Source organism: Ahaetulla prasina, chromosome 5 (genome assembly GCF_028640845.1).
Source record: "Ahaetulla prasina isolate Xishuangbanna chromosome 5, ASM2864084v1, whole genome shotgun sequence".
Classification (NCBI taxonomy): Eukaryota; Metazoa; Chordata; class Lepidosauria; order Squamata; family Colubridae; genus Ahaetulla; species Ahaetulla prasina.
The window spans coordinates 123,021,029-123,093,117 of NC_080543.1; the positions used below are offsets into that span (position 1 = coordinate 123,021,029).

General features: G+C 43.7%; 1 protein-coding gene across 1 annotated transcript; it reads right to left on the minus strand.

Moving 5' to 3' along the window:
• Nucleotides 1-7,191: 7,191 nt before the first annotated feature.
• KLF5 (KLF transcription factor 5) lies at nt 7,192-47,840 on the minus strand. The gene is made up of 4 exons (XM_058185502.1): nt 47,276-47,840; nt 43,143-44,004; nt 42,297-42,356; nt 7,192-8,665 (listed from the first exon to the last, which is right to left on the minus strand). Exons 1-4 carry the CDS (start codon nt 47,465-47,467, stop codon nt 8,487-8,489), a joined length of 1,293 nt encoding a protein of 430 aa, XP_058041485.1. The 5' UTR covers nt 47,468-47,840; the 3' UTR covers nt 7,192-8,486.
• Between the last annotated feature and the right edge of the window lie 24,249 nt (nt 47,841-72,089).

Genomic DNA, 72,089 nt, shown 5'->3' on the forward strand with positions numbered 1-72,089 from the left:
CTGCAGAAACCTCAGGGTTGTGCCCCTAAATTTGTCAGGAATCTGATTAAATTTGAAGAAGACTTGACTCTACTAAATCATGTGCCCATAAATCCAAAAATTACTGTTGTTTAAAGTCCAGTTAAATGTCTATGGAGATTCTCAATCATCCAGGTCATGATTGTCCCAAAGGTACTTTTCCAAAAGGCAACTGGTCTTTCTTGGTTTTTCTTTTTCTTTTTTTTTTGGGGGGGAGGGGGGAGTCTGTCATCTGTACCTCTGTAATTGTCTGATTTGGTTCTGCAACCCAACAAGACAGACACAGACTTCAGAGGATAATCAGAACGGCAGAAAAAACAATGGCTACAACCTGCCTTCCATTGAGGACCTGTATACTGCACGAGTCAAAAAGAGGGCTGTGAAAATATTTACAGACCTCTCACATCCTGGACATAAACTGTTTCAACTCCTACCCTCAAAACGACGCTATAGGGCACTGCACACCAGAACAACTAGTCACAAGAAGAGGTTTTTCCCAAACGCCATCACCCTGCTAAACAAATAATTCCCTCAACACTGTCAAACTATTCACTAAGTCTGAATTACTATTAATCTTCTCGTTGTTCCTATCACCAATCTCCTCCCACTTATGACTGTATGTCTGTAACTTTGTTACTTGTATCCTTACAATTTATATTGATTGTTTCCTAGTATGATTTGATTGCTTATTTGTACCCTATGACTCATAGGTACCTTATGATTCTTGACAAATGTATCTTTCCTTTTTATGTACACTGAGAGTGTATGCAAAGACAATTCCTTGTGTGTCTAATCACACTTGGCCAATAAAGAATTCTATTCTATTTTATTCTATTCTATTCTATTCTATTCTAATCTATTCTATTCTCTCATCCAAGAAGCTTCTGCCGTTCATTTCATTTCATTTCACTTCACTGAAAAAAGTTTCTTTGATGGAAAGCAAAAAAAAAAAAAAAAGAAAGAAAGAGAAAAACAAGAAAGTCCAATTGCTTTTTGGAAAAGCAGCTTTGGGATCAGAGGTTATGTTCTTTAGAAGAATCTCACCTGATGAACCAAGTTCTTTCAAAATCCTTAAACACAACATACATTCACACACATACACAGAGTAATCTTCTCACATTGGGTACAAAAAGCTCCACACCACAATTTTTTTAGGCACTTTTTATTGTCAAAAATTGTTTGTCTTTTTATATATAAACCATTTCAATATCTTTTCAACAATAATATCGCTTGTCTGCTCGATCATTTGCATAGGATATGTCACCATACCAAAAAAAAAAAAAAAAATTAGGAGAGGGAAGGAAAAAGAGGGGCCTGAAGGGAAGCAGCAAAAACAGCAACCAATATGCTCGAGTTTCCGCAGGTATTTTTTTTTCCAAGATTAAACATTTGAAGCCTTACAAAAAAAATATGTACATCATCTATTTACAGTTCAGAGGAACACTTTAAAAAAAAAACCTATAACAAACCTTTTTTTTTTTTAATTTATCAAGTCTATGGAAAATTGTTTCCTAAAAAATTTCTACCATGTACCACAAAAATAAATAAAAAGATGCAAACACTAGTTTGAACAAAGTTTTGCTGTGAGCTTTTTTTCCTTTTTTTTTTTTTTTTGGCATGTCAGTTACCCTTTGGTTGACAGCATGGTATTACAGTTTTAATAGCTGTAATCCAAAAAGTCCCATCTACACCCGTGTGATGACTTTGGAGAGGAGAGCTGTGCAAGTTACAACCTGCACTTGTCTTCACCCACTGCACCATAGCTATGCCTAAAATAAGGAATCCTATTCCTTAGACTGAACTTGGAGAAGAAGAGTGGATCAGCTCTCAAAATCTTTCAACGCTATGAGATTATAGCTGCAATTCTACATGACCCAAGTGAGAATGTCCAACCAAACTCAAGAAGACCTGAGTCAAGATAGACAAGATAAGCAATAGCACTTAAGACTTATATACCGCTTCACAGTGCTTTTACAGCCCTCTCTAAGCAGTTTACAGAGTCAGCATATTGCCCCCAACCAAGCTGGGTCCTCATTTTAGCAACCTCAGAAGGATGGAAGGCTGAGTCAACCATGAGCCGGTGAGAATCGAACTGCTGGCAGTTGGCAGAATTAGCCTGCAATGCTGAATTGTAATCACCTCCGACACCACGAATAGAAAAGATTGGGTTACACCAGAGTTAGCAAATTAGCAGCCTGAAGCCATGTTCATTACTGTTCTGCTCATAGCAGAGGCTAAGCCAGAACCAAAGAGCTACGTTCACACAACCCATGTAATCTATTTGGTTTTGGCTCAGCCATTGTTTTATAATATGGTTGGGAATATTCCACTAACACAGGCTGAGTGTTCTTCTGTTGTCTTCTGATCTGGAATAGCTTGTTGATCAAACATCAGGAAGGGGGAAATTACCGTATTTTTTGGAGTATAAGACGCACTGGAGTATAAGATACACCTTAGTTTTTGGGGAGGAAAATAAGAAAAAAGCTGACTGGCAGGTGGATTGGCCTCCCAGAATACTCCCAATCAGCTTGGTTGTGAGGTCTGTGCCTTGCTTTTTTTTCAGCCTCTAAAACCTGTTTCAGAGGCTTTTTTTTCTGCCTCTGAAACTTCTGAAACTCCATTTCAGAAAAAACTTTTTTCTGCTTCTAAAAGCCTCCAAAACAGAGCTTCAGAAAAAAAGCCTCTGAAGCTCTGTTTCGGAGGCTTTTTTTCTGAAGCTCTGTTTGGAGGCTTTTTTTCTGAAGCTTTTTTCAGAGGCGTTCTTTTTTCTGAAGCTCTGTTTGGAGGCTTTTTTTCTGAAACTCTGTTTGGAGGCTTTTTTTCTGAAACTTGGTTTCTGTGGATTTTTTTTTTTTCTGAAGCTTCTTTCAGAGGCTTTTTTCAGCCTCTGAAATCTCTGTGTGAGAGGCTGGGCAGGGCTAGATTTGGAGTATAAGAGACACCCAGATTTTCACCTTCTTTTTTTTCTTATACTCCGAAAAATACGGTAAGTTTATAAGCAGCCTTGATCCTAAGGCTCCTCTCATAGGATCCACTTGAATTGCTTATTTATGATCCAAATCCTTTAACTATATTATGCAGTCAGATCTTCTCCCTTTCCACTCTTCATCCTATACTAGGAACCAAACCAAACATTTGGGCCAACAAAGGGTAAAGCTTAAAATTTGAGGATTTCTCACTCTTTCTGAAGAAATTTGAACAAAATATCAAAGGGTTATCAAAACGATGCAAGAGTCATGCAGATTAGTGCTAACTTTTTCCTACGAAACATAGGATTTTTGGCTCTTCTTCAGGAAGGTTGCAGCAAAGTGACTCAACAGGGTTGGACGATACTCCGTGTCAAATAGCTTTTAACCTCAAAACATCTTTTAGAATGAAATTTGGGTGGGTTTTTTTGTTTTTTTTAAAAGGGAAGAGCAGGGGTTCCTCAACAGAAGCAGAAGGGGTGGGTGAAAAATGCAAAACATCCCACTCTGCCTTGTGGACTTTGTCCACAGAAAAGAACCCTAATTCTCCACTCAAAATGTTCAATGTTGCCAGAAGTGCAACTCAAAACTTAGAAAGCAGCCACTCGGATTGTCCTCTCTCAAAACTTGCCTGCTGGGCCTATCTGACTGGCAAACCTCAAAAGAGTTTATAGGACTGAACTAAGATTCCCCACATCTTTGGAGAGTGAGTCAAGACAAAGAATTTTGACACATTCTCCTGCTTTAAAAATATATATATATTTAGAGCCTTGCTCCTTTGAAGGCTACTCAGTGTCCACAGATAATACTCATTGGCCAAATAACTGACCCGAACTGAATGTTAAAAAGATAATTTTTAAAAGACAACAAAAAACAGCCATTGGGGGATTTGTTATCCTATCTACACACTTTACTCGGAGGGAAGGCTAATTAGCTCACAGCTCTAGATCATCATGTCAGTTGTTGTCGGCTTAATATAACAACAAAACCCAAAAACTAATTAAAGAAAATACTGCTTGCCATGGTTGGTGACTGGCTTACAAATCCTAGCTTGTTATGTCAGGATAGCTTATTCCTGGACTGTTTTAGTGTTTCACTCCTGAATGTTAACAAAGAAAAGAAACTAGGCAATGTCCCATTAAGTCAATGTTACTTTGCTGGACCACAGGATGGATCGAGGCTTGCTCCTAGCTTGGTCAACAAACCACAATTAGAACAAATCCTAAACCTTATGCAATAGATGAACATAGTAAATATAAGGAACCTAAATAAGAATCCATTCAAGTTTTGCTTTTGTAAATCCAGGCTACAGAATAATTCTGTTTGTTCTTATTGATTCAGATAATAGTAAATTTGGTGGGAAATAGGCCTGTGGAACTCCATGGGACTTGGGTTCTGAGTAATCACAGGAAGCACATATTGGATTCTGCCCATCTGAAGTCCAAAGGACCAGGAAGTGCTGGATGAGCCAAACCTGTTCACTCCTTGCTCCATGAAGAAATGAACAGATTTATTTCTCAATAAATACATTGATTGATTCTCTTACCTAATTGGTAACTTGCATCTTATGATCAAAGATTGAGATTAAATCTCAAAGAGTCAACTCTTTGCTGGCAGCTGTTTCCTTTTCTGCCTCTGAAAAAGTTAGCAATAGCCTGTGAATCTAATGCTGTATTTAAATTAGCATGAAATGTACCATTTCACTTATATTTTAAATCAACAGATTGTTTTGAAGCAAGAGAACAGGTAATTTCATTACCTTTGATGATAAATAGTCAAACTCTACAGGACTTCTATTCCATATGTTCCAATGCTGGCACCCTTTCGTACTAAATGTAGTTTGTCTCACCATCTTGGTGCCATTCCTGGACCACAGTTGGGTGTCCCTGCAGGCATTTACCCCAGCTTTCATAGGGTTTATGGAGACAGTAAGGGGGATATCTAGATAGGAGGATCTCCGCAGAATGTAAGATGCAAGCAAGAATAATGGCGGAGCTGTCCAGGGCTCCCAAGTATAACCTGAGCAAAGCTGGCAACCTCTACAGCAGGAGTGTCAAACTCAATTTCATTTTCATCAGGATTGTGTTTGACCTCGGGGGCTGGGGGGGCTGGCCAGAGTGGGGATCACGCATGTTGGGGGCACCTGTGGTGACCCAAGCTCTCTGCCAGTGAAAACGGAGATCAGGAGGGCCGCATGTGGCCCTTCCGAACTCTGTTTTCGCTGGCAGAGGCACCGTAGGCTGGTCCTTCGCTGTTTTCAGGGCAGCTCCACGGGCCAGATCTAAACACCCTGCAGGCCGGATCTGGACCCTGGGCCTTGAGTTTGACACCCCTGCTCTAAGAGGGCAACCAAGAGTCTAGGTTTTCCACCACTTCGTGGTCACCTGGATTTCTGCAGGCCAGATCTGGTCACCCTGGAATTGGATCCCTTGGCCCATCTTTAGCTAAAAGACGTTTCGCCACGTCAGGTTTTCCATTGGTGTTACAACACATTTGCACAGCAGTGATGTTTTCATTTTAATTACACCTTCTTCCTCTAAAAATTACAGTACTTTTTATCCTGTGAAAAGCTGAGTCTCCCAGATCCAGCTATGTACCTTATGGAGATGAATACCCAGACGAGATTTCAATATTTTGTCTGGACATTTGGGGGTACACTTCCTTTTGTTAACAAGACACAGCAAAGTCTTATGCCTATTAGCTGGCCCAGTTCAGGCTGGTTGGCTTTCTTTTCTATTTTTTCCGACCTCAGTGCAATCCAAATACTTTCAAAGGTCTCTGGCACAGAGTGAATCCGGGTGAGCAAAATTCACAAGGTATTACACTAGTGTTTCACCAGCTTAGCATTCTGATATTCTAAAATCATGTTCTAAATCCTTCTTTTTAAAGCAGGACTAAGTTTAGCTTATAGTAAAAGGTTTAACATTAGTCTTAGAGCCTCTTGTTATTTAAAGCTTCTGACAGTTGCTGAATAGCTCATGTTGTGGAAAATGGTTGTCCTTTTACACAACGGGGGGGAAATATGGGTTCTAAACTTTAAACACTCGGTGGATCAGATCTTTATGAATGCATACGGCTGAATATTAGACATGCCAGACTGAGCTGTCCCTAGTCCAGATGCTTGGCACTTATCCCAACCGAATTGTAGAAAATTCCTTTTGTGATAAAACATTAAGAGCTGATTTGCATATTTACAAAATCTTTGTCACGGTAGACATGCAACCTATGGAACATTTTGTTCTATGGCTATTTATGAATCTCATCTCTAAATATTTAATCTCCACAGAAAAAAAATATATAAAATATAACAAGTATTTAAAAAACATCCAGTACAGTTTTGACAGAAAATAAATTGCAGGTTGTTCTCTGGGATTCATTTGGCTGTCAGTTCATATTAAATTATTTTTTTAAAAAAACACACCAAAAAAACCACTGTCTGATTAAGAGTGTTTTGGTCAGGCTTCTAAAATCACAGATAACGCAGCTTTTCAAACATTAATACTTCAATTTAGGGACGGGCTTCTCATGTTGTATTTTGGAAACATGAGTGAAGCATATTTATGCAATATGTTTTTATCTGCCTTACATCAATTAATGCCAGATTATAATTACAATGTGTGCAAAACTAGTGCGCACAAAATTCACACGGAATCAGAATCTTTTCGTCCAAAGGGATGAATCTTCTGTTGTCTTTTGGAGGTTCATGGGCAAAAAGAGCCAATTGGTCAGATGGCCATACGCCCATGTCATCCATGGTTTCCAGGATCAGAAGGTGGAGACTCGGTGAGCCAGTGAGACCATCTCCTCTTCGTTCTCCCCTCCTTTTGTGCAGGTGAGCACAACAGCAGGAATGGAGAGTCCTGAACCAGAGTTTAGAGCAGGTCTCAACCTTGGCAACTTTAAGACTTGTGGATTGCAACTCCCAGAATTGCAACTCTGGGAGTTGAAGTCCACAAGTCTTAAAGTTGTCAAGGTTGAGACCCCTGATTTAAACTTCTTATGGCCAAGAAACCAGGATCTGAAATCTGACCACTGAAAAAGTGTTTTAAAGCTGGCTGACAATCCTGGTTTCTGCGGCCACACCAAAACACAGCTGCGGGGGTGTCAAATGGTCTTTCTTTCTCTTTCTTTCTACTCTCCCAGAGCAAGAGGGACAAGGAGAGAGAAAGAAGCAGTAAAGCGCTGCATCTTATTATTTTTAAAAACACACAAAAAAAACCACTGTCTGATTAAGAGTGTTTTGGTCAGGCTTCTAAAATCACAGATAACGCAGCTTTTCAAACATTAATACTTCAATTTAGGGATGGGCTTCTCATGTTGTATTTTGGAAACATGAGTGAAGCATATTTATGCAATATGTTTTTATCTGCCTTACATCAATTAATGCCAGATTATAATTACAATGTGTGCAAAACTAGTGCGCACAAAATTCACACGGAATCAGAATCTTTTCGTCCAAAGGGATGAATCTTCTGTTGTCTTTTGGAGGTTCATGGGCAAAAAGAGCCAGTTGGTCAGATGGCCATACGCCCATGTCATCCATGGTTTCCAGGATCAGAAGGTGGAGACTCGGTGAGCCAGTGAGACCATCTCCTCTTCGTTCTCCCCTCCTTTTGTGCAGGTGAGCACAACAGCAGGAATGGAGAGTCCTGAACCAGAGTTTAGAGCAGGGGTCTCCAACCTTGGCAACTTTAAGACTTGTGGATTGCAACTCCCAGAATTGCAACTCTGGGAGTTGAAGTCCACAAGTCTTAAAGTTGTCAAGGTTGGAGACCCCTGATTTAGAGCTTCTTATGGCCGAAGAAACCAGGATCTGAAATCTGACCACTGAAAAAAGTGTTTTAAAGCTGGCTGACAATCCTGGTTTCTGCGGCCACACCAAAACACAGCTGCGGGGGGGGGGGTGTCAAATGGTCTTTCTTTTCTCTTTCTTTCTACTCTCCCAGAGCAAGAGGGACAAGGAGAGAGAAAGAAGCAGTAAAGCGCTGCATCTTATTCTTTTTTTTATTCGATTTTATTCTGGCAACATTTATGATTGAAACTGATGTATGGACCTGCACGGCCGTTGGCTGAGAACTGTGACTTGCTTGGAGACCCGTGGCGCTGCTCCGCCACGGTCACATGATCAAATGGGAGAGCCCCTTTTTGCCTACCCAGAACCCCCCCAACCCACCCACCCCAACATCTGCAAAACGTCACGACAGGCAGCCCTGAGATGAAACCTGTAGGACTAAGTCCAAGATACAAAGAGTAAGTCACAGGGCATTAACGCAGTAAAACAATCCGTATCTCTCTGGATAGTGTCTTCCCTGTTTCCTCATAAATATACAAAATATACATTTCCAGTTTCTTCTAGCCTCATCATCATTATTATTATTTTTCTGCTTCTAAAATTAAGAGTTCGTACGCAGGCAAACCCTTAGCTATTTCTAATGGAAGGGGGGTGGGTACTTGGGTCGCCCGCAGGTTGCATAGGTGCCCACTGCCTCCTGAAGACGCAGCTCAGTTCTGGTGGCGCTTCATGTGCAGGGCCAGGTGATCGGAGCGAGAGAAGCTGCGGCTGCAGACGGCGCACTGGAAGGGCTTGGCGCCCGTGTGCTTCCGGTAGTGGCGGGTCAACTCGTCCGAGCGAGCAAATCTCCAGTCACATCCTTCCCAAGTGCATTTGTATGGCTTCTCTCCTGAAAACATCCAAAAGGCAGAAAAAGTCAGTCAATATTCCTTGGTTCAACAGGCAAAAAAATTCAAAACCAATTCACACTTTCATAGGAGAATTTCTTTGGGTTATAATCATTGCTTCCTAGGAGCACGGTGGCTCGCATAGTTAGGACTCTGGGTTGGAGGTTAGCAAGCCCGCGTTCGAGACCAGAGGTTGAGCTCCCTTCCTTTGCTCCAGCTTCTTGTGGGGACAAAAAAAGGAGCACCCAACTGAGCGTTCCCTGGGCAATGGGGATATCACTGGCTAATCTTTTCAACCTCGAAGCACCTTGGAGCTTCTGACACAAGTACTATTCCATTACTCCCTTATATCCTTTTCTTCTGGCTGCAAGAAAGATCTTGTATGGCGCAGCATTCAAAAATACAACACCCAACTGGGACTGTACAAACTCAGTTCCACTACTACGCTAAGCTACGGTTGGTGGACTAAGCCACAATTGATTAGGTTCACATAACACATGAAGCCAATAACCAAGATTTACAAATTTTGGAGCCATATTGTGTTAAGCCAAACGGCATTGTAGCTGAGCACATTCTGCACATCCGTCTCATTGTATGTATCACGTAGGGCTGCCCAAAAACCCTTTTGATGGTGTTTCCCCACAACAGGAGATATAGTAGCAGAGTTTCTATCTACATTGTTTAAGAAGGCACCAGCAACTTCCAGACCGCCATATTAATTGCAATGAGAGGCTACCCCACATGTTCTTCCTACGCAGCCTGAAATCTCTGACATTCAGTATGAGAAACCAGGATAAAGGAGACTTGGAGACCTGGACCATTTAAGGACCTTGAAGAACCTTCTTCAGCATTTCTGCTCACTTTCAGAGCTCCAGCTAATTGTGTGTATTATGGACACATTAGTTCAGGTAATTGATTCATGAGCAAATTCAGACACCAGCAAACGTCCTTTAGAAGGCCAGAAATACTGAGATGGATCCTCAGATTCTCCTCTTTACATACAACTTCTTATGTACAAGAAGTTGTTTGTACAACTTGCATGTACAACTGTTATACGTACAAGTGGCCATTTGGGTTACTGTTGGGGCATCAGTCTTTTATTTGGTAGCTTTTGGATTCTTCAACAAATCCTATAGAAATATGTCTCCAACCAATGGCCAAACACTGTGGGCCATTTATCATAAAAATCAACAAAACATGGGTTAATGGGCAAAGCAGAAAGAAATCACACTTATGGACTCAGCAGAAACTGAACTACATGTTCTCCCAGCAAATGCAGGCTCCTGCTTCCCTTTGGTACAACACATGCTGTAGCAGCCATTTTAGAAAATGCTTCAAAGTCTAACAAACCAAAGCTTTACTCTCCAAATCGAATGTTATATGGAGACACAAAGGATATTCTACCCTTTCCATCCCAGATTTTCTTCAATGCTACAAACATCAACCGAATGTGGAAAATTCAACTAAGATCGAAAGATCTCTAAGGAGGCAGGACTCAAAGGGTGAACAGACACAGAATCTTAAGTAATATTATCAAGAAAAGACATCCAGCAAAGGAGAGAATGTAAACAGAACAGGTCACAATCTCACTAAAACTGGTTGTAACTAAGTCCCCAAGTTAAAAAACAAGCTAAAACAGAGGAAACATCAAGTCCATACAAAGCAACAGGGCTTCAACCAGTTATAACGTCAGTTCATCTCATTGATTCTCGTGGGATTTCCCATAAACAGTGGGATCAGGGTGGGGGCTTCTGGGTCTGCCATCTTCTGTCAGCTGCACCCTTCTTTGCATCTGATCAAGGAAGCAAAGGAAACATGGGTGGAACAGGGGATCAGGAGTTACAGATCAAGGTCTATCTATCACATCACATCTTCAGGATCTTTGTGCAACCTCAACCTGTTCAATATCTGGAGGAAACCAGCATGGAACACTACCACGCCTCCTCAGAAGCCCAGGATAAAAGACAGGTCATTCTGCCATGATTGTCTAGGGCAGCGGTCACCAAATGGTGGTCCGTGGACACCGGAGGTCTGTGAGAAAATTTTGGTGGTCCACAAGAAAACGTTGGTGGTCCGCAGAAAAAATATTTGCATTTTTTTATATTGCACTAAATCAGGGGTCCTCAAACAATGGCCCCTGAGCCGGATACTTGCAATGAACATTTGTGTTGCTGCAGAGAGTCTCCCCCTTTGGTGTCTTTTTGTGTGGGTCGGAGGGGGGCAGAAATTCCGACAGGGTCTGCTTCAGTCTCCTGGTGTGGGGTTTTGGGCGAAGGCTGGAGGTAAGTGCTGGTGGTGGTGAAGAGCTGGAGGGCCTTGTTTCAGTGGGACTGCATCATGGCCTGGAACTGGCTGACCATCTCAGCCCGCTGAGCCTCCAGGTGCTGGTACCTGGCCTTACACTCCCGCAGGTCTTCCCTCTGCTTGGAAAGCCTGTGCTCGTAATCCTCAGTGAGGTGCTTCTGCTGAGCTTCCTTCTCGGTCAGAGCCAATTTGAACTGAGCCAGCTCCTTTTGCCAACTCTTTCTCATAGTGGCTGCTTAGCTCCAACAACTGTTAGGGTCTCAAGGAGCCTGGACAGGGAGGCGAGTAGAGGCTGGCGAGGTGCCCCTCAACGTGAGTGACATTGAGCTGGCCACGCCCACCCAGTCACATGACCACCTAGCCACGCCCACCCGGTCATTAGGCAGATCATATTAGTGGTCCACGGGATTTAAAATTATGAATTTAGTGGTCCCTCCGGTCCGAAAGGTTGGTGACCCCTGGTCTAGGGCAAGGGTGTCACACTCAATTTCATTGAGGGCCGCATCAGGGTTGTGCTTGATTTTGGGGGGCCAGGGTGGGCAGGGCCAGCTTGACGTCACCCGTGTCAAGGGTGCCTGTTGAGGGCCGAGTGCTCTGCCAGCGAAAACAGGCTCTGTTTTCAGCTGTGAGGGCCTCCTACGACCCTCTGCCAGCAAAAATGGAGCTCGGAAGAGCCGTATCTGCATGCAGCCCCCTGAGCGCCATTTTCACTGACAAAGTCACCATAGGCTAATCCTTCACGGTTTCCAGGGCGGCCCTGTGGGCCAGATCTAAACACCCTGCTGGCCAGATCTGGCCCACGGCAGGGGTGGGTTCTACTTACCTTTACTAGCAGTTCGCATCATGCCCGCGCATGCGCAGGTCACTTTTGTTGGCGTTCGAGTCAGTGGGCGGAGCCTCCCGCCAGTTTTACTACCGGTTCTATAGAACCGGTACGAACCGGGGGCAACCAACCACTGGCCCACAGGCCTTCCGTTTGACACCCCCGGTCTTGGGAGATTCTCAGTCATCCAGGGAATGGTTGTCTCAAAGGGACTTTTTCAAAAGGCAACTGGATTCATACAGTCATGCTACAATTCTGCCATGATTCATAGTCTTTTCCCATCGAACCAAGCCAGGCACACATTGCCATCTCAATCTCCACAGGAAAAAAAAAACCCACACAATTTCTTCTTATTCCTCAAAGATAGCAGAGAACAACTATGGCCCCTTTATTATTTTTTTTATTGAAAAAGTTTTAAAAAACAAAAACATTTTTCCCCCTTTTTCCCCCCTCCCTCCCAGAAAACCCCCTTCCCCCCTCCCTTCCCCCCCCCCCCGGCTTCCCGGGTCAATCACAAGGTATTGTTATACATAAACCAAACATAGAGTAAAATTTTCCCTTCTAATCCAAATAACCTCATCCAAATCTTTTCATCTCCCAACCCCCTCCCCATTACATAAAATAATACTTCCTAATTATTCAAAGGCAATCTGATATTTCTTAATCTGATATCTGTTTTGTAGATAATCAATCCATTTTTTCTATTCAATTAAATATATTTCCTGCATATTGTCTTTTAAAAAAGCTGAGATTTTAGCCATCTCAGCCAAATTAATGACTTTCAATATCCATTCTTCTATTGTAGGTACTACTATGGCCCCTTTATGACCCGTGGACTTCAACTCCCAGAGTTCTGGGAGTTGGGGGAGTCCACAAGTCGTAAAGGGGTCATAGTTGCTCCCCCCCCCCCAAATCTAAGGCTTAGACAAGCTTTTCAAATTATTATTCTTTTCTCCACATGCATGCGGTCCTTTGCATTTAAAGCCAGTGTTTCTGGAAACCGCTGATGGGCACGACTAATTTATCAGGCATTAGGCTCATTTGCAAAAATTAGGCCCCAATTGTATCAGGCTGCTAGCACGTTTCTCCAGCCCAACCAAGGTGATCAACACCTGAAATTATCTGTGGCTTCAATTGGCGCATGAGATACTTAACACCTTGGAAATTTTGACCACCGATTTATGTAACTGCCCAATATAGATTTAATTGCATGGCTTTACATAGTCCGTTTGGAACATACTGTCACAGATAGCTAAATATATGGGTATTTAATTTAGCAGCTTAAGTGGGATATTTTTAAACATACCTATAAAATTCATAACTATGTTAGCTGCAATGATGGAAGGGTATTCATAGAAACCAGAGGCAGGGAATAAAATGTCGGCTCTGAAGAACTGAAGGGCGCTGTTCAGTGTGACTCGGGGAAAAAAATGTTATTTATGTGGTCAAACTTCATTCACGTAAATCTACGCTCGCAGGTCATTTCCACAGTTTACGAAGTGCATTATCATAAAACCTGAACACACCCAGACCTCTTTTATCAGTTGTAACTGTCAACTGGAGCTGTTAGAGGGCTCTGAACTTGGACTTAGTTCTCAGGAAAAAAGAATGCATGAGGTGGTAAATCTTTCTAAGCTACGCCAGCAAGTAGGAAGTTTGCAGGAGCAAATTTCCTTGTAAACTGAGAAACTCAGAGAGAAAAAGAAAAAAGACTAAATTGGGATCTGGCATACTGCTTGCTTTCCAGGCACAGGACTGCTGGTCATCTCACAACTTACACGTATTTCAGTATTTGAGAGGCTCCTACAAAGATGAGGGTGGGTCTACCTATTTTCCAAAGGACCAGAAGGCAAGACAAGAAAAAATGGATGGAAACTAATCAAGGAGAGTAGCAACCTAGAACTAAGAAGAAACTTCCTAACAAGTGAGAACAATTAACCAGTGGAACGGCTTTGCCTTCAGAAGTTGTGGGTGCTTCATCACTTGAGGTTTTTAAGAAGAGACTGGACAGTCATTTGCCTGAAATGGTACAGGCTCTCTTGCTTGAGCAGGGGGTTGGACTAGAAGACCTCCAAGGTCCCTTCCAGCTCTGTTCTGATTGAAAATCTACCATCCACAGCAGTTGTGAAATTCAAATTTTTTTACTATCAGTTCTGTGGGCATAGCTTGGTGGGTGGGGTATGGCTTGGTGAACGTGGCTTGGTGGGCGTGGCAGGGGAAGGATACTGCAAAATCTCCATTTCCACTCTGGGGCCAGCCAGAGGTGATATTTACCAGTTCTCCGAACCACTCAAAGTTTCCGCTACCAGTTCTCCAGAACCTGTCAAAACCTGCTGGATTTCATCCCTGATCCACAGGTTAAAACTGCAGACAAAGCCCAGGATTAATGCCCCCACCACAGAGTTCAGCATACACAAAAATCATTTTTAACACACCTACATCCGTATTATGTAGCACAAACAGAAAAACAAGCTTTCCGGATACAGGCGGGATTTCTCTGCACGGTTAATTTCGGAGCAGGAACAGCCAACGCAGTGGGTTCCTGCCTGACAGCATTTACAAAAGGAGAAAAAGTGGAGAAGAAAGGGGCTTCAAGGAATGTCCCAAAGGCATCTGGACTTTCTTGTGTTTTTTTTCCTCTTCCCTTTGAAAATGTTTCGCTTCTCATCCAAGAAGCTTCTTCTGTTTTGAATTGAAAAAACATCTTGGATAAAAAGCAAAATGTTTGAGAGGAGGAGGGAAAAGTCCCCAAGAAAGTCCAATTGCTTTTTGGAAAAGGATCTTTGGGACAATCTTGACCTGGATGATTGACAATCTCCACAGATTCTTCCAGGAACGAAAATGGATGAATGAAGTGATATTATAACCAGGCACAACCTGGCATTTTCTCAGAAGTAAAGCCCATTCTCTTTCCACATCCCCATAATAAGCCAACTATGTTCTGGAGAACATAGACTAACAGAGTTAAAAGGACCTTGTAGGTCTTCTCATCCAACCTCCTGCTGGAGCAGGAGACCCTTATGCTATTTCAGACAAGTGACTGTCCAGTCTCTTCTTAATAGATTCCGGCGATGGAGCACCCACAACTTCTGAAGGCAAGCCGTTCCACCGGTTTGACGTTTTCTCACCGTTAGGAAATTTCTAACTAAATTTCTAGAAGAAAGCTGTGTAATCTTTGTTGAAAAAGGTATGGCAGGAATATGGCCGACTCAAACCATCTCCCTAAGATCATAAATTCATCCTGGTTTTCTAAAACTTTGGAAGAAGCAGAGGTGGGCTGCTGGAGGTTTGCAGGGGCTCGGGAGAACTTCTAGCTTAGATTTTGTGCAGTTCGGAGAACGCCCAAATCCCACTCCTGGCTGGCGCCACCCCGCCCCGCCCATCCCACCTCTCCCCTCCCCTCCCAGGAGTCTCCATACGGCCAGTTTTAGATGCAGGTTAAGTGCAGGATGTGCGCAGAGGCTTGGGGAGGGTGAAAAATGGGCCTACCAGAAGTACGGGAAGGCTGGAAACGGGCCCGTTTCTGGCTTCTAGAGCCTCAGGAGGTCGTTTTCGCCCTTCCAGAGGCTCAAGGAAAGCCTCTAGAGCCCGGGGAGGGCAAAAACACCCCCTGCCCACTGTGGTGAAGGAGGCTAACTAGGCCACATCCAGCATGGCCACGCCCACCCAGCAACCAGGCAGAGAACCCCTTTCTAAAATTTTTGAAACCCACCTCTGGGAAGAAGGTGCGATAGGATCAGCCAAACAGCAAAAGAGCCACCAGCAACTTGGGGAGCGGCTACATCCGTTCAAAACACAAGCTGCCACCTTTATAGCTCTGCATTTAAAAGGAACTTATATTGTTCCATGAAAGGAAGTCGTCGGACGACGCGCAAAAATCTTGTCCATTTGAATGGATTTGTCAATTCCGTTGCAGATGTGTGCCAAAAAAAAAAAAAAAAAAAGCCCACGCTACACTTCGCCTTCAAGTCGGGAGGATTTACTGTACAGCGTCTACCTTTCTAGGAGAAAGGTTTCCTAAAACTTGGGACAGTAAAACGCAGCTTTTCCTTGGACGGTTAGATAGAAAATATTCTCTAATTTAGAGCTAAAGGGGAGAATTGTTCTGTCTCCCTGGTTGAGATATTCTCCTGGGGAAATTTCAGCTGAAGTAAGAATTGAGTAAATCCAACTATTGCGTGTGACCACCCACTAACCCTAAGAATGCACCTTTTTATCTTTGTTTTCCTCCTGTTTTCAGTTTCTACTCCTTCCTAGCAAAGAGTTTCTGGATGAAAATCTACATAATGTTTTGGCCGATGGAGAATAACAAGTCTGTTGGCGTTTCTTTTCCTTAAGAGAGGAGAATAATCCTCAAATATTGAATATTTAAGAGTTTTCTGAAGTAGCATGCCTTATTTTCTGCATGGAATTCTTCTCACCTGGCTCTTCTGCTCTCCAAATCACCTTCTCATTTCTTTCTTTCTTTCTTTTTTTTTTTAATGTCCCATCCCCAACTTTCGATGCTGGTTTTAACACTCTGGTTGCAAGATTTGCAATAAAATGTATACATTTTCCCAGAGAGGGAGTGGAAAGGCTTTATAACTTTATAATAAAATGTCATTTGACCTTTGATACTGGAAACTCTTTTTTTTTTTTAAAAAAAAGGCACAGCCCACAACTGTAAAAAAAAAAAAAAGAAGAAGAAGAAAGACAAAACAGTGGACCATTTCCCAAGATATAACTATCTGGAACAAGCTGCAGCAAGTAAGCTCCCTTCCCCTAAATCAAGATTTCTAAAAATTAGATCTCCAATTCCATATATGTGTGTGTGTGTGTGTGTGTGTGTGTGTGTGTGTGTGTGTACTTTTTATTTTTTAAAAAAAACAACAAGACATAACACTCACATAAAACATATATTCCTTCTTTACATCAGCTTCATATCGGTATTCCTCTATTATTTATATTTTTCCCCTCTTGTTTTCTTTAATTATACTTATCTTTTTTTGTCCCATTATCCCTTATTTTTTTTTATTGAAAAAGTTTTACAAAACTTTTTCCCCCCCTTTCCCCCCTCTCCCCCTTCCCTCCTATATTATTTTTGTATATATTCCATCATACCTATCATTATAACAATTTTTTTCTTCCATGCACTACCCTTTGTGTGTGTGTGTGTGTGTGAGACCTTTTCCCCTTTTTTGTCATTTACCATTTCTAATTTCTATCCAATTATACAATTTATTCCATACTATAAAATATTCTGTATCTTCCTTTTCTTTTATCTCCTTTGTTAATTCAGCACAGTCTCCAATTCTTAATCTCCAATTCTTAATCTCCAATTCTTAATCAAGCTACCACCGCATTCGGCATAAGGAACGGGTCTCTCAAAATTGAACTCTACATGAGGATAATTTTGCTTTTAATTTCTGCTCTAACTTATGCCGGTAAACATGGACACTAACCTCACAATCGATACAAAAGCTACGAGTGGCACAAAGAGGAAAAATGGAAAGATATACGCTCGGCATCACAAGACAAGATAGGAAGACCTGCACATGGATTAGAAAACAAAACGAAAATATACGATATCATCAAGAGAGTAAAAGAATGAAAATGGGAGATGGGCTGGTCACAAAGCAAGAAGAACTGACAATGGCAAGTGGACCAAGGCAGACATAGAATGGATCCCATGTGATCAAAAGCATCCATGAAACAGATCTAAAACAAGATGGATCTATGACATCAGCAAGTATTGTGGGCCCAAAAGAAAGCTCAGGACCGTATTGGTTGGAGACATGCAGGAGAGGCCTTCATCCTACAGTGAATAGACAATCGCTAGAGTGATGGTGATGATGATGGTGAATTTTTCTTGCTGTCTTTCATCTAAGTTCGCCTCCACCTATCAGACTACCATTCCCATCTTCCTGAGTACCAAGTTCCTTTAGGTAAGCAGGGATAATGCTCGTGAAGATTTTCTTAAAAGGAACTTCAGATTGTGACATCTGGCTTTAATGGAAGGCCAGAAATGAAACCTCTTTTTGAGATGAAGCAGAAAACGTATCCTGTCAGTATCTTTCTTGCATTTCCACATATTTTTCCTGTCATTCAGTTCAGAAAAAACATTTGGCACAAGTTCCAACATTAAGAACTTGTTTTAAAGTTATTTTAAAGCTCATTTTCCTTGATTCATGGTGCCGAGCTTTACAAGGCAGAGGAACTCCCGATGAAAATTGCGTTTATTTGCTCAAAAAAGCAATGAGACACTGAATTCATTATTCTGTTTCTACGGGCTGCGAGAGTGGCTTAACTTTAACCGTTTGCACGAAATACAGAAGCTGCAAAGTTTTCAGAAAATAGTTGACTTTCCTCCAGAAATTGAAAAATGAGGATTGAGAGGTCGCGAAACCCAAGAATGCAACTGGCCATTAAATGCAACGCGCTGGAACATGATGTCTCGCGTTCAAACAGATACTGCACTGTAAAAGGATTACTAAAAACTTCTGAGGAACACGAGAGCAGGACGCTTCGGAGTTTGTTAAAATGTCAACACTGTTCAAACAAAACAGCACGGAGGAAGCTGGTACCGAGTCCTGGCGAAACAGCAAGACTTCAGTACTTTCTTCCCGCGCCAGAAATATTATACACATCACTTCTGGGAAAACAGAACTGCTTTCCTTTTAAGTTCTGTTTCAACAGAACTTAAGTTTTTTTTCATAAACATTAATTGGATTTTTGCATCATCTTCGTCCAATCTCACCGATTTCAAATATTTGGTTAGGCTTGAGTCAATCAACGAATGTATTTCCAAGTCCTTTGACACGGCTCGTAACGCATCTCTTCCTTGCAAGTCGATTTATTTTTATTTTCAAAACCGACGCTTCGAGAAAGCATGTGGAATACATTTAGGAATAACTTTTGGTGGAAGACCAACATTTTGTTTGGAAGCAGTTTAAGAACAAGCCCGAAACCGAACGAGATAAGAAAAGGAAACTGGGAGGAAGAAAAAATAATCTATCTTTCACCGTCTTCTACTTATTAAGCGAATACTGAAGTTACTAATAACACAACTCTTTTCTACTTTTTTTTTTTAATGTATCCTTGGACGAAGAGAGGAGAATACTTTGCCTTGCGTGCAGGTCTTCCTTCGTCAAACATTATCCAGCCCATAAATATCCCCTTGGTGCTGTGATACTGGCCATGCTCAGTTTCAGCTTCTGCACCATGCCAAGGCAGACTAAAAATACGTTACATGCTTTGCCCTATAATTATACCATAATTTCGGCTAGGATGTTGTTTTATCAACAATGGATGTTGTCATGGGAGCTAGAAATCTCCAATTAAAAAAAGAAAGCTCCTCGCACTGAAATTCCAGCTTGATTATGATTGAGGGGACCTGAATATAGTTTTGATCCCCTACGCAAGGAGTGAGGTGGGTAGGGAGAAGAGAAGAGAAGAGAAGGGAAGGGAAGGGAAGGGAGGGGAAGGGAGGGGAAGGGAAGGGAAGGGAAGAGAAGAGAAGAGAAGAGAAGAGAAGAGAAGAGAAGAGAAGAGAAGAGAAGAGAAGAGAAGAGAAGAGAAGTTTGTAGGAGTAGTTGACTTGTGGGGCCATTTTTTAAATTTTTTTTACATGAATGAAAACCCGGGGGTGGGGGCAGCAGAGAACCTGCAGACACTGGATCAAACAGTCGCTGTAATTGGGGGTTTGGGTGCATTCGGGATGTGCAACCCCATCCCAGAAAAAATAAATAAATCACTCTTTATACCAGAGGTGGGGCTCACATACGGCCAGCTGCAAACAAACCACTTTACGGCTTAACGTCATGCATGAATGGGAAACAAGAAAAGCAGAGATCGGCTCCAAGTATGAATAGAACTCCTGGGCAGATTCTGGTCTCAGCCAGGGGTGGGGGTGGGGGTGGGGGGTATGAGACTCAGAAGGAAAGTGGAGTTGCTCCCTGGAAGAGAGGCCCACTCAAGGCCAGGCCTCTCTTCCACAAGGAAATCTTTCCTCCTCTTTGAAATGAGGTCTATTTCCTAAAATCCAGCAGCCGGCCTTCCTTCCTTCCTTCCTTCCTTCCTTCCTTCCTTCCTTCCTTCCTTCCTTCCTTCCTTCCTTCCTCCCTTTCAGCCTTCCTCCTCCCTCCCTTTCAGCCTCCCTCCTTCCTTCCTTCCTTCCTTCCTTCCTTCCTCCTCCCTCCTTTCAGCCTTCCTTCCTCCTCCTCCTCCCTCCCTCCCAGCCTGCCTGCCTGCCTGCCTTCCTCCCTCCTTTCAGCCTTCCTCCTCCCTCCCTCCCTTTCCGCCTTCCTTCCATTCTTCCTTCCTCCCTCCCTCCCTCCCTCCCTCCCCTTGCCATCAGAGGATCCTGCTCAACTCAAGGCTGTGAACTCAGCAAAGGAGAAAGTATCTAGGGAGACCCAGAATTTTCTAGCCAATATCCTCCAAGGACCTGGGACCACCATTAATAAGCAATGGTTGGACACCCTGGGAAATTTAGCCTGCAGGTCTAGGCGTGCATAAGAGCACAAATGTGCCTACCGTTCCTGTCCTACTGTTGCTTCATGCTTATGCTTATGTATGCTGTTATGACAAATAAAATAAAATAAAATAAAACAAACAAACAAACAAACAAACATTCCCATCTTGGTAAAATCTGATAGAGGCCGCTACAGAGACAGGAGCCATTAATTAAAACCTGTTTAATCTATTTAACATAGAGGCAGAGACAGAGAGGGTGGGTGGGGGTTAAGATATGTAGTTCTCTATGTACGACCACAATGGAACCTAAAATTTGTGATGCTAAGTGAGACATTTATTAAGAGAAGAGAAGAGAAGAGAAGAGAAGAGAAGAGAAGAGAAGAGAAGAGAAGAGAAGAGAAGAGAAGAGAAGAGAAGAGAAGAGAAGTTTGTAGGAGTAGTTGACTTGTGGGGCCATTTTTTAAAAATTTTTTTACATGAATGAAAACCCGGGGGTGGGGGCAGCAGAGAACCTGCAGACACTGGATCAAACAGTCGCTGTAATTGGGGGTTTGGGTGCATTCGGGATGTGCAACCCCATCCCAGAAAAAATAAATAAATCACTCTTTATACCAGAGGTGGGGGCTCACATACGGCCAGCTGCAAACAAACCACTTTACGGCTTAACGTCATGCATGAATGGGAAACAAGAAAAGCAGAGATCGGCTCCAAGTATGAATAGAACTCCTGGGCAGATTCTGGTCTCAGCCAGGGGGTGGGGGGGTGGGGGTGGGGGGTATGAGACTCAGAAGGAAAGTGGAGTTGCTCCCTGGAAGAGAGGCCCACTCAAGACCAGGCCTCTCTTCCACAAGGAAATCTTTCCTCCTCTTTGAAATGAGGTCTATTTCCTAAAATCCAGCAGCCGGCCTTCCTTCCTTCCTTCCTTCCTTCCTTCCTCCCTTTCAGCCTTCCTCCCTCCCTCCCTTTCAGCCTTCCTTCCTCCCTCCCTCCCTCCCTCCCCGCCTGCCTGCCTGCCTGCCTGCCTTCCTCGCTCCCTCCCTCCCTCCCTCCCTTTCAGCCTTCCTCCCTCCCTCCCTTTCAGCCTTCCTTCCATTCTTCCTTCCTTCCTCCCTCCCTCCCTCCCCTTGCCATCAGAGGATCCTGCTCAACTCAAGGCTGTGAACTCAGCAAAGGAGAAAATATCTAGGGAGAGCCAGAATTTTCTAGCCAATATCCTCCAAGGACCTGGGACCACCATTAATAAGCAATGGTTGGACACCCTGGGAAATTTAGCCTGCAGGTCTAGGCGTGCATAAGAGCACAAATGTGCCTACCGTTCCTGTCCTACTGTTGCTTCATGCTTATGCTTATGTATGCTGTTATGACAAATAAAATAAAATAAAACAAAACAAACAAACAAACAAACAAACATTCCCATCTTGGTAAAATCTGATAGAGGCCGCTACAGAGACAGGAGCCATTAATTAAAACCTGTTTAATCTATTTAACATAGAGGCAGAGACAGAGAGGGTGGGTGGGGGTTAAGATATGTAGTTCTCTATGTACGACCACAATGGAACCTAAAATTTGTGATGCTAAGTGAGACATTTATTAAGAGGGAGGAAGGGAGGGAAGGAGACAGATAGCGGGAGGGGGAGAGAGAGAAAGGAGAGAGAGAGGGAGAGGGGGGAACTTCCTTTTTAATGGTAAAGGTTCCCCTCGCACATATGTGCTAGTCGTTGCCGACTCTAGGGGGCGGTGCTCATCTCTGTTTCAAAGCCGAAAAGCCAGCGCTGTCCTAAGACGTCTCCGTGGTCATGTGGCCGGCATAACTAAACACCAAAGGCGCACGGAACGCAGTTACCTTCCCACCAAAGGTGGTCCCTATTTTTCTACTTACATTTTTTACATGCTTTCGAACTGCTAGGTTGGCAGAAGCCGGGACAAGTCACGGGAGCTCACCCCATTACGCGGCACTAGGGATTCGAACCACCGAACTGCCGGCCTTTCGATTGACAAGCTCAGCGTCTTAGCCACCAAGCCACCCTCTACTTCCCTTTTAGAGAGGATTAAAACTTGCTGCAAATTCAGTCTGACAATTGAATTTGGCCCCAAAACCCTTTGCGTGAACTTCACCCTTGCACCTCAGGCTCTGCTTAAGTGATCTCAAGAGAACACCCAGTTCAGCCTTGGTGATCTGCAGCAAAAAAAAAGATTCTGAAAATCTGCAACAGGTTTGCCAGAAAAGCAGCGCATCCATCTTTGGGAGAGATACCGTTTCTGTGACATGCAACCCATCTTGCTCTTGGAAGAGGCAGTTTTTCTGCAGCAACTGTGGGTCCTACGAAACGGGAGTTCCCCTCGCCTTCTGTGGCACCCTCTTCCAGCAGGGCCGACGTGGACCTCAGATGGACTTGCCATCTCCTCGCTGCCCATCACCAACAAGAGAGCAAACCAAACCCTCTTGTCTAATTTTCTCAGGCCCTTGAGGCAAACTTGATTACCCTTGTCCCTACAGCCAGGCTAAGCCAGCGTTTTCTTCCATGAAAAGACAAAAGATTAAAAATACCCAGACAATAGGATATTTATTAAGCACCAAGAAATGTACCGTATTTTTCAAAGTATAAGACGCGCCTTAGTTTTTGGGGAGGAAAATAAGAAAAAAAGCTGATTGGCAGGTGGATCGGCCTCCCAGAATACCCGTAATCAGCTGTTCTCAGAGGTGAATTTTAGCAACAGGTTCCTTGGTTGTAAACTCTGTGCCTTGCTTTTATTTTCTACCTCTGAAACTCTGTTTCAGAAAAAACTTTTTTTCTGCCTCTGAAAGCCTCCAAAACAGAACTTCAGAAAAAAGCCTCTGAAGCTCTGTTTGGGGCTTTTTTTTTCTGAAGCTTCTTTCAGCCTCTGAAACCGACATTTGAGAAGCTGGGTGTGGCCACATTCGGAGTATAAGACGCACTGAGATTTTCACCCTCTTTTTTGGGGGGAAAAGGTGTGTTCTATACTCTGAAAAATACGGTAATTAATAAAATAATAATAATAATAATGATGATGATGATGATAATAATAATAATAGAAAAGAAAAAGGGGACAGATTAAAACAGATCCCCAAACGCTGTTGTGTGTTTCTTAGGGAGGGGGAGGAAAGTTCAAGTTTAAAGCAAACACGCTCACAGGCGTGGAAAACAAAGGCGTATTTTATAAAGGTTTTGTAAAAGAGCCAGAAAAAAGTTCAAAACTTACCCAAGGAAGCCACTACAGATAGTTCTCGACGTACAACCACAACAGAGCTCCGAAATTTTTCTTGCTTAAGCGAGACATTTGTTCAGTGAAATTTGCCCCATTTTACAACCATTCCTTTATTGTTTGTTAAGTGAATCATGTGTAATCGATAAATGAGCGATTTTGTTAAGGGGATCGGGCTTTCCCATTGACTCTGCTTGTCGGGTGGTTGCAACGGAGGGGATCACGTGACCCCGGGACACTGCAACTGTCATAAATAGGAGTCAGTCGCCAAGCAGCCGGATCACGTGATTGTGGTGATTCACACTTACGACCACGGCAATGGTCGTAAGTATGAAAAATGGTCCTAAGTCACCTTTTTTTTTCCAGTGCCGTTGTAGCTTTGAACCGTCACTAAACAAGCTGTTGTAAGTCAAGGACTACCTGTACATCACCTGCATGGCTTCATCCTGAGTTTTGCATTGCACCGCACCCCCAGCCTTCCTTTAGCTTTTCCAACCCCTAATTCCAGATTTCACTTGGATTTTGTCCAAAATCCAAGAGAAGATCCCCAACAATGTTGCTGTGAATACCAGAAGGGGAAAAAAGAGGAATGATCTCAGCCACTACAGAGGTTTTGAGGGTCCCTGGGATAGTTTTCCGAACTGGAAGAGATGGAAATTTTCTCTACTGCCCGTCATCCTAAGGATCCCTTAATCCCGATGTGGTCCAGGAGACAAGGCTGTGATCTGCTCTTCTTCACAAGAAGGGCTGGGAGCCCACAACAACCCAGGCTCCCCTCCGAACCTTCCTTTTTGGGACCTTTTGAGAAGATCCTTTTAGGGTTACAATACTAAATTACCTATGAAGAACGGTTGCTGGAATTGGGTATGTCTAATTTGATGAAAAGAAGGACTAAGGATGACCTGATAGCAGTCTTCCAATATTTCAGGGGCTGCCCCAAAGAAGAGGGAGTCAGGTTATTCTCCAAAGCAGTTGAGGGCAGGAGAAGAAGCAATGGGTGGAAACTCATCAAGGAGAGAAGCAACTTAGAACTAAGGAGAAATTTCCTGACAGTTAGAACAATTAATCAGTGGAACAACTTGCCTGCAGAAGTTGTGGATGCTCCAACACTGGAAGTTTTTAAGAAGAGATTGGACAACCAGTTGTCTGAAGTGATGTAGGGTTTCCTGCCTAAGCAGGGGGTTGGACTAGAAGACCTCTAAGGTCCCTTCCAACTATGTTATTCTATTCTATTCTATTCTATTCTATTCTATTCTATTCTACTAGGTTTGAAGAAATTGCTTCAGGATCCAATCTGAGTGGACACATTCCGAAGAGAGAGACGTTCCCTTAGGATGGTTCCAGCACAAGCCAGAAAACTTGGAAGAATAAAACCTTTGGTTTGGGTGACAGACTCAGATTGGATCTTGCAACGTTATCCTGGGACACATATTTTTGCCCACATTTGCAAATCACTTCAGGCGTCTCAACCATTAAACCCTCCAAGATCTCCTTCACAAGAAGAAAGCAAGTCCAGATTTACTCGTCATGAGCAAATAAAAAAGAGACAGCGCTAAGGAAAATATTTATGCGCTCTAAATCATGGCGTCAAACTTGATTTCATTGAGGGCCACATCAGGGTTGTGTTTGACCTCGAGGGGGGGCGGGTGGCCAGGGGGGGGCATGACCAACTTGATGTCACTCGTGTTCCGGGTGCCTGTGGCAGCTTGAGCACTCTGCCAGCAAAAAACGGGCTCCCGAGCTCCGTTTCTGGCTGCGACAGCCTCCTGCAATCCTCTGCCAGTGAAAACAAGAGCTTGGGAGGGCTGCACGTAGCCCTCCTGAGTTCCATTTTCACTGGCAGAGGTACCACGGGCCTGTTCCTCACTTTTAGCAGGGTGGCCCCATGGGCCAGATCCAGGGGTGGGCTGCTGGGGGTTCAGCAGGGTTCGGGCGATCCTCTAGCCAAGGATTGCCGCTGGGGTTTGTCGAACCTCCAAATGCCACACCCTGGCTGGCCACACCCACCCTGCCCTTCCCCTCCCAGGAGTCTCATTCATCATTCCAGGTAAGTGCAGGGGCTGCGCGAAGGTACTGAGAGGGCAAAAAATGGGCCTACCGGAAGTTCCAGAAGTCCAGAAATGGGCCTGTTTCCAGGGTTCGGAGGCCCTCCAGACCCCAGGGAAAGCTGTTTTTGCCCTCGCAGAAGCTCGAAGAAAGCCTCCAGAACCTGGGGAGGGCAAAAAACATCCCCTTCCCTGCCATGGTGCAGGTGACCGACTAGCCATGCCCACCGAGCAACGGGGCAGTGAACCTGTTGCTAAAGGATCTGAAGCCCACCCCTGGCCAGATCTAAGCACCCCGTGGGCCGGATCCAGCCGGTGGGCCTTCAGTTTGACACCCCTGCTCTAAATTGTGGCTTAGAGATAGAAACCTACACAGGGCATTGAGCCATTTTCTTTTGATAATGGAATGCCTATGAACAATTAACCAGAGAAGTTCCCGTCTCCATTACCAGTAAGGCTATTAGAGGCCATGTAGCCCACAGATGCAGGTACTAAACAAGGGAGAAGGTCTTATCTTGAAGCTCCTGGCTAGGATGTCAGTTTTGCTCAACCCAGCAGCCAGCCCTACAGGGGTTTTTGCAACTTTGAAACAGGCTGTCCTCGTGGAGAATGGCCAAGCCGACAAATCCTGGAAGTTATGTGACGCGGAGTTAAAATGTTAATAGGCACCAGGCATACAACATAAGGAGGAAGCACTTTTATCAGGACCATCTGGTAAAGCCACTTTCACACCCATAAAAGCAAATAAAAACATTTACTACAGTTATTTGGCAACAGAAAAGGGAAAGGCAAAACATGAGTGGATCAGGGAGCTTATTTCCACTTCCTCCTCTCCACTGGAAGGATTAGGGATGAGGCTACGAGCAGCAGCACAGAGCTGGATGCAAATGTAGTCTATCAATAGCATTTGCAATGCAGAAGCATTCTTTGTTCATTGCCCCCAACAATCTGGGTCCTCATTTTACCAACCTCGGAAGGATGAATCAACCTGGAGCCCCATCAGGATCGAACTCCAGGCAGAATTTGCCTGCACTTTAACCACTGAGCCACCAGGACTCCAGGACATGAGAGGAAGTCCTCAGGACATGAGGTTTCAAAACCTCCAGGACATGACAGGATGTTCTCAGGACCTTCAGGACATGAGAGGAAGTCCTCAGGACCTTGGTAGCACAGGCTTTTTGGTTCCAGCAATGCAGTCCTTGGATCCTTCAAGCCAATGAAAAATCATTTCCTGCTGTATTTAGCATTGAACCATGCATAGTCCTGGAGATGCCCCACTGAAAGCAACAGTCTGGGGTGGTTTTTTTTAGGGATCTGTCACAAATCCACACCATCTGGCCTGCCCGTTACAAGCTCAGAATAGAGAGCGAGGTTTTCTTCTATTTGGGAAATGGTTCCACCACATACCACGTTCGGACTCCAAGTTCTAAAGATGGTCCTTCCAGATTGAGAGCTACCCCTGAGCTCCTTTTAGAGTTGTGGGCTGCCACAGGGCTCACAATATATGCACAGATTTAACAGCCAAGATGTGGATGTTAAAAGACTTGATGCTCTGTCCCAAAGCTGCTTTTCCAAAATGAAACTGGACTTTCTTGGCGTTTTTTTTTTCTTCTTTAAAACATTTCATTTCTCATCCAAGAAGCTTCTTCAGTTGTCTTGGGTGAGAAGCCAAACATTTTCAAAGGAAAAAGAAAACCATAAGAAAGTCCAGTTGACTTTTGAACAAGCATCTTTGGGGACAGCCATGACCTGGATGATTGAGAATCTCTATAGATACTTATTGCTAAGGCTGAGCTGTGGACTGTAGGCTCTAATCAAGAAACACATTGAACTAACACAGCAGGTCCATAACATCGCTTATAAAAGTGACAATAGCAGTCCATTGGGAGGCATCGTTAGCCATGCAGGAAGGGTCCTTAATCAGATCATGTGGTCCAGCTAAGAGACTAAAAAATAACAACTCAGTTCAACCTGGGAAAAAAATAATTTAGTTTTACCGGTAAGATCTGGCATGTTTCTTTTTCATTTCTTTGTTTAACGAAGACCTACAAGTCAAGCCAGATCAACATTAATCCAATTCTGTCTTTTAAAACTCCATCTTTGTGATGGCCATAGTATTCTGACCACTTTTTTCATGTCTTAACTTTAACCAAGATTTGAGTCTGACAAAAGGTAAGGTAAAGGTAAAGGTTCCCTTTGCACATATGTGCTAGTCGTTCCTGACTCTAGAGGGCGGTGCTCATTTCCGTTTCAAAACCGAAGAGCCAGTGCTGTCCAAAGACGTCTCTGTGGTCATGTGGCCAGCATGACTAAACGCCAAAGGCGCACGGAACACGGTTACCTTCCCACTAAAGGTGGTCCCTATTTTTTCTACTTGCATTTTTTACATGTTTTCGAACTGCTCGGTTGGCAGAAACTAAGACAAGTAATGGGAGCTCACCCCATTACGCGGCGCTAGGGATTCGAACTGCCGACCTTTCTGATCGACAAGCTCAGCGTCTTAGCCACTGAGCCATTGCATCCTTGGCGAAAGGTATTGAAGTTTTAAAGACCTACTGATTATTTCATATCCTTTGGCTGAAACTGGCAATGCTTTGGATGTGAGTTGTTTTGGATCACTACACTGCAATGTAACAACTTAAAAAAAAACAAAAAAACACAACCGTGGAAGGAACACTTGTTTTCAAACAAAAGCTCAGGAAATAAAGTTTCTATTGCCAAAGTAAGCAAACCTTGGAAAAGGTGAGTTGCAACGCCAGGGCCAGACTTGTACGCAGCCCAGCATCTTTTAGAAGGGGCTCTGTTATACAGCGAAGAATCATCTTCCTTATCAGACATCAAATATCTCGAACTGCAGCTTACTTTAATCCTCCTGGGGCAGCAAGGGACATTCTTCCAGGAGATATATGGGGCACTTAATTAAAAACAAAAAAAATTGTCAGTTGTAAGAACTGAAAAATGTTTCAGAGCTGGCACGATCGCCTCTATGGGAAGCCAACAACAGCAATGATTAACTACTGAATTCTTGGAAGCCATTTCATCCCCAAAACAGAGAGGGATTGGCAACGCGTCCTGCTCCTTTGCAAGGCACTCAAGAGGCTAAGAAAATCATCTAGGAAAGGGAGATAGAGAATCCGGATTCTGACACACAAGTAACGACACCGTATGTACCGTTAGGGGCACAATCAACACCCAGGCGTGTATTTATGGGTGTAAAGGAAAGAAAGAACATTTGCACTCGATGTCAGAAGCATCGAGGCACTTCCCGGGTTGAAAGGATTAGCCTATTGCCCTGGGGATGCCCAGTTAGGGGCTCTTTTCACGTCCCCAGCAGGAGATGGAGTGAAGGACAAGAGCTCAACCCTGCCCCACAGTAGCTCTTGGGTCTCTAACGTGGGCTTGCTAACGTTCCAACCATTCGAACCATTGTCCTCCTAAGGAACCATTTACAGTCTGAAATCTCTTGTCCGGGGGGCGGGCTGCTGGGGGTTCACAGGGGTTCGGGAGAACCTCTAGCTAAGATTCTGTGCAGTTCAGAGAACCCCCAAATCCCACTCCTGGCTGTCCCCGCTCATCCCACCCCTCCCCTCCCCTCCCAGGAGTCCCCACATGGCCCAGTTTTAGATACAGGTAAGTGCAGGGTGCACGTAGAAGCTCAGGCTGGAGGGTGAAAAATGAGCCTACCAGAGGTTCAGGAAGATCCAGGGCCCTCCAGAGCCTGAGGAGGCCATTTTTGCTCTCCTGGAGGCTCGAAGAAAGCCTCTGGAGGCTGGGGAGGGCAAAAACATCCCCACCCCCGCCGTGGTGCAGGAAGCCATGCCACCCATGGCCACACCCACCTAGCATCAGGCAGAGAACCCCTTAGTAAAATGTTTGAAGCCCACCCCTGCTCTTGTCCCCTGAAAGTCTCTGATTTTCTGCTCTAGATCAGAACAGGTTGGCCCCCAAGTTGCAAGTCAAGAAGCCAAGGAACATTTAGGGTTGGCTTCTAGAGTGGTGGGAAACTTCCTTTTGCATTTATCTTTTGTCTCGCACCCAGTGCCCCTTTCTTGAGCTATGTCCATCCTGCCTCGGAGCGAAAGAACTCTGCCAAACAAACACGATCGGCTCAAAACTGACACAAGACCTTCTCCGCAACACCTCAAAAGATGCACAAGTCAAGCCCGGAATTGTCAAGAGAAGCCAGGGTTGACCGACGCACAGCGTGTTCTTGAAAACGCTCTTCATCTGCTCTCTACAACTATTTATTCACAAGTAAGGAAAAACAGAAGAATTGAGTTTTAAAAAGTTATCATCCGTTCGTGTTCCGGATTAAAAAATAAGTGAGACACAAGTGGCTGGAGACTAGAAAAAGTGAATAGTGATGAAAAGGGAGAAACAATAAGCGCAAGATGTATGTAAGATAGTGCATAAAATGTACAAATTTAATATTATAAGTGATAGGGTTTATAGCATAATAAGGGATAATGGGACAATGTTTATAAAGGGAACTGGGAGAAAATGTAAATATTAGATCACCGCTACGAAACCGTTGTAAAAAGGGCATGTACATTATGTGTTCTGTGTTTGTTATGTTGTGTTGTGTTATAATTTTATTTATTTATTTATTTACATTTATATCCCGCCCTTCTCCGAAGACTCAGGGCGGCTTACATTGTGTAAGGCAATAGTCTCATTCTATTTGTATATTTATATACAAAGTCAACTTATTGCCCCCCCCAACAATCTGGGTCCTCATTTTACCTACCTTATAAAGGATGGAAGGCTGAGTCAACCTTGGGCCTGGTGGGACTCCAGCCTGCAGTAATTGCAGGCAGCTGTGTTTAATAACAGGCTATCTTACAGCCTGAGCCACACCACAAAAGTCTTTTTAAATAAAAGACTTTTTAAAAAAAAGTGAGATACATGTGTGTTACCATTTTCGCCTGGAAAGTAGGGGATAGCCTGTCTACACACCTATTTGTACTGACCACTCGGTAGAGTGGTTACTGCTGGAATAAAGGTTTAATGTTCTTTAGCTCTCTTTTTCTAAGATTAGCCTCTTTTATTTTAATTGCACAGGAGCACCAAAGTGTCAGAAAACTACCAGGTAGGCCTCCTTCTTCTTCTCTTCCTTTTCTGTATGCTTGCAAAAATAACTTCAAGCAAATCACTTCCAACTTTTATGGAAGACCGGTTATATCTTAAGATTTGCAATCAAGGCTTGGGACTTTCCCACATAGGCTCCGTGGGTCTGGCTTCCCCCTTCTTTGTAAGGGTCCTGGAACACATCTCAGGATAAGGAAAGAATTGATAACAAACAGGGAGGAATAGTCAAAACTATTTGCCAGATCCTGAAGATGAAATTGAAATGCTTTGGCCACCTAATAAGGAGGAAGGACTCACTGGAGAAGAGCCTAATGCTGGGAACGATTGAGGGCAAAAGAAGAAGGGGACGACAGAGAATGAGGTGGCTGGATGGAGTCACTGAAGCAATCGGCATGAGCGTAAATGGACTCCAGAGGATGGTAGAGGACAGGAAGGCCTGGAGGAACGTTGTCCATGGGGTCGTGATGGGTCGGACATGACTTTGGAACCAACAACAACAATTTCATCTGCAACTCCTATGAACTTGGCTACGGGACACCCTGCAGATGAGGGGTCTCCAACTTTGGTCCCTTTAAGACTTGTGGACTTCAACTCCCAGTTTTGCTGGCTGAGGGACTCTGGGAGTTCAAGTCCACAAGTCTTAAAGGGATCAAGGTTGGAGACCCCTGCTGCAGATGACTAAGAGCAGAAAGGCTAACATTCATCAAGCATTGTCAAAGAAAGCAGAAGGACCCAGATTTCAAAACCAGCCCATCAACAGCGGTAAGTATTTAAATTCGCCCCTGCATTTCGCTCATGGATTCAAGGGTTTTAATCATAAAAATCCCCTACAATAATCTCCATTCAACCAAGCTATTTAGCAACTGAAGGGAGGTATATAAGCCACAAACGTCGATTAAAAATTAACCAGGTTTAACTTAGCTTAGCAGCCCCTGGAACCTTGGTAGTTCAAACTCTCTCTGAGGACCAAGAGAAAGAAAAGTAGATCTGTTTTAAAATCAAACTAATAAAACTATCATGCAACCACACTGTTTCTGCTCAAAAGTCCACTGCAAATTTTCTTGAAAGGGTGCTAGCCCCCTCCAAAAATCAATACTGGTGCATTGATCAGAGGGACTTTATATCATGCAGTTAGGTAGACACTGAGCTTGTCAATCAGAAAGGTCGGCAGTTCAGCGATTCGAATCCCTAGTACAGGTCTCCTGCGTGAGCAGGGGGTTGGACTAGATGACCTCCAAGGTCCCTTCCAACTCTGCTACTGTTAATGCAAAACCATTGGCAGTAGCTTTAGAGTGGTTCACATCTCATTTCAAGGAATGTCACCTCTCTTGGAAGCAACTCAAACAGGGGTGGGTTCTACTTGGGTTCTGTTCCCTTGATTGTATCCAATTTCATATAGTTATTACATACTTATGCTTATATATATATATATATATGCTTATATATCGTATAGTTATTTCATGCTTATGCTTATATATATTGTTGTGATAAATAAATAAAATAAATAAACTTTTCTACCAGTTTGCAACGGGATCATGCACGCACGCTCACTTTGCTTGTGCGCGCATCAAGCTTTTGCGCATGCGCAGAAGCTTCTGCGCATGCACAGATTACCTCTGACGACATCCGGCTCGGTGGGTGGAGCCTCCCGCCAGTTTTACTACCGGTTCTTGTGAACCGGTCTGAACCAGGGGGGGCAATCCACCACTGAACTCAAGGCTTTAGTTTTCCAATTGGTGTCCACAAAGAGACATCAGAAGAGCTTCTGGCTTCAAATGGGTAACTATTAATGGCCAAGCCTATGGTCAAATGACTCTGGGACGGTGGGGGGGGGGGAAACGTCCCTGATCCAGAACATCAGACAAGAACTTGGGAGGAAAAAGAAGCAGGAGAAGAAATTAAGAAGGAAGGCAAATATATGTGTCCCAGGATAATGGGGCAGGATCCAATCTGGATCGGTCACCAGGACCAGAGGTTTCATCTTCCAAGCTTCCGCACTCAGCTGGAGCCCATCCTCAGAGAACTTTATTCTGGTGAAAGAGAAGCTTCCTGAGGATGCTCCAGCAGAGTCTGAAAGCTCAGAATACTAAAATTTTGGTTCTGGTGACCGATCCAGATTGGTTCCCGCAAGAAATGAAGGAATTTCATTTCATGTAAAACAGGCACTTCTTCACTTTAATTGCTTCGCATGGACACCTTTAAATTCTTTTTAAAAAGAAGCCTACTTCAAGAGTGAGGATAAGATGTTCAAAAAGGCTAATGCCATTAAACCAGGAGGTGATTTCTTTCAATGTAGTAAACCAGCTACCCGTGATTTATTTATTTATTATTATTTTATTATTTAGATTTTTATACCGCCCTTCTCCCGAAGGACTCAGGGCGGTGTACAGCCAAGTTAAAATATATAATATACAATATTAAAACAACAAATTAAAATAACATATTATATAATGGCCAAAAAATGTAAAAATTTAAATGTAAAACTGTCAAATTGACCCCAATAAAACACAGTACCCCACTTTAAAATTATTAAAATTCAAATTTCAGAATTTAAAAATTAAAAGTTAAAAATTAAGCCAGTCCCGCTTGGATGAACAAGTACATTTTCAATTCACGGCGAAAGGTCCGAAGGTCAGGTAGTTGACGCAAACCAGGGGGAAGTTCGTTCCAGAGGGTAGGTGCTCCTACAGAGAAGGCCCTTCCCCTGGGGGCCACCAGACAACATTGCTTGGCGGACGGCACCCTGAGAAGACCCTCTCTGTGTGAGTGTACGGGTCGGTGGGAGGCATAGGGTAACAACAGATTGTAGATTTAAGTATCAACTTGCCTGGACCAAGGTTCCAACCTAGTTTACTTAAACTGCATTGGGGTGTGTGGGAGAGCAGTGTGTCCCATAACTTATAAATCCACAGGCAGATTAAAAAGCAGCACTCCAGCAGCACTGGTACAACTGGCTGGAGCTTAGAAATAGTGAAGAATAACAAAAGGGGAGAAATCACAAACGTAAAGTGTCTCTAAGATAATGTATAAAATGTATAAAATCAATATTATGAGTGAAAGAAATTATATAGTGTAACGATAATGGGACAAGAAGGAAATATATGTGTGTGTGTGTGTGTGTGTGTGTGTGTGTTTTCTGAGGTTTTCGCGGGTGTTTGTATGTAGATCTTTGGTTATTCGGGTTTTGCATTGCTCCCAGAAGCACGAAGCTGAAGCCTGAAGATGATGAATGAGACTTTGTCGAAACGTCGCCAAGACACTTCCAATTTTATGTGGGAGAAAACCCGAATAACCAAAGATCTACATATATATATATATGGATGGATGGATGGATGTATATAGGTCTTTGGTTGTTCGGGTTTTCTCCCGTGTAAAATTGGAAGTGTCTTGGCAACGTTTTGACGAAATCCCATTCGTCATCTTCAGGCTGGGTGTTTACAGCTTCGTGCTTCTAGGAGAAATGTGTGATCGCAGCTGTTTCTTCCTTTTCTCCTAGAAGCACGAAGCTGTAAACACCCAGCCTGAAGATGACGAATGGGATTTCGTCGAAACGTCGCCAAGACACTTCCAATTTTACACGGGAGAAAACCCAAACAACCAAAGACCTACATACGAACACCCGTGAAAACCTCAGAAAACACACACACACACACACACACATATAAAATAAGGGGAGTTAGGGGAAAATGTAAAATACTAGAAGGCTACCGTTATGAAACAGTTGTAAAAAGAGAATATACGTTATGTGTTTTGTATTTGTTATACTGTGTTGTTTTATAAATAAAAAATTTAATTAAAAAAAAGCAGTACTCCAAATGGAGTATTGGCAAGTGTGGAGAACACAACAGAACCCATAACAAGGTTTTCCCTCTTGCCAATGCATTTTGCTGGGAATTGGGCAATATAGACATTTTAATAATAATAATAACAACAACAACAACAGACTCTGGCATAAACCAGTGCAGGTGGTTCCAGTGGTATTCGGCACACTGGGAGCTGTGCCTAAAGATCTAGGCAAACACTTAAAAGCAATTGGCGCTGACAAGATCACCATTGGTCAGCTGCAGAAGGCCACCTTACTGGGATCTGCTTGCATAATTCGCCGATACATCACACAGTCCTAAACTCTTGGGAAGTGTTCGACTAGTGATCTGTGATACGAAATCCAGCATAGTTATCTCATTTGCTGTGTATACTGTCATTTTGTGTAAATAAAATAACAACAACAACAACTCAATATGTGGATAAAAAATGTCCAAATCCAGTCTAAGCATCTGGCTGATTGTGCAACCAACAATAATAATAACAGTTTCAGATTCAATTTCGATTCTTTTTTCAACTGACCTTCTTTAAGCAGTTTGAGGCTCTTAATGAAAGGCGATTGCATGGAAGGAGAGAATGACGCACCTGATCCCTTGCACTCTTCTCTTATGAGTCTCAGTGGTGATTTGGGGTTTTTTTATTGAAAGCTTCAAGCCAAAGAATCATGCAAAAGTTGCAAATGGCTGGTTTATGGCGCATGCTAAGCTCTCCTAGGCTTTATCATAGTGTACTCTAGTAAGTGACTCGAGGGAGCGTGATTTCAAACCAGGGTTAAACGAACCACAACTTTGGGTGATTTCTGAATCCGGCCCAGCCCTGCTAATTCTGAGCCAGGGTGAAGCCATAATGTTTACCCTCCTTTGCTTTAGGCAAAGAGATCCATTTTTGGACAAGAAAACGTATTTTGCTCCGGTGAGTTACGTGGAAACACTTTTTAGAAACACACCATAAATCCCAAACAGCCCCACTGAAATTTCAAACTTCCTTCTCTGATGATCTCATTCCAAAACCAAATTTCTTCCTCAGCCCTTCCCAGTCTGGAGCCCCTTTTATCAGGGATGCTGATGGATGCCCATCCTTCACCTTCCAGCGGCTACTGCTCTGCTGGCTGAGCAAGAAGGGAGAGGAAATCCCTTTTCCTGAAGGGCAGAAGAATCAGAGCGGAAGTTTTTTAGAGGCTGAAAGATAAAGGCACCGGTTGCTACTCCTGGGAGATGAAATCGGGAGACCGAACCCAGCTGCCAACATCTGCCTATGCAGGAAGTGCCATCTCAAAGCCCATCCCTGTCAAAGACCTTGGAGTTTTTATATCTAACGATCTAAGTGCCAAAGCCCACTGCAACTATATAGCAAAAAAGGCTCTAAGAGTTGTTAACTTAATTCTACGTAGCTTCTTTTCAAAAAACACCACGCTACTGACCAGAGCGTATAAAACATTTGCTAGGCCAATTCTTGATTACTGCTCACCTGTCTGGAACCCATACCATATATCTGATATCAATACAGTTGAGCGTGTCCAAAGGTATTTTACGAGAAGAGTTCTCCACTCCTCCGAAACCAATAAAATACCTTATTCCACCAGACTTGATATCCTGGGTCTAGAAAATTTGGAACTTCGTCGCCTTCGACAGGACCTGGGTTTAGCTCATAAAACCATCCATTGTAATGTCCTTCCTGTCAATGACTTCTTCAGTTTCAATAACAATAACACAAGAGCTACCAACAGATTTAAACTCAATGTCAACCGCTCCAGTTTAGATTGCAGAAAACACGATTTCTGTAACAGAATTATCTATGCTTGGAATGCATTACCTGACTCTGTGGTCTCTTCTCATAACCCCAAAAGCTTTACTCAAAATCTATCCACAGTTGACCTCATCCCATTCCTAAGAGGACTCTAAGGGGCGTGCATAAGAGCACAAATGTGCCTACCGTTCCTGTCCTATTGTTTCTTCCCCTATATATATATGTGTTTATATTACCTTGTTTCTCCTCATATATATGTTTATATATTATATAATCCTTTATGTAATGCTTGTATATATATATTGTTACGACAAATAAATAAATAAATAAATAAATAAATAAATAAATAAATAAATAAATAAATAAATAAATAAATCTCTGCCACCACCAGCAGCCAGCCAAGCAAGGTGCCAATCTGCCGGGTCCTCGGGTTCTGCAGCCCACCCGTCCACCCACCCACCACCCACCCTGCCCGCCTGCTTTCCCAACTCCACCCCACCCCACCCACTTCTTGGACCTTCACCCAAGTCTTCACCCAAAAAAGAATGCCATTGAAGTCCTGAATGCTATTCAGGTGGAGGCAGGTTCCTAAATAAATACCGTGAGAGTGGGGGTGGGTGGGTGGCAGGATTTCTAATACACAAAAGAAAGAAGCACACTTTCCGTTTCGACTTCCAAACATGTCTTCGGTCACGGCTGTGGGCTTAATTTTTTTTCTTTCTTTTAAAAAAAAAGAAAGCAAGAAAGAACCCAAATGACAGATTGCCAAGAAGGGCGGATAGCAGTAGGTTTTAAGAGGAATTGTTCGGAAGACCGAGAACTACCCATGGACCTCCACAGATACTATAGAACAGGTCGAGCCGGATAAACAGGTCTGCAAAAAGCCCTCGGGAGACTGGAAAGAGTATCACACAAAACTTTTTTTAATAACCTGTATTTCATGACCTACATTTATTAAAGCTTTCAAGTTGCAGGGGTTCATTAAGAACCCTGTTAAGAAAGAAAAAAAAAACCGAGTTAAGCCAAGCAAATATGCCGGACAAATTGGCATTTTGTAGAAACGGTGAAACCCAAGTTTTATTCTGAAAACTCTTGATTCCCTCTTAAAAAAACATCCTTTTCTGCATGATGATTTTCCATTTATAATGTCAGCCACGGGGACCCGTGGAACAGAAGCGCGCTTGGGCAAAGAGATTTGAGTCTGGTTGTTTCTTGGCAGATGTTTCTCTATCCAAACTAGAGGACATCATCGGTACTAGTACTAACACTGATGATGTTACCTAGTTTGGTAACGAAATGTCTGCAAGGAAGCAAGCTCAGAGAGCACCAAGGAGCCCTCATTTCAACCCTGAGCGACAAATATTCTCCTTTATTAAATCTGTCATTGCCATCCCAAGGCCAAGTCAGCAAGAGTGGGACCGTGCAAATTATTTTCACTGCAACCACGTTCTGAAGACAAAAACGATACCGCAAAAAGGCAGGATTCACACGCATCTAACCCATAATGCAGTTAGTTTTGGGCGTAGTTTCTATGAGAGCCATAATAATTTGGAAATCAAAATCAAAATTTTTGGCTTATTGCAGTAGATGTGGGGAAAAAACAAAAAACAACCCAGAGACTATGGCTTGCTTTTAAAAGCCAGACTTGAACTATTTAGTCTCTTACACAAAGTATCAGTTCGCTCATTGCTTTTTTTCTGGGGCTGAGCATTTCTGCTTTGGATTACAGAGAGTCCTCGAATTATGACTTATTTTTTAGCAACCCTTTGAAGTTACGGCGCTGAGAAGAGTTATTTACGGGACCGCCTCCTGCCACCGATAGCCTCCCATTGACCTGTCCACAGGGAGGGTCTCCTCAGGGTGCCATCAGCCAAAAAATGTCTGCTGGCGACCCCCAGGGGGGAGAGCCTTCTCTGTGGGGGCATCTACCCTTTGGAATGAGCTTCCTCCGGGGTTACGATCACTCCCCGACCTCCGGACCTTCCAACATGAGCTCAAGACCCTTTTATTTCATCGCACGGGGCTGGCCTAATGTGTTATGGTCTTTAATTGGGGTTTTACTACTGTTTTTTAATAGTTTTAATGTTTAGCCAAATTTGAATTAGATTTTTATAGTGTTTTTTAATCTATTTATGTATATTGTTTTATGTTGGCTGTAAACCGCCCTGAATCCTTCGGGAGAAGGGCGGTATAGAAATTTAATAAACTAAACTAAACTAACTAAACTTATTTACAACCAGTCCTTGCACTGACGACCATCGCAAAATTCTCTCCGTCGCTTCATCATGATTTGGATGCTTGGCAACTGGCATTTATTTATGATGGTTGCCACATCCAGCGATCTCTATTTACAGCCTTCCCAGCCAGTCAAAGCCATGTCTTGCTTAATGACCGCAGTGTTTTCTTCAAAAACCCACGGCAAAAAACGGTTGCAAAATCAGGTACAGTTATGTCATGTTTCACATGATGGCCGTACCGCTTAATGACAAATTTTCCCATTCCTATGGTGGTCATGACTCAAGGACATCCGTTCTTTAAAACTAATGCATGATTAAAATGAAGTGGAAGTGAAATTTCTGTTGTTAAGTGAGTTTTGCCCTATTTTACAACCTTCCTTGCCTCAGTTGTTAAGCAAACCGTTGCAGATGATACGTTAGTAACCCGGTTGTTAAGCGAATCTGGGTTCCCCATGGATTTTGTTTGTCAGAAGGTCACAAAAGGGGATTGCATGACCTTGGGACACTGCAACCGTCATAAGTAGGAGCCAATTGCCAAGTGTATGAAGTTTGACCACATGATCATGGAGATGCTGCAAAGGTCATAACTCAGAAAAACGGTCATAAACCCCTTTTTTCCAGTTTCGTTGTAACTTTGAACAGTCACTGGTTGTAAGTCGAGGACTACCTGTAAGGCATTTTAACATTCCAACAGTTAGTCTACCAGGCTGCCCGAACAACCCAACACTCTTTGTTTATTTTTTAGCCAACTCTTTATAAACAAGGTTTTCTAGAGGCGCAGGACACGACTTTCAAGTTTAGGAAAACCGTTACTACATTTTGCAGCCAAATATTTAATAGCAGCCACGGGTAAGGAAATAACTTGTAGAAGCTTTTAATTCAAGGCTTGTGTCCTATGAAAATTGTTCCTGCCCCAACCACGGGGCTCTGGGCCAGGGATGATGGGATCTGCAGTCCGGCAAAAAGGAGAGATGTACAGATTTCCCGCACATAGTTCTGGGATCGAGGCCAGAGTCATGAGGACAAAGATTGGAGTTTCAGGCCTGTCGTTGCAGTGGCGGGAGGGGGCAAAATCTTTCCCAAATTTTAGAAGCCTCTAGCAAGCAAATACGGCCCAGTTACTTTTATTTTATTTATTTACTTATTTTGTCACACAGCCAGTGGTGGGATTCAGCCGGTTCGCACCACTTCGGGAGAACCGGTTGTTAACTTTCTGAGCAGTTTGGCAAATTGGTTGTTGGAAGAAATCATTAGGGCAGAGAACCGGTTGTTAAAATTACTTGAATCCCACCACTGCACACAGCATATATAAGCATAAGCATGAAATAATTATACAATATATCAGCATATATGAGTATGAGTAGGTAATAACTATATTAATTGGATATAACGAAAGGAAACAACAGGACAGCAACGGTAGGCACGTTTGTGCTCTTATGCACGCCCCTTACAGACCTCTTAGGAATGGGGCGAGGTCAATAGTAGATAGTTTTTGGTTGAAGCTTTGGGGATTTTGGGAAGAGACCACAGAGTCAGGTAGTGTATTCCAAGCATTAACAACTCTGTTACGGTGGCTCCTTGCAAAAGGCAGGTTAAACAGAAGCCATAGACACCTTCGCTCTTCCATTTTTTCAGAGAGAGATGCTTTCAGTCCTCCCTACATATTGACAGAAGTTGTTCATTTGGGCATAACCGAAAGGGACAGAATTCTCTTGGACAACTCATGTGAGACAAGAGTGAACGGCCCAGACAGATCAGTGACTTCTAGCCAATATCCTACAGGAACCTGGGATCACCAGTATAAGCAGTGACAGATTAGATACTTTTAATCATAATATTGTAAGACACCCTGAGTTACCCTGTGGTGGACGGCCAATAAAGGTAAAGTTTCCCCTTGCACGTATGTGCTAGTCGTTCCCGACTCTAGGGGGCGGTGCTCATCTCTGTTTCAAAGCTGAAGAGCCAGCGCTGTCCGAAGACATCTCCGTGGCCATGTGGCCGTCATGACTAAACTCCAAAGGTGCACGGAGTGCTGTTACCTTCCCACCAAAGGTAGTCCCTATTTTTTCTACTTGCATTTTTTAAGTGCTTTCGGACTGCTAGGTTGGCAGAAGCTGGGACACGAAACAGGAGCTCATCCCGTTAAGCGGCGCTAGGGATTCGAACCACTGAACTGCCGACCTTTCGATCGACAAGGTCAGCATCTTAGCCACTGAGCCACCACGTCCAATACATTTTACAAATAAATAAACATTACATTTTACAAATAAATAAACCATGGTTTATTGAACTCAGAGTGGCCTCATCTGCAGGCCGTGTTAAGCCCAGGTAAATAAGATTGTGCCAAATAACAACGAGACCACATTACGTTGTGCTGGGTGCTACCAAAAGTCTAGGCCCAGCAGGAATTTTCACCCATGGAAGAATAATTCCAAATTTTCCAACAGCAACCCACAGCAAAAGAGAGACAGGCCTAGATGAACAAAATTCCCCATGCTAGGAGGAAATCAAGGCTCGGTAAACCTTTTACAACCGTTTGGAAAACTTTGTTTATAACTGTTGCTTTTAACCTTTTCTCTGTTCCTTTTGAGAGAGAACGGGGACTTCATTTATCAAAAACTTCATTTCCATAGTAACTCTTTGCCCCAAGATATTTCAGTCATTCCACATATGAGCGAACGCTGAATACGGGCCCTTGTTTTACAGATGAAGCCAAACCCAGGGATCTTTTTCCCCATTTAAAAACCAGATTCAGCTCTTCACAAGCAGGGCGAAGAAGGGAGCCATTTCAAATGCTGCAAAACCCAGCATTTTTAAAAACAAAACTGAAGCGACCAAGCCGTTCTGACAACTCAAAATTTCTTTGCCACCGAGACATAAAGTTTCGGAAGTGTCACTCAAACATTTTAAAGCCTTTTTTTAGATGATTTTAGGCGTTATGTCAAATCTGTGCTGAGTCATTAGCTGACAGAGGTTTCTTCTCCTAAGTTGACCCGACCACATATTTCAGAGACTGAATCGGGTTTTGTTTTCCGTGCAAAAGTACGTCCGGCAAAAACAAACCACTTAACGGCAGTCTATTTGGAAAAGCGTTTTATCCTACAGACTTGATTCAATAAATCCTGACAAACCTACATCTGCAGAATCAACTGGCCACACCGCCTGGCTTCATCTTATTCTTCCGCCTCTACTAAACAAAAAGTCCCTCATGAGAAAGGGGAACCTGCTAAGCTTCCACAACATGTTTGGAGCCAGCCGACAATACCTGTTCGACAATCCATGCAATCTCACAATAGACTTATCAAGTTTATCACCTGCTGAGCGCAGCCAGTCAACTTGAGAACGAAAGTCAAGTTCATCGTGGAACGGAACTTAAATCGTTTTATTTAATTTGATGTAGGCCTTATCACTGAGCAGAAGGCAGTAGGCAGGCCGCTGGGCAGGAAATCAGCTTTTCTGAAATACATGTTTCACACAATGGGTGAGGGCAAGGGCCTTCGAGATTCGCAGCGTAACCCTAAGCATGGGCCAGAATCATGGTTTTCATGGGAGTGAAACCAAATTTGATGCATAGAGATTCGATCCAAAGATGACAGCACGCATTAAGTGACAGCATAATTCAGCTGGAAAGGACTGGCGGGGGCAGGGTGAATGGAAAATAATAGCGCTTCAAAGAGGGTATTTATACACTGTTCAAATTCACCCCCTTTTATTTCCCGAAGCTTAACAGCGTCCTTCGTTTTAGTGACCAGCGTGACTGATTTATAACTCTCTGTTTCAAGCAGATCTAGTTAAACCTTTTCAAGCAAAGCAGAGAGAAAATACAGGATGGCAAACTTATACTTATAGCAAAATCATAACCAGCAAAGGAAAAAAAAACACCACCTACCAGTGTGAGTTCGCAGGTGTGCTTTTAAGTGGGAAGATTTTGTGTACACTTTAGTGCAACCTAAGATAGAAAATCAGAAAGAGACATTAAGTATCAAGTGCACGGATGTCTAGAAAACGGTAATGCTCATCATAAAACCACAATGCTGCTGATAGTTCTAATGGGTGGCCCTAATATATTTAAGAAACTTATTCCAATTTCTAGCTTTTGCCCAGAGCAAAAAGAAAGCTGCTAGTGTTGCACACAATCAACCACACCTAAATTTTCAGCTCAATACATTTACCGTCCTAAACATGCAAGTTGAGTTAATCAATCAAGAATCTTACGATCATGCATGTCACATTTTATCCACTTCTCTTATAAGCTATGTGTTCAACAGCAAAATCAGTTATTAACACATAACAGAATCTGTTATCTAACTGGGAAGACACACACCCTTTATTTCAACCTATTCCTAGTTAAATCAAGGGAGAAAAAAGACATCAAGAAGCAGAAACGCAGTCAAAACATGAAGAAAAAAAAGTGAGCACGCTTTTCTTCAAGTGGCTATGACTGCTGGGCTTCCCCACCCTAGTGAGCGAACTACATTCCCCATCATTCTGAGCCAACATGCTTATGGGAATGTTCAGGTCTGAGATGTGGAATGCTGGCTTATGACTTTGGCTGACATTTATGTTCAAACCTTGCATGCGCTTAAGGTTATTTTATTAAACGTTTTCTCCTTTTGAAACCAGGCACAAAATGCTCTTATTTGAGCAGATCGGCTGGCACGTTGCACAAGAGAAAGAAAACATTTGGAAGACGCTAAGCGAGGAGAGTTTGTCTCTCCGCCTGCCTCAAGCTTACCAGGGTAGTCACAGTAATGAATCCGCCTCTTCTCCAAGTCGGGGTTACTCCTCCGATTATATCTGACGGTTGGCATGCTCGGCGAATTCATGGGGATGCTCGCGGTCAAGTTCGGGTTGTGGATGGCCAACTTGGAAGCGATGGTGGCAGCGTAAGACGGAGGTGGGGTTAAATTCTGCATCATTTCCACCTGCCGGTCGGGGCTGCCAGGTTCCGAGCTTGGGGGCGAAGGGGGGAAGTAAGTGGCCGACTGCTGCAGAAACTGGCTGGGCATGGCGTACGTGCAGGGGGGCATCCCATGGAACTGTTTCATGGAGGTCTGGGGCATGGCTGGAGAGAGGGTGTTCAGGCCCGTCATGGAGGAAGAGAGGGAGACGTTGCTAAGGGAGTCCATCCCCGCTGCATTCGGCAGGTCTAAATCGGGAGAGCTGAGGAGCTGGTATAGCTGGCCCTGCTGGGGCCCAGGCACAGAGAGGCCTAGATCTGAGGCAGACATCTCCTGCTTGATGAAGAGGCTGTTCACATCCGGCGCCTGGTGGGGGCTGAAGATGCTTGTAAACTCGGGGAGAGCCTGGGCAGAGTTGGGGACTACAGGAGTTGTCTCACTCTGGTGGCTGAAGGCACCGACCGGCTCTATCTTGATGTGGGTTGCGGGGCCTCTCGGGGCTTTGAAGAGACCCGTCCTCAGCTGGGACAGATCCGGCAGGTAGAGGTTCATGTTGACACTGTAAGGCACCCCGTCACCATTGGTGAAGAACTGATCCACCACCGAGGCACTGTCCCGCCGGTACTTTTTGTGCTCGGGGAGGGGGGGCAAGGGAGGAAGCTGCTGGGTCAAATATTTCTCCATCTCGCATCGGGTCTGGATGAGAACAAAATCAGCCAAAAAAGAAAAACAGAGAGAGAGAGAGAGAGATAAGCTTACAAACTGGAACCATGATGAATCTCCAACCCATTACAAAAATCGAGCCCAGGATGAGATTGCTTACAAATTACACCCCACTCTCGAAAAGCCACCCTCATGATCCAGAAGTACGGAAGAATGGGGAAAATTCACCCAGAAGCTAGTCAAAGAAACTCTAGTCTATTCCTGAATTAGAGAACTCTTGAGTTATAACCTTGGGAACATAGTAGCCTGAGCAGGAACAAAGATTAAAATTAAAATTCACCAGCAGGACTCATTTTCGGGAATTGTTCAGGTCTTGAATTAAGTTTTGCATTCCTCCCCCCAAAAAAGGGAGAGCCATCATCCAGCCCAAATGAAAAGTTTTTATTGAGTTACTTTTAAGAAAAGCAAGCAGAGGTAGAAGGATCTCACATTGATAGAGACATGCTTCACCTTCCTACCACCAGACTACACCTTCAAGAACGATAAGCGAACGATAAGAATAACTAATTAAAGCTGTTCGTTACAAGAATCAAAAGTGAAAATTAAACTATTGGATACGTTATCTTGGAAGGCTAAATATAGCTAGTGATACAACTGGGTGGCAAAGCGTTTCGCTCTAAAAAAGCCCTGCATGCCATTTTCTACATTTCATCTGGAGGATTTTTTTATTTATTTTTTTTAAATCAAGGCTTCCAAGAATGCAGACACCCTGCTGGCTTGGACTCTTTGGCATCTTAAGCCATTCAGGTTGTCCCCCTCCTCATAGATAGATAGATGATAGATAGACCATAGGTAGATTGACAGATATGGTAGGTAGGTAGGTAGGTAGGTAGGTAGGTAGGTAGGTAGGTAGTTAGATAGATAGATAGATAGATAGATAGATAGATAGATAGATAGATAGATAGATAGATAGATAGATAGATAGATAGACAGACAGACAGACAGACAGATAGACAGACACAATGATAGATAGATGATAGATGGATAGATAGATAGATAGACAGACAAATAGACAGACAGACACAATGATAGATGATAGATGGATAGATAGATAGATAGACAGACAGACAGATGAGAGAGACAGTCAGACAAAAATGGTTTATATCTGAGAAGGAAAGAAGAAATAAAATCGTAGGACTACTTTTGTGTCACTTTTTATGAGGGGGGGGGTGTCTTGTAGAGAAGACAACAATTTTCCCACAGGAAGAAGGCAAACAGCCAGGCGTGGAAATCTTGCGAAAAACAATTGAACTGGGAGACCCAAAACATTTTCGTTTGACAATGTCCACTGCGTGCCACCAAGATCCGAAGGCTTTCGCTTTCCCCAGGCTGGCCCAGGGTTGCCAGGGCAGGTTTTCTCTTTCGAGATTTTCCCACCCACCGGGATGAACGGGAAGACACCCTCCCTCCCAATTTCTCCGACCGCCGCCTTCCCTCCCAGACCTGCGGGCTTGAGGTCAACTTCCAGAGAGGGTAAACGCGGGGGCGGAAGAGATCCTGAAGCCTGGCCTGACCTGACCAGGGTTTTCAGAGAGGGTGGATTTCAGCGGGGGGCACCCACTGCGGTCCCTACATTCCCTTCGTTTGAGGGGCAGAGGCTGCCACCCACCGCTGATCACCCCCACCGCCACCCACCTCCGTTGCCCCGGGGAAGGTTCCTGTCCTCGGAGACCCTCTTCAACCACCCAAGGCGCTGCGCGGATCCAGAGATTCCACGGACAGCGACGCGACCCAGCAGTGATGGACGAACCCAGATCGGTCTTCTACCTCGGGAAGGAACCCCGCATTCCCCTCCGGACCTCTACAGCCGGGCCAGGGCTGAGAACGGGCTTCCTTGGGGGGGGGTCCCCAAGCCAGCCCCCCCACAACTGCTCTCCTGCCCAAGACCACCCATGGTTCTTCTGCCACTCTTGCTTAACACCAGCAAAATTGCTGGGGACGGACGGACAACGATTTTTTTTTTGCGGGGGGGGGGGGCCAGAAGAAGAAAGTCTTTGGCCCACCCTGAACACGATTCTCCTTATATCTTCCTAGGGGCAGGGAAGGGGGTCTCCCAACAAAAGCCGCGGGCAAGCTAGCCTCCCTTCGCTTCCCAGCGCGAAGGCACCGCTCTGCAACGACCCGCCGGCTTTTCCGTCCTTTCCTCCACAACCATTTAAGGGGTCCCGTCGCCCACGCCAAGAAAAAAGCCGAGGGGGAAACTCCCCACGGGCGCTTCGAGTGGAAGCGGCGTTGCCCGAAAACGAGCAAAGTCCCTGGCGGCTTTTCCCACTTTAGCCTGGCCAGCTGTTGAGCCGGGGATCCGCTTGCAAAGGGCAGACGGCCGAGCTCGCCCCCCTGGCCTCGTCTAAAATGACTTTTTTGCGTGGGCGCGCGGGGTTGGCTCAGCCTCCGCCTCCGCCTCGGCTCGGCCAGGCCGGGCACCCAAGGTGGCAGCTGCCGCCGCGCTCTCTCCGCCCGCGCCCGCCGCAGGGAGGGGCAGCGCGCCGGGGAAGCCAGCGCCGGCACTCGGCCCGGGCCGAGCCGAGGGGAAACCCGGCCCTACCCGCCCGTCAGCCAGCCAAGCTCCCTTCGCGCCCGGCCACGTGCGGAAAGAGGAGCCGCGGAGCGCGGCCGCGCTGGCAAGTTGCCCGCAGGTCCGAAAGAGGCTGGAACGGAGAGTGCGGGACGGGCTAGAGTGGAACAGGCGGAAAACCCCGTCCGGTCATCCTCGAGAAGAGAGCCCGGCGCAGCGGCTACCCAACCGCTGAGCCCTTTTCGGTCTCAGTCGTTGCTCCGCGGCGGAATGAGCCTCCTGTATACGCAGAAGACGGGACGCCGCTTTTCCTTTCCTTTCCTTCCCTCCTGTCCTTTCCTCCCCTCCCCTTCTCTTTCCTACTCTTTCCCCTTCTTTCCCTTTCCCTTCCCTTCCTTTTCTTTCCCTTTCCTTTCCTCCTTTCCTCTCCTTTCCTCTCCTTTCCTCCTTTCCTCCTTTCCTCTCCTTCCCTCCTTTCCTCTCCTTTCCCCTTCACTTTCCTTCTCTTTTCCCTTCCCTTCCTTTCCTCTTTCCTTCCCTTCTTTCCTTTCCCTTCACTTTCCTTTCCGCTCGCCCGCCTGCCCCACCCAGCCCGAGCTCGGCCGCGGCCGGGACACACCCAAACAGCCCAACGGCCGGGGCCGCCACCCGCCCTTTGCCCATGCCCCGGGGAACTCTTGTCCCAGAGCCGCCGTCGCCGCCAATCCCTACGGGCGGGCGCCTCCTCACCTGCACCATCTCCTCGCCGGGCATCCGGGCAGCGCTCGATTGCTGCGGAGGAGCCGCCGGCGGCTTGAGCTCTTCCGGAGCTGGCGGTGCGAAGATCGAGCCTTCCCGGCCGCCCAACACCGGCTTGAGTTGGGCGAAGACGGGCTCCTCGGGCCCTAGGCGGACGCTCATGCTCAACACCCGGGTAGCCATGGGGCAAGGGCAGCTCTGCGGGAAGAAGGCGCCTGGCCCGCCCTTTGCGCGGCTCACGCCCTCCGCCTCCGCCTCCTGCTCCTGCTGAAGCCGCCGCCGCCGCCGCTGCTCCTCCTGCTGCTGCTGCCTCCGCCGCCGCCGCGCATCGGGCTCCTCTACCTGGGCGAGACCTGCCTCCCTCCTGGCGAACCCCGGCGCGTGCCCGCCCGCCTCTATTTCAACGCCTCCACCCAGGAGGAGGCCCGCCCGGCGCCCCGCCCTGCACTGGGGAGAGAAGAGGAGGAGGAGGATGGGGGGGGGGGGCTCGCTTGGCTGGCAGGCAGCAGGAGGGGCCAAGAGCGCCCCCTCTTGCCAGGCGCGCCGCCACCCTCCTCATCACCACCACCACCCCAGTGCTGGGCAGCGGCTCCTCCCTTCGGGCCAGCAGTCCACCCTCTCCGGCTGCCGGGCCGCCCTCCGCTGGGAGAAGCGGGATCGGGCAGGGCAGGCCGCTCGGAGGCGGTAGCAGCAGCAGCAGCAGCAGCGCCGTCCCACTTTCCTCGCAGAGAGCCTGGCGCTGCCCAGGCTGCGGGAGAGAGATCGGTGGGACCCGCTGGCTGGCGTTCTCCTTTGCCCTCCTCAGTCCGGGGCGCTTTTTTTTTTTTTTTTTTTGGCTTCTGAATCCCGGGATTAAGGGTAATCTCGCACGGGTTAAGGGTAGGGTACAGACCGGCCCTAGGTTAGAATAGAATAGAATAGAATAGAATAGAATAGAATAGAATAGAATAGAATAGAATAGCATAGCATAGCATAGCATAGCATAGCATAGCATAGCATAGTATAGCATAGAATAGAATAGAATAGAATAGAATAGAATAGAATTTTATTGGCCAAGTGTGATTGGACACACAAGGAATTTGTCCTGGTGCATCTGCTCTCAGTGTACATAAAAGAAGATACCTTCATCAAGGTACAACACTTACAACACTTAATGATAGTCATAGGCTACAAATAAGCAATCAGGAAACAATATCAGTATAACAAAGTTACAGTCATAAGTGGAAGGAGATGGGAACGATGAGAAGATTAATAGAAGTGCAGATTTAGTCAGTGGTTTGACAGTGTTGAGGGAATGATTTGTTTAGCAGAGTGATGGCGGTTGCGCTCTGGGTGTCAAGCGAGAAACCAGGCGGTGCGCTGGGATGCTGGCCTGCCCCGCGCCGTGTGAGTGCGGGACCCCCTCGGCCCTGGGAGGCAGAGAGGAATCCCCTCGCCCAAGCGACGGAGGGCTCGCCGGGGGTTTCACTCCCCCGTATTTGTTGCCGTAGCGGAGGCGAGATGTGAAAGAAACGGAGGGTTGAACCCCCGTGGAAAACGAGGACCCTCTGCCGTTAAAGATGTCCCGGGAGGCTGTTGGCTTTTTCCCCCGAGAGAGGCTCTTAACGGTTACCGAGAGCGGAGCTCACGGGACCGCAGTTCTGGCGCTCGGGCGGAGCTTTTGGGAGCCCGCGAAGTGCTTTAAGCACGGTCGATTTAACACGGAACAAGCCAGCCTTTCAAATGTAGCCAGCTGTCTAGCCGCCTTTCGCGGCCTGTTCTTAGGGAGGAACTTCTGCATCCTTGCAGTCTGGGAAGACAGCAAGAGAGTGTTGACTGTGTCCATTTGGACTGTTTTACTTTATATATTTATAAAATATGTACATATCTATATCTATATATCTATCTCTATCTAAATACATACACACACACATATTCTTGCTTTATTGTTTTTATTGTTTTGCTGAAATGTTCTCAGAAGCACAACCGGTGGCTACTCATGCAAAACGATACACAAAGCCAAAAGTAATAATCAAAATGAATAATCATTTCAAAAGCCCTTCCCAAATGGCATCTATATATAATAATGTATAATGGCAGCTCCTTACACATTAGAAACAGAATGTGTGTATTCCGCCTAAGGCTGAGTTTTCCTTCCAAAGAGTCTCCACCCAAGCAGGACCAGCTTTGCCAAAGTTATTGTTATTCTGGTAAAAGTTATTCTGTTAAAAGTTCACCATCAATCAATACATTCACCCAACTGAGGGAGAAGCCAGAAGTATGTTTAGCTTCCAATTGCAACCAAAGCAAGGACTCCATAGGAGAACAGATTTAAGCTTAAAAAACCTAGTCGAGACACTGGACGTTCTGTAAACCTTGGTTATGCAATCAAGACAACAAAATTGGAAGGATCCAACCCAAAACCACGTGAGGGTGTTTTTCCCTGGATCAGAGAAGCTGCATCACCTGACCCTGAGCTGGCAGCTTAATTTTAGCCAAAAGAAGCCCCTGAAATTTAGTCTGTGTCTCTCTTATAGAAAGCTGAACTGCGCTCGTTGTTGTTGTTAGTTGCGAAGTCATGTCTGACCCAGTCAATTTAAGACCACACTGACTGCTTCAGTGACTCCATCCAGCCACCTCATTCTCTGTCCTCCCCTTCTTCTTTTGCCCTCAATCTTCCCTAGCATTAGGCTCTTCTCCAGTGAGTCCTTCCTTCTCATTAGGTGGCCAAAGTATTTGAGTTTCATCTTCAGGACCTGGCCTTCTAAAAGGCAGCCAGGGTTGATCTCTAGAACTGACCGTTTGATCGCCTTGCAGTCCAAGGGACTTGCAGTAACTGAGAATTGTGCTAGCAGTAATTAATTATTAGGGGTTTGTTATGCTAATTTAATAGCTTGCTTTATGATGCTAATGTCCTCTGTTGTTCCTGCAAGGCCCTGGAGAGATGCAACTCAGCATCCTGATAGTCTCCTTTGGCAATGCTGTTCTGCTGTCTGGCTTTGAACTTTCTTCCTTGAGAAATTGAAGCATGGGAAGACGTGTTTTCTCTCTCTCTCTCTCTCTTTCCTCCTCCTTGGATGTTTTTGCCATCTGATTGGCAGCCAGTTCTACTTTTATGTAGAACCAGGTCTCTTTGCCCTATCTGGATCCCAGAAAAATATTCTTTGTACCAATAAAAGGGCATATTTGTAGCTCAGGGTTAAAATGAGGGGTCCTTGGTGGTCTCTGAGCGTGGTTGTTTTCTTGCAGATGTTTCATCACCCAAACTAGCGCTAGTTTCGGTAATGAAACATCTGCAAGAAAACAACCAAGCTCAGAGAGCACGAAGGACCCCTCGCTATTCTTCATTTTGGTATCTTATTGAATCTTTCTGTCCAAGGGGACTCTCAAGGCAAATGAGGGAGAACACAAATGACATACCTTGCTTCCTCCAAAGTAAGACATTCCCCTGATAATAAGCCCAATCAGGCTTCTGAGTGCATGGCAATAAGGCCAAGCGCTTATTTCAGGGCTCAAAAAAATATAAGACAGGGTCTTATTTTGGGGAAAACACGGTAGATGAACAAGGAAAATGAGGGAGAACATAGCAGAAAACCAGTTGCCTGCTCTATTTTTTAAAATAAATAAATAAATTAAAATTGGTCAATTTAAAATAATTGATTAATAGGGGTTGGGCAAAGGTTGTGCATTAACACATTACCCTGTGATACTTGCAGGGTACATCCTTGCTAGAGAAAGGCATGGATAGTAATTTCAAAGAGGCCTAAAATCTTTACAATACCAGGGAGTGAAGCTGAGTTGCCAAATCTATACAGGTAGTCCTCAACCCACCACCATTTGTTTAGTGACCTTTTGTTCTGTCCCCCTCGCCTCAGTCTGAGCGATGACTTAATTAGCCGGCACTATCAGCTCTGGCAGCAAACTAGCGAGTAGCTGCCAAGTGTCTCTGTTATCTCCCTTGATGCCGATGAGTCAAACAGTACTTCAGCTCTAGTCAAGCAGTTGATTTGCCTGCTACGAAGAGGCATAGCAGCCCTTACTGCTTTTATATCCTGTGGGGTGTGGCTCCATGACTCAGCACTTCCTAGGCCTGCCCCACCCCTGCTTCTTTTGTTTCCCCCTCTCCTACCTACGAAACCTAGGGTCCAGTCAGGCCTGATTGCCATCAGCTGGGTCTGGAGGCGTGGCCTGGAGGGGGAAAGAGTCAGGGAAGGAGGCCTCGTTATCTCCTCCACCTGGCCTGCCTCAGGCTCCTGGAGCTGAGCCAGGGAAGCCGGTGCTCCCGAGGTAAGTCCTGATGGCCCTTCCCACTCACTTTCCAAGTCACTTTCTGGCAGGGGGCCCAGCTCGGGGGGCGCAGACACAACACCGTTCAAAGTTACAACAGCACTGAAAAAAAGTGACTTATGACCCTTTTTTTACACTTGCGACCACTTCAACATCTCCATGGTCACGTGATCAAAATTCAGATGCTTGCCAACTGGTTCATATTTCTGATGGTTGCAATGTCCCGGGGTCATGTGATCACCTTTTGCAACCTCCTGACAAGCAAAGGCAATGGGGGAACCAGATTCACTTAATAACCGAGTTACTAACTTAAAAACTGCAGTGATTCACTTAACAACTGTGGCAAGAAAGGGCATCAAATGGGACAAAAGTCACTTAACAACTGTCTCACTTTAGCAACAGAAATTTTGGGCTCGATTTTGGTCGTAAGGTGAGGACTGCCGTGTTTCCCCCGAAAATAAGACCCTGTCTTATATTTTTTTAAAAACCCTGAAATAAGCGCTTGGCCATAGGGCTTATTATCAGGGGAATGTCTTATTTTGGGGGAAACAGGGTACCTATATTGCGTTCCTCCTTATACTTGAATAATAACAGGCAACTTTAGAAGATGCTGTAATAAGGAACAACAAAAGAATTGGGGATTTTTGGAGTAATATTTTGTAATATTGTATGTCAGCATTTTAAAAGCATCCATACTGAGGGTTTGGAAGCCTGCCTGAAAATTTAAATTAATATGTAGACCTTCAATACCACTTTAAAAAAAAAATCAGTGATTGGTCAGGCTATGAACATAACAGCCCTATGAACATAACAGCCCACCCAACCCAACATTCTGAAGTTCAATTGACATTTTTATGTTCTCCTATGGAGATTGAACATCTTGGATCCCAAAAAAGTGAAACACAAGTAAGTCCCTTTTGCAAAATCAATTATTGGATGGCCCTTGTACTGACCATCTGTGGAGGAGAATGGAATCAGGGGAGCAACAGCAACAAAAAATGATCCAAAGAAATTATGAAAATTGATGGTTAGGGATACAGATGTGCTCTAGAGCAACCTTTGTAAGACAGCACCTCTGGGAGAGTCACTCTCCGATCACAGGCATTGAAAAGTCCAAAAGGGATTTCAGGCCAACCCAAAAAGTACATTTCCCTTCAAAAGTTCTTTGCGGTGAAAGTTGAACGGTTTGAAGGAGACTGGGGGGACCGGGGGGGGGGGGATGGGGACGGAGAAGCAGAACCAGACATCAAGCTAACTTTGATTTGAAAGTTTGCAGAACTCTTAAGTGCAGAGGCTTTCCTTAACAAATGTTAACCTCCAAGGATGTTATATGTCTGGTTCCTTTCTAGAGATTATTTGAGTCGAACCCATTTCACAACCGTGTGCCAGGAGAAATTATGCTTTTTGTCCGCTCCGCTCCAAATTTCTCTCTCTCAGCTAGGAGGTTGTTAGTATGCGGAAACCTTCTCTGTCAATTTCTCCTTGCAGCCATAATTTGAAAGCTGCCTGTGTATCCCTTATTCGCTGTTTTTCTGAGTTCAAAGGCTCCCAGCATCTTTTGCTTTCTCCTTGATCTTTCCTGGCTCCGGAATATCCTCTTTGAGGTGCAATGAGACACTGCTCCAAGAGAGGTCAAACCCTATTCCTGGGTAGAATAATATTAAAGGTAGTCCTCCACTTACGACCACAATTGTTGCTAAGCAAAACAGCTGTTAAGTGAATCTTGCCCCATTTTATGACATTTCTTGTAACAGTTATTAAGTCAGGGATGTCCAAACTTGGCCCCTTGAAGAGTGGTGGACTTCAACTCCCAGAATTCCCCAGACAGCAACTTGCTCATATTTATAGCTCATGCTGGCTGGGGAATTCTGGGAGTTGAAGTCCACCACTCTTCAAGGGGCCAAGTTTGGACACCCCTGTATTAAGTCAATCATTGCAGTTGTTAGTCACACGGTTGTTAAGTGAAACTGGCTTCCCCATCAACTTTGCTTGTCAGAAGGTCACAAAAGATGATCACATGGTCCTCACATGGTCCGTAACCATCATAAATACGAGTCCGTTGACAGGCATCTGAATGTTGATCACATGATCATGAGGATGCTGTAATCATCATAAGTGTGAAAAACGGTCATAAGTCGCTTTCTTCAGGGGCATTGTAATTTTGAGCAGTCACTAAATGAAGTGTTGCAAGTTTACGACTACTTGTAGGAAGTCGGCAGCTTTTATTTTACATCCTATCTTCCACCCAGAAGTAGCATTTTTCTCTGCTGCCCCAGAGACTAGCAGGAGCAATGATTTTAAAATTATCTGCCAGATTTCAGGGCCATTGTACAGCCTGTCTGCACGAGTTCAACCCCGATCAGGATTTACTAAATTTGGGGCTTTTGGCTCAATGTTCCTTTTCTCAATCATTTCTCATTAATGAGCTTCTTTTGACATTTTAATGCCAATTTGTACAGTTTGGAGAGGCTCAAACAAAGACCTCCGTTGTCTTCTTTTTAAGAATCAACTGACTATCGGTAGCCCTTAATGTATGACCACAGTTGAGGCCAAAATTCCTGTTGCTAAACAAGACGGTCGTTAAGTGAGTTTTGCCGTGTTTTATGACCTTCCTTGCCACAGTGATTAAGTGAAATGCTGCAGTTGCTAAGTTAGAATAGAATAGAATAGAATAGAATAGAATTTTATTGGCCAAGTGTGATTGGACACACAAGGAATTTGTCTTGGTGCAGATGCTCTCAGTGTACATAAAAGAAAAGATACGTTCATCAAGGTACAACATTTACAACACAATTGATGATCAATATATCAATATAAATAAATTAGAGCATGGTTGCAAAGTGAATTTAGCTTCCCCATTGAATTTGCTCGTCAGACGTTTGCAAAGGGGGATCACATGACCCCAGGACACTGCAGCCATGCTCGATATGACCCAGTTGCCAAAACTTCTAAATTTTGATCACATGACCATGAGGGTGTTGCAATGGTCATAAGTATGAAAAGCGGTCATAAGCGGTCATAAGTCACTTTCTTCAGTACTGTTGCAACTTTATTTTATTTATTTATTTATTATTTTTATTTATTTGATTTTTATACCGCCCTTCTCCCGAAGGACTCAGGGCGGTGTACAGGCAAAATAAAAACAGACAAGAAAATATACAGTTTAAAATGCAAGATTAAAAAACTTATTATAATTAGCCTAAAAATTTAAAATATATAAAAACTAAAACCCATTTAAAATTAATAATAAAGACTTCAAACCATCACTAAATCAATTGTTGTAAGTCAAGGACTACCTGTAACCTGGTCATCCTCCAAGTTAGCCAACTCAAGCAAGGTGACGATACCAGCTCACCAGCTCACCTAATAACAGAGAAAGTGTTTCTACCCAACCCCTCTTTCCAGGTTTCTCCCTTTACACCCAGGTTTATAGAGAAGACGTGGGCTAAGAGATCAAGGTTTTTGTTGTGGCTCCTGCCCCCGAACCTGGCCCCATGCCCGAAAGTGCCTTGGAGCCGGGCCTGCTGCCAGAAAGTGACTCAGAGCTGGGCCTGCTGCCAGAAAGTGATTTGGACAGTGAGGGAGAAGGACTTACCTCAGAAGCACCAGCCTCCCTGGATCAGCTCCAGGAACCAGAAGCAGGCCAAGTGAAAGAGATAACAAGGCCTCCTTCTCCTGACTCTTCCCCCACCCCCAGGCCACGCCTGCAGACCCAGCTGACAGCAATCAGGCTTGGCTCAATCCCAGGTTTCGTAGGCAGGAGAGAAGGGAACGACAGAAACAGGGGAGGGGCAGGCCTAGGAAGTGCTGAGTCATGGAGCCACACCACACAGGATATAAAAGGCAGCAAGAGCTGGTGTGTCTCTTTGTATCAGGCAAATCCACGGATTGACTAGAGCTGAAGGTTGTGATTCACCAGCGTCTTGGCAGCTATCGAGGGCTTTTGGCAGACGCTGATTCTTTTGCTGCCAGAGCTGATAAGAGCTGGCTAATTAAGCCATCGTTCGGACAGAGGAGAGGAGGACACAACAGTTTTAATAAAAGTAAAGGCACACAAATGATCCCAGGAGAAGGAGCAGGAAATAAGAGAAATAGCGGAATAACAGAATTAGAAGGGACCTTGGAGGTCTTCTAGTCCCTTGATGGTGAACCTATGGCACGTGTGCCACAGGTGGCACATGGAGCCATATTGATGGGCACGCAAGTTCAGCTCCAGTGTGCATGCGTGCACTGGCCAGTTGATTTTCAGGCCTTCTGGGTCACCCCAAAGTAGGGAAACAGGCTGTTTCCTGCCTCCAGAGGGCCTGGGTGTGTGTTGAGAAGGCCGTTTTCACTCTTCCCAGGCTCCTAGAGAGGCTCTGGAGGCTGGGGAGAGCAAAAAACAGGTCTACCGGGTCCACCATGCCATCACGTGCCAAAAGCGGGGAGAGCACGAGGGGTCGCATTCGCAGGGGGTGGGGCACATAGAATTATGGGTGTGGGCATGCACGTGAATCCTCCCCGTTGCTCCCCCCACTTTTGGCACTCAATGGCAAAAAGGTTAGCCATCACTGTTCTAGTCCAACCCACTGCTCAAGCAGGAATCCCTCCACCATTTCAAGCAAATGATTGTCCAATCTCTTCTTAAAAACTTCCAGTCTTGCAGCCCTCATAACTTCTGGAGGCAAATTGTTCCACTGGTTAATTGTTCTCACTGTTAGGAAATTTCTCCTTAGTTCTAGGTTGTTTCTCTCCTTAAGTAGGAGATTTTAAAGATGGTACCTCTCATGGTCTATAAAAGAAATACGCAGGGCGCCATTTTCTTCCGGTTCTTAAAAAGTTTCTTGCACATACAAGGATAAGTCTGAACTGTTACAGTACTGAGTGACGATGGGGAACAAACAAATCTTCTGTTCCTGCACAGGATCAGACAGTTCATTCTATGTTCTGTGATCCACCCTTATCAGTCCAAATCTTATTTTATTTTTATTTATTTTTTTAATTTTTATTTATTTATTTTGTCACACAGTATATATAAGCATAAGCATGAAATAACTATATAATATATAAGCATATATATAAGCATAAGTATGTAATAACTATATTAATTGGATATAATTGAAGGAAACAATAGGACAGGAACAGTAGGCACGCTTGTGCTCTTATGCACGCCCCTTACAGACCTCTTAGGAATGGGGTGAGGTCAATAGTAGACAGTTTTTGGTTGAAGCTTTGGGGATTTTGGGAAGAGACCACAGAGTCAGGTAGTGTATTCCAAGTATTAACAACTCTATTGCTGAAGTCATATTTTCTGCAATCAAGATTGGAGCGGTTAACATTAAGCTTAAATCTATTGTGTGCTCGTGTATTGTTGTGATTGAAGCTGAAGTAGTCTTCGACAGGAAGGACATTGTAATAGAGGATTCTATGAGTTAAACTTAGGTCATGTCGAAGGCGGCGGAGTTCTAAATTTTCTAAACCCAGGATTTCAAGTATGGTGGCATAAGGTATTTTGTTGTATTCAGATCTCTTTTGTCCAAGATTCATCAAACTTGCAAGGAGCAAACAGGTGATCTGCACAAACATGTGAGTTGGGTCTGACCAGTTTCGATTTCAAAAGGCGCTTTGTTTTAGATCCTGGGGCCAATCAATTTGTTTTACATAGATTGTCCTTTCCTGAAGCGCTGTCTAAACCCAGCTGGATGCCAGTTATGAAAAGTGGCTCTCACACAAGCGGCTTCTTAGTATTCCTTTTTTTTTATTTTTTTATTTACATTTATATCCCGCCCTTCTCCGAAGACTCAGGGTGGCTTACAGTGTGTAAGGCAATAGTCTCATTCCAGTTGTATATTTACAAAGTCAACTTATTGCCCCCCCAACAACCTGGGTCCTCATTTTACCTACCTTATAAAGGATGGAAGACTGAGTCAACCTTGGACCTGGTGGGACTAGAACCTGCAGTAATTGCAGGCAGCTGTGTTTTAATAACAGGCTTCTTACAGCCTGAGCCACACCGCGGCCCTGCAGCAGGTAAAAATTGGCCTGATTTCTGCAGCAGGTAAAAATTGGCCTGATTCGAGCCATTAAAAACAACAAGGTACAGCTTGCACTGTACTTGACCCAGTTAGAGACAATTCGCAGAAACTTGTCTTCGCGGAAGCCTCTGCGTGTATTTTCTATCGTAAATTCAAGATGAGTTTGAGAGCACAACCCCCATAACTCTTCCTTATTTTCTGTGACTCCAAAGCAATCAGTGGGATGATTCCATCTCAGTTCCAAGTTATTGCAACAGTGCGCCGATATTCAGAACTTGGCACTGGTTTGGATAAATCAAATTCCATATTTGGGAGGTATAAATAACTTTGGTCAAATTGATACGAAAATGCATTGTTCTGCTGACCTTCCAGATGGATTGTCTGACCTGGGACTGTCCTTTTAGATTTCTGGGTTGTAACTCCAATAATTTCGCAACTGGTATTTTTCGTGGGAGTTTAGGTTTAACCCGTGTTAAGAGGACATCGGCCTGCAGTAGAATTCTTTCCTGGAAAACATTAAAGAAAAGGAAAAGAGGAGGTGGACATTATTCAGCTGTGGTCAAGAGAGCATCAAATGGGGATTTTTAGGCCTGAAAAAAATGCTACTGTCAGGATAAATAGGTTGGAAATATAAGGACAGCAAATAACCCATTCATGAATACATCATAGAACCACAATTGAGCCTAACATTTATGTTATTCAGAAATTTGTTAAGATTTGCCCCGTTTTATGACTTTTTTTTTTTGGCCACATTTGTTAAGCGAATCACTGCAGTTGTTAAATTAGTAACAAAATTGTTAACTGAATTTGAATTCCCCATTGACTTTGCTCATTGGAAGGTTGTAACAAAGGGGACTCCATGAATAGAAGAATAGAATTTATTGGCCAAGTGTGATTGGACACACAAGGAATTTGTCTTGGTGCATACGCTCTCAGTGTACATAAAAGAAAAGATACGTTCATCAAGGTACAACATTTACAACACAATTGATGGTCAATATATCAATATAAATCATAAGGATTGCCAGCAACAAGTTATAGTCATACAGTCATAAGTGGAAGGAGATTGGTGATGGGAACGATGAGAAGATTAATAGTAGTGCAGATTCAGTAAATAGTCTGACAGTATTGAGGGAATTATTTGTTTAGCAGAGTGATGGCCTTCGGGAAAAAACTGTTCTTGTGTCTAGTTGTTCCGGTGTGCAGTGCTCTATAGCGTCGTTTTGAGGGTAGGAGTTGAAACAGTTTATGTCCAGGATGCGAGGGGTCTGTAAATATTTTCACAGCCCTCTTCTTGATTCGTGCAGTATACAGGTCCTCAATGGAAGGCAAGTTGGTAGCAATTATTTTTTCTGCAGTTCTAATTATCCTCTGAAGTCTGTGTCTTTCTTGTTGGGTTTCAGAACCAAACCAGACAGTTATAGAGGTGCAGATGACAGACTCAATAATTCCTCTGTAGAATTGGATCAGCAGCTCCTTGGGCAGTTTGAACTTTCTGAGTTGACTCTGAGGCACTGCAACTGTCATAAATGCAAGTCAGTCATCAAGCATCCAAATGTAAATCGTGTGACCGGGGGATGCTACAACGGTCGTAAGTGTGAAAAACTGTCGGAAATCACTTTTTTCAATGTCGTCGTAACTTCGAACAGTCGCTAAACGAACTGTTGTCAAGGTCTACCTGTAGTGACGACCGGATTAGAAAATAAAATATAAAGTAACATAAAAATATATCATAAAAAATAAAGTAAAGTAAAATAAAGGGGGATGGGGAAGATAATCTCAATCAGATTTACTTGGCAATTATCCTAAACTTGCATTTTATTGTTTTTTCCAACATGGTTTCTTCAGGTCAACCATGAAACCCTTGAGGACATTAAAACATCCGTATAGTTTTCTTGGTTGCAATGTGAACATGGTTTACGCTTGTCTTCTTCTGAAGCTTTTTAAAAGTTATAAATATTTCCCATTCTGCTTTGGGAATTCTTGGTAGTCTGACGTCTCATCCGAGTTTCATCCTGCTGAGATTCTTAGAATCATCCAAGGTTGCCCAACTTGCTTTGTGAAAACAGGCTACCTCCTAAGGGTTTTCTCCTGCTTCCTTTCTTGTCAAGGGACAGTGTGGGCCACATGGCTCATCCCTTTGTAGACTTAACATAACATAACATAACATCAGAGTTGGAAGGGACCTTGGAGGCCTTCTAGTCCAACCCCCTGCCCAGGCAGGAAACCCTACACCATCTCAGTCAGATGGTTATCCAACATTTTCTTAAAAATTTCCAGTGTTGGAGCATTCACAACTTCTGCAGGCAAGTCGTTCCACTTATTAATTGTTCTAAATGTCAGGAAATTTCTCCTTAGTTCTAAGTTGCTTCTTTCCTTGATCAGTTTCCACCCATTGCTTCTTGTTCTACCCTCAGGTGCTCTGGAGAACAGCCCAACTCCCACTTCTCTGTGGCAGCCCCTGAGATATTGGAACACTGCTATCATGTCTCCCCTAGTCCTTCTTTTTGTTAAACTAGACATACCCAGTTCCTGCAACCGTTCTTCATATGTTTTATCCTCCAGTCCCCTAATCATCTTTGTTGCTCTTCTCTGCACTCTTTCTAGAGTCTCAACATCTTTTTTACATCGTGGCGACCAAAACTGGATGCAATATTCCAAGTGTGGCCTTACCAAGGCATTATAAAGTGGCACTAACACTTCACGTGATCTTGATTCTATCCCTCTGTTTATGCAGCCCAGAACTGTGTTGGCTTTTTAACAGCTGCTGCACACTGCTGGCTCATATCTAAATGGTTATCCACTAGGACTCCAAGATCCCTCTCACAGGTACTACTATTGAGCAAGGTACCACATATACGGTACTGGTGCATTTTGTTTTTTTGGCCTAAATGTAGAACCTTACTTTTTTCACTGTTGAATTTCATTTTGTTAGATAGCGCCCAATGTTCAAGTCTGTCAAGATCTTTCTGTAACTTGAGCCTATCTTCTGGAGTGTTGGCTATTCCTGCCAGCTTGGTGTCATCTGCAAATTTGATGAGTTCCCCATCTATCCCCTCGTCCAAGTCATTGATGAAGATGTTGAAGAGTACTGGGCCTAAAACAGAGCCTTGGGGTACTCCACTGCATACTTCCCTCCATGTGGATGTAGTTCCGTTGAGGACTACACGTTGAGTGCGGTTGGTCAGCCAGTTACGAATCCATCTGGTGGTGGTGCTGTCTAACCCACATTTTTCTACTTTATCTAGTAGTAGGTTATGGTCTACTTTATCAAATGGACCAAGTAAAGAACCAAGTAATCCTTGCTCCCAAGTGCCACTCCCAGCATTCCAGATGCATTAATCTCCTGGGATTATATCAGCATGGAAGAAGCGAAGGCTTAAATTTAGGAGCTGCCTCTTTGTCCGTCCACTCGACAATCCTGTTTCTCACAAAAGGCAAGAATAGTGCAAGGTTATCTGTATCACATGGAGCAACGTCCTACTAGCATGTCCATCTGCAAAATCCATTTTTCTCTTGACCACCCTGGCTTTCCTCTGGAGCGAAACTGATTCAACCAGAAGCTCCTTAGGGCTAAAATTAGCTTAATTGCTCTCTCTCTCTCTCTTCTCCACTGTGAAAATGAGCCAAGGTAACTCAAAAAGGGGATGAGAAAAGAACTGTTTCTTTTTCTAACCAAGCTTCTTGGCCTTCGTCTTTGGACCAAGTGCATGATAGATAATGTCTGGGTAACATTATCTAAAGAACAGGCTTCCAGTTTTTTTTTAAAAAAATAATTTTAATTTTAGCAAAGAATTATAGGAGCTAAAAGTACCCTCTTGCAAGGAAGCAGTTTGTTTAGGAGCAGTTAGAGCAGGGGTGTCCAAACTTGGCAATTTTAAGGCTTTTGGACTTCAATTCCCAGAATTCCTCAGCAAAGCAAAGCTGGCTGAGGAATTCTGGGAGTTGAAGTCCATTAGTCTTAAAGTTGCCAAGTTTGGACACCCCTGATTGTTAGAGCTTCATTTCTGAAATCTAAGAAGAGGAGATGAAGTTGTTTAAAAGTAAGGAAGGTTGGAAATGAATGGACCAGGAAGGACAGCAAATAACCCATTCATGAAAACTTTTACTAGAATGCTAATAAAATGACCCCTCAGGGATGGGTGAGGAGAAAGGACCTCATCTTTAAGGAGGGCAATGTGGTTTCCTCACAAAGATGGCTAAATTGCTATTTTCAAAGTATTTCTAGCAGGACTACCAGATTCTGTAATAGCTTTGTTCCCTAACCCATCCGTCTGATAAACTCGCAAGATTTGTTTTTCTTGCCATGTACATGTACGCATCCGAATTAGACTATGTTGTTTCTCTGTGTCATATAATTATATACCATATGAAAGTATTATACATATTTATTAATTTATTTGTTTTTATTTAGAATAGAATAGAATTTTTTATTGGCCAAGTGTGATTGGACACACAAGGAATTTGTCTTTGGTGCATATGCTCTCAGTGTATATATATATAATTCCCATCACCAATCTCTTTCCACTTATGACTGTATGACTGTAACTTTGTTGCTGGCAATCCTTATGATTTATATTGATATATTGACCATCATTTGTGTTGTAAATGTTGTACCTTGATGAAGGTATCTTTTCTTTTATGTACACTGAGAGCATATGCACCAAGACAAATTCCTTGTGTGTCCAGTCACACTTGGCCCATAAAATATTCTATTATTCTATTCTATTCTATTCTATTCTATTCTATTCTATTCTATTCTAATTCTATTCTATAAGGAGAATAAAATACATTCATCAAGAATAATAAGATACAACACTTAGTGATAGTCAAGGTTACTAATAAGCTATCAAATCGTATAGGAAACAAATAAAAACAATATAAATTGAAAGGTACAAGCAACATGGTTAAAGTAATAAATGGGAAGAGATAGATACTAGTAAGGAAGAGAAGAATAATAGTAATACAGTCTTAATAAATTATTTGACAGTGTTGTGGGAATTAGTTGTTAAGCAGAGTGATGGCGTTTGGGAAAAAAATGTCCTTGTGTCTAGTTGTTCTGGTGTGCAGTCTCCTATAATGTCGTTTTGAGGGTAGGAGTTGAAACAGTTTATGTCCAGGATGTGAGGGATCTGTAAATATTTACACAGCCCTCTTCTTGATTCGTGCAGTATACAGGACCTCAATGGAAGGCAGGTTGGTAGTAATTGTTTTTTCTGCAGTTCTAATGGTCCTCTCAAGTTTGTGTCTGTCTTGTTGGGTTTCAGAACCAAATCAGACATTTATAGAGGTGCAGATGACAGACGCAATAATTCCTCTGTAGAACTGAATCAGCAGCTCCTTGGGCAGTTTGAGCTTTCTGAGTTGGCGCAGAAAGAACATTCTTTGTTGAGCTTTTTTGACGACGTTTTGATGTTAGGTGTCCATTTTAAGTCTTGAGATAGGATAGAATCTAGAAACTTGAAGGTCTCTACAGTTGATACTGTGTTGTCTAGTATTGTAAGAGGTGGTAATAGTAAACATAGTAGTATGTTTATGTAGTGTGTATATTGGAGGGGATGACTCGGAGAGCTGTATGCAATGAAATTTCATTTTAAGGTATGCTGATTAGTGTACCTTCAAAGTAACAATAAAGTTATTATTCTATTCTTGTTCTTATTCTGTTATGAAACGGGCTTTTGGAAAGCTCAAGGAAAGAAATGGTGTCAGGGAATTGCGGCTGCAGGTGTCCAAACGGAGTCGGAGACGCTAACGTGAAGTTGTACTTTTATATAAATAAATATATTTTACATCTATGTATACGGCAAACAAGATAGTCAGGCACATCACTGCATCCTGAGGTAAATCCCAGAAGGAAAAGGCGGGGGGGGGGGGGAAGGGAAACTCCCCCTCCATGCCCACAGCAACCAATCACAACGCAGATTGCCTCAACCAATCAATCAACTTTAACTGTGCATTCTGGCTCATTGTAGAGCCCTACTTTTCTAGCTACTCAGTTTAAATATCTTTAAAAATTGCATTCAGCCTCTGCAGTTTAATAAGAATAATAAAATAAAATATTTATTTATTTATTCCCAAATAAAATAAATCCAGTACACGTAGTCCTTACAATAGTTCACTTTGTGACCGTTACAATGGCGCTGAAAAAAAATATCTTCCCCACCCCTTTAATTTATTATATATATAATATATATATATTATATATATAATAAATTGTTGCTGTTGTTTGGCTTTGTGGTCGTGCTACATCTTCAAACAACAGCTATGCAGCTCAACAGCTCAAATCCCCCTGCAACACAAACTAAACTGAGCACAAACAAGCCCCCACCAACACAGGACACACTCCCAGCCAATCAGAGCACAAAAAAAACCCCAGCCAATCAGAGCACAGCCAAGCTCCCACCCAATCAGTTCAAATCCCCACTAGCAGTTAAAAGGAAGAAACAGCTGCGATCACACATTGCTCCCAGAAGCACGAAGCTGAAGCCTGAAGATGACGAATGAGACTTCGTCGAAACGTCGCCAAGACACTTCCAATTTTACACGGGAGAAAACCCGAACAACCAAACACCTATATACAAACACGCGTGAAAACCACAGAAAACAAATATATATATATATATATATATATATATATATATATATATATATATATATATATATATATATATATATATATATATATATATATATATATATATATATATATATATATGTCTTTGGTTGTTCGGGTTTTCTCCGGTGTAAAATTGGAAGTGTCTTGGCGACGTTTCGACGAAGTCTCATTCGTCATCTTCAGGCTTCAGCTTCGTGCTTCTGGGAGCAATGTGTGATCGCAGCTGTTTCTTCCTTTTAACTGCTAGTGGGGGTTTGAACTGTTGCAGAGGGATTTGAGCTGTGAGCTGCGTGGCTGTTGTTTGGCTTTGTGGTCGTGCTGCATCTTCATAGTGGGTGTCCGTCTTGGGAGCCAAACTCCCACCCAATCAGTTCAAACCCCCACTAGCAGTTAAAAGGAAGAAACAGCTGCGATCACACACTGCTCCCAGAAGCACGAAGCTGAAGCCTGAAGATGACGAATGAGACTTCGTCGAAACGTCGCCAAGACACTTCCAATTTTACACGGGACAAAACCCGAACAACCAAAGACCTACATACAAACACCCGCGAAAACCTCAGAAAACACACACACACACACACACACACACACACACACACACACACATATATATATATATATATATATATATATATATATATATATATAAAATTTTTTTTATATTTTATATTATTTTCTAATCTGGTCAATGTCAGTACAGGTAGTCTTCGATAATGGTTCATTTAGTGACCGTTCAAAGTTAAAACGGCACTGAAAAAAGTGAACTATAACTGTTTTTCATACTTGTGACCGTTGTAGCATCCTCCATGATGACGTGGTTTTACATTCAGATGCTTGACAACTGACCCACATTTATGACAGTTGCAGGATCCTGGGGTCGTGTGATCCTTTTTTGAGACCTTCTGACCGGCAACTTCAATGGGTTCACTTAACAAACCGTGTTACTAATTTAAGAACTGCAGTGATTCGCTTAACAACTCACTTAACAAATTTCTCACTTAGCGACATACATTTTGAGTCTCAGTTGTGGTCATAACTCGAGGACTACCTGTACATTCCACTTTCTTCCCCTTTGCTGATTTTCTGCTCATGGGAGAGGCAAGATGAGCAGCTATTGCAGATTTAGCAGTAACTCAAGAACTCATCAAGCGTACCCACATTTCATGAAAAACTATATTAATGGTAATTTGCAGCCGAATATGATTGGCCCACAGTCATTTTTTAAAAATGCATCCAGTCTTCTAAAGTAATTTAGGGCCTCAGCCCACAATGTCTCTCTCTTTGTAGGTAATCCTGAAGAAGAAATGACGATGTGTCGGCCATGATTTCATATCACCAGCCCCACATTTCTGGATCTGCATCCAAGTGAAGTTATGCTGGGATGATACTCCTGTGCTTTTTCTCTCAGAATAACAACGATGAAAGGAACTTTGAAGGTCTTCTAGTCCAACCCCCTGCTCAAGCAGGATACCCTATACGAGGGGTCTGCAAACTTGGCTCTTTTAAGACTTCCAGAGTTCCTCAGCCAGCTTTGTGGAGTTGAAGTCCACAAGTCTTAAAAGAGCCAAGTTTTGCACACCTCTGCCCTATACCATTTTAGACAAGTGCCTGTCCAGTCTTTTCTTAAAAATCTCCAGTGATGGAGCATCCACAACTTCTGAAGGCAAACTGTTCCTCTGGTTAATTATTCTCACTGTTAGGAAATTTCTCCTGAGTTCTACGTTGCTTCTCTCCTTGATTAGTTTCCATCCATTGTTTCTTGTCTTGCCCTCAGGTGCTTTGGAAAATAGGTTGATCCCCTATTCTTTATGGGAATACAACAAATAGCAGAACTCTGCTATGTATGGGAGTCTGGGCACAACATGAACATGCTCAGAAAACCAGTGGTGGGTTGCTCCCAGTTCACCCTGGTTCGGGAGAACCGGTAGCGGTGGCAGCAGGCTCCACCCACCCGCCCAGACGTCATCAAAAATGCTGTGCGCATGCGCAAAGCGAGCACGCGCACCGATAGTAAACCAGTAGCGCTGGGATTTGAAACCCATTACCGCCAGAAACCATTTTTTCTTTGGTTGTATTGTCATCCTGACATCCACTCAGTTTTCAACTCAGAACTGAGAGACTTTTTAGTCCTCCTCAGATGTACCCATGATAAGATCTTCTTTCCCCCCCAGTTCTTTCTCAATCATTGCTATAAGGTGGATGCTCACAAAGTGAGAATTCCCGAGGCTTTGTGTCTTTAGATATTCCACAGAATACCAGAAGGATTCATTGACTTCATTGATCAAACCATGCAGCAGCTATCCCAGTTGCTGGAAAACAAATGGCTCCCCACGGCCTTGTGTTTTTAGTAGCTTCTTTCCCACAAGGAATAGCCTAATGCTGAAATCCACAGGCTGCAGCAGCAACCGAACAGAAAGAAAATAAAAACTTGGCTCAGAAAGGAATATTGTTTTGTGGATAAGGAGAAACAAGGGGAGGAGGGAATTCTTGAGCTTCTCCGACAAACTTGTTTCTCTACAGGCACACAGTTATCAAAACAGGGAGTGGATGTTGATAATTTTTTTCTCTCTTTTTTAAAATTCATTTGTTAAAATCATCGGTGCTACTCGCCTAATGGCAAAGGTTTTCTGTTCCTTCAAGGAGGCCCTTTACTTTGTTCTCCTAAACAGTGTCATCTTTGGTCCAAGAAAAACAAACAAACACACACACAAAACACATTTTTTGGGGGGATTCATTTTCTCCTCGTCTTTTGAACCAAAGGGGGCTAGAAATGTTCTGGGCTCAGGCCTCTGTGGTTTGTCAGCAAGTCATTATTAAACCGTCATAATCCCATACAACGGAGCTGTTCTTTGGAGGATGGATAAAAGTTTGAAAAGTCTTTCTGGTGGTGGGTCCCTATCCATGGCCAGTCGTCTCCTGATACTCCATTGTCAGACACATGTGTACCTTCCAGTGGTGGGATTCAGATTTTTTTTACTACCGATTCTGTGGGTGTGGCACGGCTTGGTGGGTGTGGCTTGGCGTGGCAGGGAAAGGATACTGTAAAATCTCCATTCCCACCCCACTCTAGGGGAAGGTTACGGCAAAATCCCCATTTCTTCCCAATCAGCTGGGACTCAGAAGGCAGAGAATAGATGGTCAGAGGTGGCATTTACCAGTTCTCCAAACTACTCAAAATTTCCACTACCAGTTCTCCAGAACTGGTCAGAACCTGTTGAATACCACCTCTGGTACCTTCCAAATCTAGTGGGTTGGTTTCTTCTGCTCCTGGAAATCAATAGAAGATCTTGGCTAATGTTCTGATCCGGTTTGCATTTAATATAGTTATTAAATATGCCTAGGAGGTGGCCCTTTAGGGGCAAAATGCTGAATTTGATCATCTTTGGCTTGTCCTGCAAGATCTTTAAAGGTAGCCAACTCTGTGATGCTTTTGATAGGGATTTTTGGCCTACGAGTGTCTTTTTAACTCTCATGAATTTATCACGCCACATCGTTTACTTGCGGTGGAGAGTATGTTGCTGGAAGAAAAATAAAATGGGATAAAATCATAGCAAGGGGCTGCTGATAGGATTTGGGATGGAGAATTGGTTATAGCTGCAGCCCAGAAGAATTTTGGATGAATTCCTCCTTGTCTAGTACAAGGATAAATGAAAAGCTCTTCCATGAAATATGGTTACAGATACTGTCCCAGACAATGCCATCATCACATCTCCTTTGCTATGGGTAATCTTGGAGAAAACATGTAGTGTTTGATTATTCGCACCTAAAATGAATTCTTTGTTTTGAAAATCAAATCTAACAGGAGCCTTTGTCAGCTCCCATGATGTGGTTCCTCTCTACTCACAGTTCATGTTCAACAATTGCAGTGAGTGCATGTTTATATATTTACTCTGAGGTAAATCCTGCTGAATTCAGTGATCCACACTATTGGATAGCTTGGATACAGGGTTGCAGCCATCCTAGGTGGGTTTCTTTTCACCTCCCTTGTTTTATTTTGGGAAGCATAATGGTTTTAAACTGAGTGCTCTTTATCCGTCTTCCTGTGGTAGCCTTCAGTGCTGGTTGGAACATTTGATTCTGGTCATAAGCGCAAAATTAGTTCAGCAACTTAAAGCTGCTATGATTTAGAGATCCAAGAAATGGATTCTGTAAGCTCATCTGATCTCGAGACTACTTCTATGTTGGGTACTAGGGCTCCCTGTCCAGGAGAGTGGCTTGCCTTAGAAATTTGGTGGGGATATTGACACTTTCAAAAGGATTTTGTGATAGGGGAATTCTACTATTTTTTTTTTTAAAAATCCAGCAGACCAAGAAGAGATTGAGGAACTAAGCAAAGGCACCTTGCAAATACACAAACATCTATTCACATAGATAGAACACGTACCAGAGGATTTCAAGAACTGATTTCAGCTTAGCATTATAATGTCTTCTACAAACTTAAGAGAATGTTAGAGTTAGAGATCTTTGAAGCCATCTTAACAGATCTTGACGGAATACAGGAAAAAAAAACAACAGCAGATGTGCCTTAGCAAGTTTTAATTATGGTCTTCTGGAATAAAACCAGCACTTTCTCCAGGTTGAAGCACTCAACTCTCTTGCCTTAACCCAACCAATGCCTCAAACTCTGGTTTCTACTCTTCTGAAGTTCCATTCCTTTCCTCTGTAGAGGATGGGAAGATCAATTTTCAAGGGGGCGAGTTTTTGTGTGTGTGTAAAATGACATTAACAAGGGGATTGTTGAGTGATACTTGTGGGTGTGGGGTGGAGAGTTTTAATCTCCTATTGACATTAAAAATGAAGGCACTGAAGCAGACACCATCAGCACCTCTCATTCCCATATTTTGCATATCTACAGTGGCATCAACCCCCGAGTTTAGAAGATTAACAACTTTAAGTGGCAATGTGATCTTAGAGCTAAGAGCATGTTAATAATTAGCCTTGCAATTTTCTGATTGTGTGGCTAATGGCATAACCCATAGCTTTGTTTCCAATCCTATTGTTTCTTCCCAAATGAGTTTTAATGTCTTGAGAGATTATTTTTAATGGCTGTTAGTATTGGGTTTATGTTAATTCTACAAATATTCTATTCCTTTTGTGGAGGCTCCTCCGGGGTATTTTCCTTAAAGGTGGCTTGCAAGCATTTTTTCAATGAAGAGCACTGGGAGATTGCGTTTTGTTGTACAAGCTTGCTCTGTGTTGCTGGGATTTTCTCAGAAACAGTGAGAAACACCATGAATCACACACTGCGTTGCCCTGTAGATTGTCCCTATGTTCCAAATAAGGAGCTGGTTTTACCCATTTTGCAAGAAAGACCCCCAAATCCATCACTTTCTTTTCTTTTTTTGCCAAAGGAGGACTTGTCCCTCTTTAAAAAAACGCAGACTGTTAGCAATGAGCTGTGACTCAGGTATTCATTATCAGTACCTTCTGAGGTTGAAAGCTTTGATGATTCCAACAGTTTTGCTAGAGAGACACTCATCAACATGCAGCTTTCTAATGTAAATCTGCTAAACAGATGAAGGTTATGCAAATGGGCTGCTCAAAACAATGCAGCCAAGAACATGAGATGGGAGAGAGTTGAGGGCTCTCAAGAGTGTTTGGTCATCTCCTTTGTTCCCAAGGGAATAGGGAAGTCAAGAAAGGTGCTGGGCTACCTTAAATGCTAACAAAATTGTGTGGTTTAATCTGGAGAGATCTGCAGCCATTGTCTCATTATTGACACATTCTTCTGCTTTTCAGAACAGGATAGCTTACCTATTGGGAAGAAGACTCTGAGGAATTTAGAAGTCATGACATAACTGTGTAAGAAAAAAAAATAAGTCAGCTTCAGATTTTATCTACCCATGGATACAAATCTTTCAGGCTTTACTGCTGGGAACGTCACAATTGTAATAACAATCCAGATGACAGGCTAACAGAGAAATTCACATTTCATTTCTTCCAAGCTTGTGTTTCAAAGAAGGCCATTGCAACCAACCATTAGGAAACATTGACGAAACCATCTGATATGCAAGCAAGCTTCCTGTGCTGGTTTATGCCTGTAATCAGCCATTCCAAATTCAAATCTACTGAGCTTTTGTTGTTGTGTTATCAGTTGCATTTAAAGATGATTAGGAGCTGATTTCATTGTTCAGAATGACCCATTTCTTTGGTTTAGCAGGACAGAAACATTCAAATGTGTTGGCCTTGGAAAAATCATTCATTATTCAATCATTAATGTTATCTATTAGTTTTCAGCTGGCTAAAGTGGACTGGAAGTAATAATATTGCAGACAGCAGAAACAGTCCCCAAAACTTAAGTTTAGAGGCAACTTTTAAGTGAGGATCTTCTCCCAATGTAAGCATTTGAAGGATAAAAAGTTGTTTGTGCCACTAAATATTTGCCACGGACGTCTTGCACCATGAAGTTAGGAAATAGAAATGGGCCTTGCATAGAGGTCCCATCTTAACTTTTCTTTAGAATTATATTCCTCTGAATCACATTCATCTTGCCCACCCCCTCCCAAAGACTCCAAAAGGGATTTCAGAGCACCTGTTTAGATTTTCGTTTGCATCCAAGCAAGGGAGTAAGCTCAAAGTCACCCCCGGGATTATAACAATTCCTGAAAACTCTCATATCAAAAGAAACAAAAGATCCCAGGACCTTTAAATCCCAGACATTTTCTCCATTCTTAAGAATGATCTCATCTGCAAGCAACTTAGAGAGAGAAGGAGAAAAAGCTGAGAAAATGGGTCCCATTAGAGACGCGTTTTGGTGAGAGGGCTGCTGCCTTAGGCGGCTGATTTTTTTTGGGTGTCAGTCAATGCAGAGAGCTGAATAGATCATTTTGGGGGGGGGATCTCCCATGCAAATGGTTGTGTTGTGATGTTCCCTTGCCCAACATTCCATTCTGTGCATGCTTATGCTGCCTAAAGTTGTCTAGTTGATTGTGCTCCATTTTTGTCGGTGGGAAAATGCCACTTGGATCTCCTGCCTGAGGTCCTGAGATGCCTTTGAAAATGATCAAAAGGAATCGTCTAAGGTCTGGCCTGGAGCCCGCTTAGATGGGTCAGGATTACATCCCTCAGAATCCACAACTTGGTAGGGCCAACTAATACACCTGGAAGGCAAGGTGCAGCTGGGATATACTGAGAAGCGTTCTTGGAGCTGACCTGGTTGAATGACCCCAAGTTGTCTGGCTCAGATAGTCTTTCTCTCTGCCCTTCACCCAAGAGAGATTGGTCATCCCTTTAACAAACCACCCCCCACCCCACATTTACAACTTTCTTATTGCAATGAATGAACTTGAAAGACTATCTAACCAAGAAAGAAAGAAACTTAGAAATATTTTCATATCAAAATGTTATCTACATCCTTTGATGACTGGAAATATATATTTTTTCCTTTGTTTTAAATACCATGGTTTTCAGCAAGTGGAAATGGTGGTCTCTCTCCCGCCCCCCAGTCTCTGGTGCCTTAAAATAGATATCGAGCAAATTGACTGGGGATGAAACAAATTGTAGTTTAAAGTTCATATTGTTGGCAGCACATCAGAATGAAGAAAACTCTAGATGAAAAAAAAAATAGTTTTGCTGCAGATTTGTGTAGGGCAGCAAATGGAAAAGGCATTTGGAATCAGGCTTACAACACTGCTTATTTCCCTTCCTGGAATGCTAAGTAAAACTTTAAATTGTTACAAAGAAGGAAAAGTCCAACCCCAATATCTGTGACTTGTATAAGAATATTAAACCACAAATTAGCCAGAACAGTCCTTCAGCTTGGCTTGACAACCTTAAGCATTTCGTAAAAAAATCAATTTAAAAACCATTTCTAGGTTTCCTCCTCTACTTCTACCTCGCTTGAATGCCACAGATATCAGCACTGATAGAGATCATCTTCTATTCCCCCTCCCAGGATGTCTTAAAGCTA

Bases quoted from the DNA above. Each gene is read 5' to 3' on its own strand.
- KLF5 (XM_058185502.1), bottom strand. From the start codon at position 47,467: ATGGCTACCCGGGTGTTGAGCATGAGCGTCCGCCTAGGGCCCGAGGAG. The intron at 44,005-47,275 runs GTGAGGAGGCGC...GTTCTCATCCAG, and splicing joins CCGGCGAGGAGATGGTGCAG to ACCCGATGCGAGATGGAGAA. The intron at 42,357-43,142 runs GTAAGCTTGAGG...TTTCTATCTTAG, and splicing joins TCATTACTGTGACTACCCTG to GTTGCACTAAAGTGTACACA.